At 32.4% G+C, this 54,302-nt stretch overlaps 2 protein-coding genes across 2 annotated transcripts; one reads left to right on the forward strand and one right to left on the reverse strand.

The window, feature by feature from the left end:
* Positions 1–293: 293 nt before the first annotated feature.
* LOC108345507 (protein ILITYHIA) lies at positions 294–33,200 on the reverse strand. The gene is made up of 60 exons (XM_052878830.1): positions 32,881–33,200; positions 32,261–32,637; positions 31,852–31,983; positions 31,378–31,759; positions 31,087–31,233; positions 30,226–30,410; positions 30,008–30,134; positions 29,830–29,903; positions 29,678–29,754; positions 29,551–29,587; positions 29,309–29,475; positions 28,538–28,721; positions 24,478–24,555; positions 21,264–21,383; positions 21,083–21,142; positions 20,820–20,945; positions 20,636–20,741; positions 20,374–20,543; positions 19,555–19,857; positions 19,354–19,470; positions 19,170–19,271; positions 18,939–19,088; positions 16,775–16,939; positions 16,529–16,705; positions 16,114–16,236; positions 15,887–15,967; positions 15,683–15,799; positions 14,765–14,937; positions 14,533–14,610; positions 14,293–14,440; positions 13,432–13,554; positions 13,287–13,343; positions 13,088–13,198; positions 12,818–13,009; positions 12,562–12,735; positions 11,595–11,705; positions 11,447–11,516; positions 11,270–11,348; positions 11,060–11,162; positions 10,815–10,985; positions 10,588–10,710; positions 10,394–10,507; positions 10,164–10,270; positions 10,034–10,085; positions 9,835–9,941; positions 9,667–9,726; positions 9,467–9,581; positions 9,246–9,356; positions 9,009–9,146; positions 8,813–8,935; positions 8,635–8,706; positions 7,356–7,468; positions 6,606–6,764; positions 5,323–5,419; positions 5,031–5,213; positions 4,566–4,760; positions 4,017–4,196; positions 3,792–3,924; positions 1,217–1,295; positions 294–600 (listed from the first exon to the last, which is right to left on the reverse strand). Exons 1-60 carry the CDS (start codon positions 32,999–33,001, stop codon positions 558–560), a joined length of 7,899 nt encoding a protein of 2,632 aa, XP_052734790.1. The 5' UTR covers positions 33,002–33,200; the 3' UTR covers positions 294–557.
* Positions 33,201–48,032: 14,832 nt separating this feature from the next.
* On the forward strand, positions 48,033–53,659 carry LOC108344685 (GDSL esterase/lipase LTL1). Its single transcript, XM_017583135.2, has 5 exons — positions 48,033–48,334; positions 48,474–48,601; positions 48,784–49,026; positions 51,359–51,611; positions 53,067–53,659. The coding sequence occupies exons 1-5, from the start codon at positions 48,082–48,084 to the stop codon at positions 53,297–53,299; spliced, it is 1,110 nt and encodes a 369-aa protein (XP_017438624.1). The 5' UTR covers positions 48,033–48,081; the 3' UTR covers positions 53,300–53,659.
* Positions 53,660–54,302: the final 643 nt, after the last annotated feature.

Consider the following 54,302-nt stretch of genomic DNA (forward strand, 5'->3'; position numbering starts at 1 on the left):
GTAAATGAACTCAAGAGAGATACGGGTATTAGATATTCAACCACATGCCAATAACCTTTGACCAATATCTTTGTCATACAGTAAATATAGATTGATCACAAGCTAAAGCTTCTACTGGCAAACCAAACCCACTAACAAACTCGCGACTAATATTCATATAAACGAATGATAATAAAAAGAACATAGTCGGCACCTGAACATTAGTAGTTCATTTACTTGGTAAATAAAGTGATTCTGCATAATAACAGTTGTAAGGAATAAATAGGAACGAAGAAAAAAAGGGAATACAAACATTGTAGGTAAAAAATATATTACCGCCAAAATTGATTAGAAATACAAATATAGTTACAAATAATTAGACTCGTCTAATTTACAAAGTCGTTGATATAATCAAATACCCAGGCGCAAAAAATTGGGTAAAAAGCCTCAAATTGCATATTTCTATATATATTTTTGACTATATCACAGTGCTACGGGAAAAATCGGTTATCAAGGAGAATTCTGTACTTAGACCATGAAGAAAGGAGAAACACAGCACTTGATGAAAGAGAAACTACTTAGCTACTCGAGGTATCCTCGTCGCTATCATCACTGTCATCGCTGCACGGCAGTAAATACGAGAGAAAATTATCAACAACATAATTGTGCGTGGATTCTTGACTTAAACTCAGGTGTTAGAGAACAAAAGTCAAATGTATAAAAAAATTTATTCGGAATTAACAGTTTATGATAACAGAACCTAAATAATCAGGTTAAAAGTATATATACTTTATACAGTGATTTATAAAAAATCAACAGATTATCTAACTAATAAAGAGTAGTTTTGCGTATTCAAATTGTGGAAATGAAATTTCAAAATTAACCTATAATTTCATCATCCCCTTACTCGAGATAAATTTAAAATAAAACCATTTCACAAGACAATTTTTTTCCGTAGAAAAACAAACGATAAAACGTGTACATATGCGGTCCTTATAAGAAACATGGTCCTGAGTATAAAACACAAGATCCACTTTCAGAAGTATTAAACACTATCTCTTCTAATACCAATAATTCATTTGGAAATTCCTTAAGATAATATTTGCCTACTAACAAAGAAGTCACTTGTTGCATGTCAGGTTCATCATCGTTTTTCCCACAAATATACAGGATTAAGTAACTTGCATTAGATTGAAATGATCCTCCAAGAGAAATGCACATTTGATTATATACATACCTATATTCGGGAAACTTGGATAGACGTCTAGCATCCAAACCAGTAATATACTTCTGAGCTGCTTGAACATTTTCTGAACCTGGAAAACCCAAATCCATAAAAGAGTTAGAAGTGTATCTCCATTTCATTACATGATCAAGGGTCTGCTTGTGAATAAAACTAATTTATAGATGTTCTTACCTATTAATTTCTCTAAAAGGAATTTTTTAATACATATATAAGTTAATTTTAAAAAATATGTTCACCCCAACAGACCCTTTCTTCTCCTAATCGAGACTTCTACAGATATTCCAGATACATAATCCAACTTCTTCTCATGCATTCATTGATAATCATAACTTGTTGGCTTGTTAGAATATAACACTCAAATTATATACAACACAAATCTTATGATGTACTGTAAAACTTTGCCTTAAGCTTGAGTTGTAACGCTTTGTCACAGGAAAACTGTGGAAAATAAAACTGATTTATTATTCTCAATCATGAAAAATACATTTTGATACCCTCTATTTGTAATAATCCAATTGTCCTAAAAAGAGATATAGGAAAACTAGGAAAGTAAAATAAAATAAAAGATTATATATCTATTTCCTCTAATTAGGAAGATTCTAAAGATATTATCTCAAATTACAACACTCCCCCTCAAGTTGGATCATACAAGATTGTATGAACCAAGCTTGAAATAGACAAACCCAATCAGAGATAATGTCAATAAACCAAATTGCACACACAAACAAATGTAGCCCAAGAGACTCCTCAGCATTATATGGAGAATAATGGACAAGAGCGATTTCCATCAAAAATGGATGATGACTTGCAGCAACAAACTACAAAAACAGATGAAGGGCCTCCAGTGGCGAACAACAACAAACTGCAGGGACTGGGTTGCCATCAATAGTGGCGAACAAAAAAAAAAGAATAATGGACAACAATGGACAACCGTGAACTTGCATAATGAAACTTCAACTTGGACAGCAATGGACAAGAGCGAACTAGCACAATGAAACTTCAACTTGGACAACAATGGACGAGGGCGAACAAGCACCATGAAACTTTAACTTGGATAACAATGGACAAGGGCGAACTAGCACCATGAAACTTCAAGAACATGATTTCCATGAGTAACATATGGGAGGCCTTCAAAGGCTAGCAACCACAAACCTGTAGGGACTTAACCGCCCTGAACAACAATGAACCTTTAGGGACTTAACTGCCCTAACAACAACGAACCTTTAGGAACTTAACTGCCCTAACAACAACGAGCCTTCAAGGACTTTACTGCCCTGAACAACAAACCTGCAGGAACTGAACTGCCCTGCAACGGCTAACAACAACAAACCTTTAGGGACTTAACCACCCTACAACGGCTGAAACTTTTCTTCCCCTCACGACTGAACGGCATATGCACGTCAATGACAGAACGTGAAGGTGGAAGAACTGGTGAGAACCGATCCGTATTTGGGGACAAATCTGAAAACCCTAACATCGAATGAGCCAAATCAGCGGGTGGTCTCATAGAACAACTCTCAGTGAATTGTTACAACAAGGCATTAGAACAACTCTCAGTGAGCTGTTACAACAAGACATTGGCGGTGAAAAGATCCTTTCACATGGCAGAAACTAAAAACACCAAATATTGGGACTTATGATGGTATCAAAAGACCCAAAGAAGTGACACACTAAACTTGAGCCCAAGAAGAAAGTCAGCAATCCAAGAAAGAGGTGATGTAGTGGCGTCGAGAGAATGGTGGAGACAGGTCAGTGGCTCACAAGTTGAATCAACGGAGCAAAAAGGAAAGGAAGAGCGCTCGCTTGGTCCCAAGAAGATGCGTGCATGGATTCCAACTCCTCCAAGTTGGATTGGAGGTGGAACACCCGAAGATAAAAAAGAAAGACTGTTCAAGGGTTGTAGAGAGATTGACAATAGCTCGCAAAGCGGCGAGACTCCTGTCTGTGGCGACAGCGACTGACTGTAGCGGCGGTTGACTGCGCCGGCGCCGACTGTGGCATCAGCGGCATCAAAGCAGCGGAGACATCAGCAAGAAGCAGTGGATTACCAGGGTTGAGTCGCTCTCCTTGAGGCGCACCCAACCCTTATCTTCGTCGGAGAAAATGACGATGGCGACTATGGGACTGATTTGGCGCTAATTAGGAAGATTCTAAAGATATTATCTCAAATTACAACAAAAACACTCAGCGCATTGCTCCATTTCATCCACCAAATCCTAGGCTTTACAGTAAACTTCCTTTTTCTATCATTTTGAATGATGGACCCAGGATGCACTTCATACTAAGTAACAATCATTAAACACTGACTTATACTTAAACAAAAGTCACGGGTTTAAAAACAAATAAGGTAATAAATAAAACCCAACAATTGATTTCATTCGTAAGAATAATAATGCAACTTGAAAGAATAACCACATGCTGCAAGAACCGCCAGCCAGACAAAAGAATTTCAAAAAATGACTATGGTTTCACGACTACTCGGGGAACATCCTTTACCATATTCATTCAATAGTCAAATATATAATACAAGATAAAGGGCATATAACACAATTACAAGTGAAAGTACCCTTTGCTAGTTGGAAGGCATGCAGCGCACATCGTTCTGCAGCAAGTCTAACTGGGGTATTCGCATCTTTCAAACACTCCGCTAGTGCAGGACCAACTATGGTGCCTTGTGACAAAATGGCCGATGGATTTGCCTGTAAAGATTCAGGAATACACCAACTCTAAATTTCCAAACATACTATTCTACAGGTGGATACTATGTGAGGGCAAGATTTCATACACATACCTTAGCAACAGCTTTTATGGCAGACAATGCCCTTCTCCTAACTTCACTGGAGTCATCACGGGTGGATAAAATTAGCAGTGAAAGAACATCTTTGTAAAGCACTGTATCAGAAGGATCTATCGGAGCTCTATAAAGAAGCAGCCTTCCCAATGCCTTGGTTGAAGTTTCTCGAAGAGGGAACTATTTTACAGAAAATTGAATAAAATTAAACAATAGCCACATAACAAGAAACTTGTTGGACTAGAGATTTAAACACATTTACTTCTGAAAAAAATATAAAAATAATCTTGATTTTAGGCCAAAACTTGAGTACAGAGGGTTTTCTCAAAGCATGAAGTTCCTCCTTCAAATAACCAAAAATAATATGCTGAAAACTAAGATGCCTTCAACAAGTCTGTCACGGAACCTGTACATCACTATAACTATCACATCTTAAAATCTACTGCTACATTTGATAATATAAAATGGAACCCAATGATGCCAAATACAGAATTAAAACTGCATAGTTCAGAAACTTAGGCAATTAAAACCAATTCAGGATTACCATACCTTCTCATCCTTTAGGGTGTCTCTAAGGCAATCAACAATAGTTGGGAACAAGGAAGACGAACAGATTGTTGAGGGATTGTAACGAAACAAGGAAGATATTGTAAGGACGGAACCATGCCTGGCTGGCCAGCTAGGTGAATTAGCTAGAGTTGACAGTTCTTGAATCAACTCTGTCAGCTGAACATCTTCAAGGTACTGGAGTTATAGTAACATAATAATTAGAAAACACAAAAAACAAAATCAAACGATGAAATAGAATTAATCACTCAGTTAAATCTCAGAAATGACAGCAAAAGTAATAATAACATAATTTAGCGATAGAAAAATGAAAATTTAATTTACTTTTTTCTTTCAATCTGAACAAAATAGAAGAGTAGCATATTATAGTCAATCAAATATGTAATGAAGATTACAGAGAAATACAAACACATCAGTGAATACAAATCCAATCAATAGTCTACACACCTGTGCCAAGATTCCCAATATGCTAGAAGCAAATATCCGAACTTGATCATCATCATGATGAATTAAATCCTTGAGAACATTGTAAAAACGAGTTCTAACAGCCAAGCTGACATTTTTCCCAGCATGCTTCAAGACACCCTTTAATGCAGTCAGAATAGCTTCCCGTACACCGCCATCAGATCCCTAAATAATCAAATTGCCACAGTTTTGTATTAAATAAGTGACATCAGCAATACTAACATATTATCAAGTATTCCATCAGATTAAGTAAGAATAGCAGAAATAAAATCACCTGCAAACTGGACAGCAAATCACTAACTAAAGGGTCAACCCTGGTACTGAGTCCGCTAAGCTTCCCAAGTGCCAATGCAGCACTAGATCGAACAGTTCTGCAGTCACATGCATGTTAATAAACACGAATAATAAAATATAGATGAAATTATGTTAGGAGAATCCCAAATATCAACATTTCATTCCAAGTTAAGTAGAAAAGTAACAGGTTGGAAGGGCATTGGTTCAGTTCAAGATAGATGTTACCAAGGGAGTGGCATTCAAGGCCACAGTCACATGCATATTAATAAGCACGCATAATAAAAGAAAGATGAGATTATGTTAAGAGACTACTCCCAAAGATCAACATTTTAGTAAAAGGTAATTAGAAAAGTAACTCAGATTCGAAGGGCAGTCGTTCATCTTAATAAAAATGTTTCCCACGGAGTGTGATTCAAGGTTACAGCATAGAGAAAAGAGTGTGGAGCCTCAGCGGTAAGGGGAAATCTATGGAGGACTTTTCTCTCCTTTTATGTTTGAGTTTGTAAAAAAAAATGGTCCAGTGTGCCAAATCTCGTCTTTCAAGAAGTGAAAAATTAGATGGTAAGAATGGAAGTGAAGATGAAAGGGCCAAAGGGTAGGGTAGTATTCATTCAAGGAAAGATGGAGCAGGCAACAGCCTTGCATGATAGAGTTTTGCACAATACCATCAACTCACCACCAATACACAAAAACTGTTGTATTCACCCTTTGAGGATGGATAGTCAACTAAGAATGAGCTTTGGGCACATGTATGCTGGCCAATCTTTCCCTGCTTTAAGAACAGTCAAAATAAGTATCTGTTGTCCATTTTTTTCCTTTTCATTTTTACTGCAACATTTCTTCTCATGAGGATTTTGAATATCTCATTATGTATCTTCATCTTCTTTCATAGCAAACTATGTTAATAAAAGAGAACATAAATTAGGCATTAAAAAACTTAGTAATTCATTTGCGTCAGGTTCTCCTCTTTAATTATGGCATAACTGAAGGTCGAAGTTTAGTTACTAAATTTTTTCTACGTTCCACCCATTTGATATTTCCCCCAAAAAGTACTTAGATGTCAGTTAGCAAGTCATGTGACAAATCCTGCAAACACTTAACTGAATGATTTGAGATATTAATATATTATGTGATGCTGAAAGGTGATTAACACATTTTCAAATCACAACATCAAACATACAAAAGGTGCTAACTGAGGGGGTGAACACATTAAATTTGGGAGGGGAGGGATGATTCTATAATACATTAATATCTCAAACAAACCTTGTAGAATCCTGTAGACACTTGACAAATGTTGTTTGCAGCTGAGGAAGAAAAGGCTTCAGGGAGATTCCTCCCTTTTTTATCATCGATGTTAGAGTAGACAAGATGGCACTCTTCACTTGCCATGGGAATCGATCACCTATAATTCGGATAAGAGGCCTACGCCAAACAAGATTGGCAAAGTCAAGATATATAAAATATAGGTCCCCAAAATAATAAATGATAAAATATAGCATTCAGTTGGGTATGACCCATGGACAATCAAATGCAAACCTCACCTAAAGTCTTAAGAAGAAAATATGTACAAATAAAACCATGAGAGGAGTAAGATCAAGCTCTAAATAAACTTACTGGTCAAAACGGCCCTAAATAACCTATTTGTCAAATTAGCTTTAACACCCAGTCAAGGACTCAAGAATCAAATCAATAACTCCAGTTGCAAGGGAAAGACATAATAATTGTATATCTTTAACAAATGAGACTAGCTGAACTTATTGAAATTTTCTTAAAAGGGAAAAAGTCGATCAAAACAATTTTGAGTCAGGACATGGATATAAAAATTATAAAGAGGGAAACATTAAGCCACTAACCAATGAATTGGTTCAGCTAGTGTATTCAAATAAGAGACCAGAACATTCACTAAATACTAAATTATAAGATGACGCCATTTTACTTTATTCATACATACAGCTGCTCATACTAAAATATGAACATTTATAAAAACAATCCATACAATTTTTTATTAAATACCCTGTTATTGGGATGACAAACTCCTTGAGTGATTGTTCACTGGTAACTTCTATCAATTCGCCAAGTCCCAGAGCAGCCTGCTCCCTCAATTCAGCAGACCCGCTTATCAGACCCTGTATACCAAAGGTATAACTTGGAAAATGAATTCACAATTGAATCTCCAAACTTTATATCTAACTCACCATACAAAGCTCGGATATATTGATTTTATTATGTAAAGATCAAAGACACAAAAAAGATATTGAAACTCTGCTTACAGAAAACTATATATACAGAGCTCAGTAACAGGACAAGTCAGTTAAAACTATATAATTAAATCAGTTATAATAACCACAAAGAAAACAAACTATAATATTTTCCTCAAACAGAAACAAACATTTGTAACAAAATAAAAAACCAGTAACACTGTCTAACAGAAGATGAACTCAATCCCCCCTCCCCCACAAAATCAAGGGGGCTGAGAAAACAAAGGATCTCTGTTACATTGAGTTCGTCCCCAAGAAAGGAAAATCAAGTAGGAGACAAAGCCTTGGGTAGAAGATACACTCACCTCATGATGTTACATCAATGAGCAAGCATTGCTATACCACAATATTTTAATTCTTTACATAACCAAAATGTTAGAATAAATATAACTTATTGTAAAGTTGATGTGTGATTTGTGCTGCACCTAGTTCCTAGATATATCTTTTCAGATTCTCTTCTCTCTCATACATTGTATCTTAGGTATCTAAAGTTGTTATAAATATGAGATCCTAAAAGAGGGAAATTCATTCCAAATCTTTTTCATTATTCTCAAGTCAAAACAATCAGCAAATTTGTAGTATTATTTAAAAAAATGTACATAGATGATATTAGAGCCAATAGAAAAATAATGCAGAAAAAAGTCCCACACAGAAGGGTAAGAAGAGTTCTACTTTTCACTCAGCTGGAGGGATTAAAGAAGGAAGACTGAACAATGAGATAGTGGAACAGCAAGACCACATAAGAGGATAAACTTACATGACAGCAATAGCATAGAAAATGGTCGATATGATAGAGTCACAACATTCCATAGCTCAAAAAAGAACATTGGCCTTTCATTACTTTAAAAGAAAGCAATCAACCATAAAAAGTCCTATATGTATCAGACAGGATAAAAAGGTTTTAAAAACAACCTGATACCTACACTTAACTATCCGCAAAAAAAATGTGAAAATGGTAAGTATGCAACTGAACCACAAAGCAAGTACTGATTATACAAAATTAAGAAATTGCATTTGAATAAAAAGAAGAATACTTGGAGAAAAATTGGCAATATAGGCTGAAGTGCTTTAGGAAGACAAAATCCAGGTATGAGAATTGGTCCTCCCTGTAGAACAATTATGCACAAAACGCATTCACAAATTAGTCATTAGGAACCAAAAACAATATCTGAAAGTCTCATATAGGAATAAATTCCATAGTCATAGATTCACCTTCTTCTTCCTCCGTTCCTTGTCTCGGGATGTTGACACAGCATCTCGGACAAGTTTTATATAAGAAGGAAGAACCTCCTTGGGTACTGAAATAATGACCCTTGACAAAGCTTCCCAAGCAACCTAACAAAGAGAAATTTATAAAGACATACTATATAGAGAATCTGTGTATAGTATCAAGAACTCCAACACTTACTGCAACAGTAGAAGAATCAGGATCACTTAGCAAGATGATTAAGGTAGATATCATGTTTGGAGCTTCATCAACCAGATATAACTTGCTATTTTTGAAGAAATATCCTATCAGATATGAACTAGATCTTCTTACAACAGCCTGTAGACAATTATCAAAGAGGGAACAAAATTTTAAGGAGGGGCATGCAGGAGAGAGACGATGGGCATTAAATTATATCAATTACCACAAGAATATTACCTGACTGTCATTAACACCTTTGACCAGCTCTGATATCAGTGGCTCAATACCTTCCTCATCAATAACTAAGACCACTGTTTCAGCAGCTTCCTTAGACAATGTTTGCACCTCCTAGAACATCAACCAGAACAAAGGATAAATTTATCCAAATCAGTCCTTAGCAAACATGAAGTTTGAATTCTAAAACAGTATTTTCTCCAAACGATCTGACTATGGTCTACCTTGTTATCGTCACCCATTGCAGATAGCAAAGGTGGAAGCACAGTACCAAGATGAAAGTTAAGGCCAGGACCAGCAACCTCTGCTAAAGCTCCTAAAGCATGTGCATTGAAGGCACTGCACAGGTACCAAGAAAGTTCTCAGTTAAAAATACAAGTGCCATATAATCTAGGTGACTGGATCAAAACAGAAAGAAACATACGACAATGGAGGATGAACCAGTTTCGGTAAAATATGTGGCAATACCGCACTCGTTCGGACACTGCAAAAAGAAGGATAAATGCAAAAAGTTTAGCTTAAAATAAACAAGAAATCAACAGAAATTAATAATAACTTCTAAACAAGACCTTAATGCTAATGCACATTTTACCTTAAAATTTGCTTAAGACCATCAAGTGCGGTATCAGAAGTTTCATCATCCTCCAATGCATGTAAAAGTGTTGGAACAATCTCGTCAATAGCTAGCATTCCAGCACTCTACGAACCAAATTTGAGAGATAAGGTATTGGAAATAATTTAATCTCAACCACCACTGAGAAAAACAAAAAAGTACAAGTAAAAAGTGCAACCTTATATAAGGTGCTGAATGCTAAACCAGCTGATTCACGAACCTCAGGCACACTGTTAACATATCCATCTAAATATCAGATAATGCAGTCTAAAATTTATGCAGACAGATCAGAATTCAAATGCACGAACCTATCACAGAGTGCAGTCCGAATAGTTGGGATGAGTTCGTTCATGAAAGTCAATAACTGACTCTTACCAGCACTTGCCATCACTTCACTCAGACCAACACATACACCCTTTCAACCAATAAAATCCACAATGGTATCAAATAACAAGTTGAGCTATTGAATCTCAGAAAACCAATTGAAAACCTTGTTCATTAGGAGGAAAAAAAGATCCCAATGACAAACTATTCTAACCTGTCTTCTACTGCTGTCAGGGTCGCCCAGGCCCTGGGATAAGATCGGAATTATCAAGGGAAGTACTCGTTCACCAAGCTTCCTGACAAGTTCACCCAGTGATCGTCCAGCAACCTGCGTTAGCAATAGGAATATGTAATTTCTATAAGCTACAATAGAAAATAGATTGACAGATACAAGTGTCAAGCTCAGACCTGCCGCCTTTCAGATGATGGTGATGCAAGGGACGTAATCAAAGTGTCCATCAGAACTGGCATAATTTCCCTTAGAGTCTTGGGGGTATTTGCCACAATAGTTTTCCACACGTGTAAAGCAGCCTAAAAAGTGAAAAGAAACATTTTCCTCCTTATGTTTGTTGAACTTATCTGCATAACAATAACAAACTATATTGACAAAAGAGAGCAAACATAGAAGTTGTTACCTGACGCACTGACAAACTGACATCAGCTCGGACCATATACAATGCAGCAAGTACTTCATTACGCTTATCACGCCCTAGAACTTCAATGATGGCACGACCATGTGCCTCTGTACTAGAACCTTCATCATCACTGCCACCCTCAAGTAAAGCTTTACCAGAAGTTCCAGCAACCTGAAATGAATAAGTTCACCAAAAGGTCAAATCAAACTCTGTGAAAGAGTTGCTCTAGGATGACTAACACATACTTTGAATAATAGATCACCCAACAGCTCGACTGAGCTCTGTCGAATTCGCCAACTGTCATTAAAAATGCCATCCTCAACAGCAGGAAGGAGAAGAGGTAGAGAACTGTAGGAAAAAATTATTATTAGAAATTATTGAGCTGAGAATTGAAATAAAACTAAGGAAAGGGACCATGAACACATAAAAGCAACAATATTGCAAATAGAACATACGTTGTTGCGTAATGCTCGACGAGAACATGGCCAGCCCCCAGTGCAGCATCTCGTACAGATTCATTTTCATCAGCCAGACCTATAAAACATTAAAAAAAATAAACAGCTAATTTAGAGAACAATCCAAAAAATAGAAATGATAACACATAAATTAGCCAACAAAAGATAATTTCTTACCATCTAGAATAGCAGGAAGCACCTGGGGCAGATAGTTTTGAAACTGGACTCCTAACGACCGTGGCATGTACTACAGGAACATTTTGCAAAAATGATTAAATGAACTCAATAAATAAACTTCTAATTTTCTAAATGTGACCTATTTTACCTTGAACAGAGTCAAGTATCCATCTCGTACAGGTGCCTTCGGATGGGAGCAATTTCGAATAATGTCAGGAAGTACAAGCTCAAAGTACTCAATACCAAGAGCAGCTAAGACCTGTAAATGTACAAGTCAAAATAACAATACAGTATCAGTGATCTCCTAAATAAATACCATGTTGAATTTAGAGAAATGAAAAGGTATAACTTATTGATTGGTAAAAATAATAATCACACTTGAATATCGTTTAAAGTGGCAGTATTTATACAATGTATACATATGCAAAGAACAGATCTAACTACCGGGAATCAAAGAGCTCTGATAACAAGTTCAGATCAGTGAAATGAAAAGATATTATTTATCACAACTGAAAAATAATAATGAATTTATCACACCTGAATGGGGTTTAAGGAGGCAGTATTTATACTATGCATGCATGTTTAAAAATCAGATCTAAATAACCAACTGTACAATGACAGAAACAAACATCTAACAGACAAGCAAGACAGAAAACTTGAAACTAACACTTCAAAAGCGAACAATTACAGAGAAAAGAAGTACTATTCTCACTACGTTATAACCAATATGTCATTGCCTGATTCTTGTCACTTTCCAGTTCTGCTCTAAATACCCAGGTCATCTAACTCCACAAATCTTCTATAACAATTTTACTAATCAAAATGTACAGGGTTCAATGAAAAAACACCAATATTTATATAATAAAAAGTCTCTAAAAATTTACTACCCAACTGGTAACTTCTTTTCAAAATAAATAATTCTTTTGTTTTTTATTACCCTTCTACATATTTATTTATTCAAAATTGTACTCTCTCCCTTTTCACAAGATTTGTCCGCCACTCTAACAAAGTTCATGTTTTTCAACTCGGCCATACTAGATTATAGAAAAAACGTGAATCTTAATGAAATTCCAAAGGCCTTAAAACGTAAAATGTATTAAAAGAAAAAATTTGACCTCGCTCAGCCCTTGTGCTGCTCCAGAGCGTTCAACATTACTATTATCAGACTTTAATGTATCAAACAACCACGGGACAAGATCAGGGAAATTTTCTTCACCCATTCCTCCTATCAGGGATCCAATGGCTCTAGCAGCAACTGACCGAACTTCAGGTATAGGATCCACAAGCACCTGCTCTTGTAATATATGCACAAAATGATAAGAAACCAAGACCAATGTAACAAAAGTAAGAGCAACAATATGCAAAAAGTACCTTTTTTACTTCAGGAAGTAGCAATCCTATATATGGAATCATATCCTTCGGTTCTGTAACCAAGGAACACATGTTTCCAACTATTTGGGCTGCCCTCTTTTTGGTGTCAGCACTACGTTCCCTCAACCCTCGATGTACTATTGGTACTAATAATGCAAGTGAAGGCGCATCAATTGAATTAACAAAGGTTGTCTGCAACCAAACAATAAAATTTAGGTAACTAAGCATAAAACTGAAAAAATTGAACAAGGTAAATTTCATAAATCTTACTTGGAGAAGAATATCAAGGGAATATTTTGTATGCTCATTTGGATCACTGAGCCCCTTAAGTAGAGTAGGGACAAGAGCAGATATTTCTGGATTCTTTATGACACTCCCAACCTGAACAAATAGAAAACATGAAAATTAATAACAAAAATCACAGCAACAGGAATCAAGTGGATATAATATAGCTCATAACTCAACAAACCTGTTGAAGGGCCATTTGCCCAGCTGACTGGACTTTAGGATGTGTATCAGTCAAAACCTTCAAACAGCAAGATGGGTTGATGAACACAATCTATAGCTTAAAAGGAATTTAGAACTCAAAATGTAGTGTTTCCTTTATGTCATACCTCAGTCAATTTGGGAACAATCTTAGGGAGACACTGAGACAACTGTTGAGGAGCACAGTAAGCCATAGCACCAAGAAGTTGTACACTACTTTGTTTTGTCCTCCAAGCTTTATCTTCAAGACCCTGAGAAAATAGATTAGCTGTGCAAAATTTCATTGATGTAGAAGCACAATAAATGTCTACAAGTAGTTAGGAAGCAAACAAAAATTCCCGTTCAAATTGCAAACTCAAACCACATTAAGAAAAGTTGGATAATAAAATTTTGGAAAAATGTCACTAATGTACTCTTCAGATTATAAGATGCAACAGGCATTAAAGCCTATTCAGAAACTAAAACTAGAGAAACCGAGAAAAAAATTCAGTGTATTCACAACCATAGAAGCATGGAACTTGGTAAGAAAACTTTGGGAAAGCAGCATTTATGAAATGAGAGACCAGTAATAAAAAGGAAAAACCCATAGCCCCATCATAATATCATGCACCGGTAATAGTAATAAAACAAAAGAGAAATCCATAATAGAAGAAATTTAAAAGTCATAGACGAGTCAGAACAATTTCCAGTAAGTATGTGGCGGTTGCAGTCATCTAATCCCTCACTCCACTAATAAAAGATTACAACAGAATGTTCCTTAATTCACAGGCAAAACATACAGTTTCGTTATGACAAAGCATTCTTGTTGATATATTGTTTAAAATCAAAAGGGGAAGAGGAAGACAAACATTTCACATAGTTAATATCAATCAATTACATCAAGTCAAGATTTTGAATCTAAACAGGAGCATTACGGGAGTATAACATCAAAGCATCACAAGACATCAAAGTATGCCTCCAAAATCATAATGCTAATCAATGTTTATCACCTTCAAAAGAGATGGAAGGACAAGCTTCACTCCTTGAGCACTAAGTTGAGACATCATTGCACGAGCAGCACATTCAGCCGCTTCCCGAACCGCAACAACTTGATCAGAGAACGAAACCAAAAGTAATGGTAACATTTGAATCACGTACCTGAACAGAATTATTGAGAAACAATAAAAAATGGCAATAAATATAAATTTAAAAAAAAAAACAAATCAGTGAAGAAATATTCAGCAGCTTACGGTTCAAATATTCTGCCCAGTGTTTCACAAAGGCACTCAAATCCAAGTAAGGCTCCTTCACGAGATTTCGCAGAGCTCCTACAGTTTAAATAAATTAACATAAAAATAATGGTAAACTCCATTGTCACATTTTAACGGTCAAAAGTGACATACAATGATTTTTTTCAATTCCATAAATTGAATAGGATACGCAGTGTGTTAAAAACAAAGATGTAACAGTAGACTCTCCAACCTCTCAGCAAGACTCTCTTGAAGTGTAATCACTATGCTGAACTTTTTCAAGCAGGAAATGCCAAATCCCTTAACCAACCCAGCAAGTCCAAAAGCAGCCCCACGGCGTTCTCCATATTTTTCACTTTTCATCATTTGATCCATCAACCGCTTAACAAGAGCAGCTGCATCATCCTAGTGGTTGTAGTATCAATAACAAAATAATTCACTTGAGAAAATGCAGAAAACATCAAAATGTAAGACAGCATTAACCTTAAGAGCCAAAAATGAAATTATGTTCTGGTGAGGCATAGACAAAATTACATGACAGTAAAACCTTGAACTTTCAACTAGATGAATTACTCCCAAACAACTAAGTGTGTAGAAATCAATATTTTAGCAGTGAAAACACTATTCCGTTTATACTAGTAATAAAAAAACAAACTTATTAAATGATCTAAAAGATTTTTGCTGTGCATGAAAAAGATTTCATGGAGTTGTGCAGTAGGAAAATCATAATTAATGATATGGCCTTTTTCCACATAAAAAAGAAATCTTTTGTTACAATAGAAGCAAAAGTGATGCTAATCAAAGTCCTTTTGCTAAATAAAAATAGCATATCAAAAGAAATGAGTGCTAACTTGTAATAGCATATCATGGAATTTAGCCAATTGTGGAATATCATTGAGAAAAAAGAATTTGGTTATCATTGAAAATGATTCATACTGGACCTATTGCTTGTGTCAATATTCATACTATCATTCTAATAAACAAGTGGGGTAAGAAATCAAGAATAAATATGCAAGCAAGAGGTTTTTTGGTCCTGTGTTTATTTAATGCCGAAAGATAGTAAACTCCTTCCAATAGATCACTCTAGTAATATTCCACTAGACCAGAAGTGAAAGGATCAGATATTAAATGTAAGAATGCTCTTGCGTACTTGTTTTGATTGCATTAATGGAGATAAGCAGGCAGAGACAGCCCGTTGAACTGCTTCTGAAGGAGTATTTAAAACATCCAACAACTTGTCCACAACAGCATGAACCTTGGGATCGTCCTGCTCAAAAAGAAAAGAAAATAGAACACATTTTAAATTCAACTAGCTATGTAAAATTGGGAACGAGGAACAAGCTTTAATACTAACCTTTGCCAAGTGCTTTGCCAGAGCCCCAGTAAAGATAACCACACCCTCACGAACCAAATCATATTTTTCTTCGTCTGGAGCCTAAGAAATTAGGGGAGAATTTATTAATCAAGCATCACATATAACTCCCCTCATTTATATTTAAAGTGGCCATCTACTGTGCAAGGAATGAGCAATAGAATGAGTATCCAGGAGGTGAATCTCCAAAAATAATAAGAGGAACTCACTGTTTTGTTCAAGTAGTTCTCAAAGATGGGAAATAACAACGAGACATTATCCTTTCCATTTTTATCTATGATCAATATACCAGCATTAATCATTCTACCTCTAACATCAGCATTTGGATCAGCCTGCAAAGCAAATCAATCCAAAAAGTCAACTATCACTGGATACTGTCAGATAAATACTCTTCGCAAACAATTTATCACGTACAATACAAAACACACTACCATCAAAGGAGTACATCAGGTTGCCACAACATTTTCATTTATTTGAAATTTTAAGCAGATTATTTGTTATTCCATCACCTTAACCTCTCCACTTTCGGAGAGTATAAAAAATTAAAAAAAACCTTTATTTTAAACTGTTTCATTTTATTTTCAGACAAGGGATATTAAAAACATAAATGCCAGTAAAAGTTACCAGAGCCCTTGATATTAGAAATGTCATGACAACAGGCAAGTCTTTTGTTCTCAAAACATCAGCAGCAGAATGTAATGCTAAAGCTATTCCTTGCCTACCAAGCCAACCAGCATCAACATTGTCATCTCCAGCACCCATGTCACGAATATACAACGAAAATAAAGTGGAAAGGGACTCCTGAAAATTATCAGTAAATAATGAGACAAAACAAACAGCAATAAAATGAAAATTATGAATCAAACATACTTGTATAGAATCCGGATGTTCATCCAAGGCAGCAGCCAATGCTTCCGCAGCTGCCACACGAACATTGTAATTAATGTGAGAGAGTGCTTTGTACAGCCCTGAAAAATCAGTTCCAAAATCAAACCCATAATGATCCCATATGTCTTCTGCCACTCGCGCAACTGACTGAAATGTTGAAAAAAGTAAATTAACTGTCATTCAAAATAAAGTAGTTAAAAACCAAAAAAAAAAATTCACATGTAGAAAACAGTACAAAATTACTAAGCAATATTGGCCAAAGCTATTGTAGCAATACAAAGAAAATGAAAACCCTATTGTACTGAAATGAAAATAATTCATAACCAGAACAAAACTAAAGCATAAAATAGGCCAGTATTTCAGTTCATAACCTGCAAACGGGGAACAAAAAAGCCTTCTCCAAGTGCCTGTTGAGAATTTTAATGTTCAAGTATTTAACCCAAATTATTTAGAACAGTTAGACAGTTAGTCCACAAGAGAAATTACCAAATATATCAACAAGTTAACTAGGAAGATTCATGGGCATTGCACTGGTATTTTAAATTCAGGTCAAAAGCTTCTAAAAATATCAAAGGAAAAATAATGTATTTCCATTGGTAATAATGGTAAAAACATGTCATGTGGAAGGAATAGGAGGACCTATCTTCATCAATATTACTGATTCTATTTTATAAGAAGGGAATAAATCAATCTTGTTAACTAGTAGCCTTCCTAGTGCTGCCATAACGTAATTCTACAATGAGGCGCTTTTACAACTTCATTGCAATTTGCTAAGGGAGGACCACTGTTATGGTGGCACAAGCCACAATGTCATGTACATGTTTATATGGTGGAATTTTGGCATTCTGTCATCCCCTATTCACAACTTTGGAATAAATTAAACAAGACATTTATTGAAGAAAAAAAGTTGAAAATAAACTCCATGTATAAAAACTCAACACCATATATATTAATTTGTATATTGTTTTCCAAAATTAAAAATTGAAATTCAGATTTCGATTGACAAATTTTATGCACACGAATTTCACAGGCACAAAAATACAAAAAGAATATTAGGAGAGTACTCCATTCTTGAGTGAGAACTTAAATTAAATATTGCAAGGATTGCCTTCTTGACTTTCTGCAGTAACAGAGAAGGCAAAAACTAAAAGGATCATTTTAAAATACAGACAAAATTAAAGGCAGTCCAAGTCAGTCAAATATATAAATTCAGCCATTTAGAGTAGATCGAGTTATAAACACCTGGGGTCTATAAATATAGATTATATAGGTAACTTTAAACTCCATTGAGAATCCAGAATCCAGAAACTTATGCTAAGGATATATCTTCTGCTGCTTCTATTCAACATTGGATTACTGATTTCGTTAATTCAAGGGCTGTTTCATGATCGTTATTGTTGAGATGCAATTACACTTATAGCCTCATGATACTAACAAGACCCAAACCAAACCAAAACCACAAGATCTAGTCAGTCACCTATAAGAAAATAACCTAAAAAATTACTAGAAAGGATTGAAGTAATAAATCTATCCAACTTAATCTACATCACTGCTACATAAATATATGTATTTTATGTTATGTGTCTTGTAATGGGTCACTGCCATTTTCTTTTAATGCTGTAGTCATTTCGGCAGGTGCAACAGTCTGCACTCTTGCTATCACAGTGTATCTGTTTGACTTTTGTTACACACATATTTTATAGCTGAGTGAAAAACTCAATCTTTTCTCACTAAAACCTTCACATTCAGGTATTACCAATCCCCAATTTCATGTTTGGAAGCAATCATCAGATGACTTGAACAGTTGATTTATTATTCTACCATTTTGTTTTCCCTTCAAGAGGGTCTAATTTACACACAACATAGTATGTAAGTTTTTCAGATTTAACCCCTTTTAATTCAATTTTATAATCGTCTAAATGCAAAAGGAAGCACAAGACAGTGCCTTAAGCCCTAAGAATATACAAGAGACCCACATAAAAAGGTAAAAGGCGAAATTAAATATCAATACATTAAAAGAAAACAATAATCTAAAGTGAAATTGGATTTAAAATAAAAGGCAAAGACCACAGTTTACTTTGGATGGAAGAGAGAAAATTAAAAGAGCAAACTTGAGCCATAAGTTCCCAGGGGGAAATTTTCAAACCTTCTCAGGATCATGTAGAGCTATCCATATACTAGTTGAAACCTCAATGCTTTCAGGTAGAGATCGATTAGCAACTGCAGGAATACATTTTACAGCATTCAAGCAAGCCATTCTTACATGAACATCTTTTGCATAAACTCCATAAAGTGCCTGTAAAATTAGAAATGGAGAGATAACATAAGCACTGTAAAAAGACAACTGCACAATGCAAACAGAGTCAGGCATACATACAGCAGCAACTTCAGCAGGTTGCAAACCAAGGCTCAACTCATTTAGTGCAGGTCCTATTGATGCTTGATAGGATGGAACAACACCAAGCACATGGTAAAGTACCTAAACAATATTGATCAGACAATATGCAAAATAAAATATATAGAAGAATACAAAACAAAGCATGAAATGTCAAGCAAAGTACCGATAACATTCGAATCCTAGGAAGAGGTAGATGTGGATCAAGGTGTAAATATAATATGCGAAGCACGTCATCATGAAATTTTGTTTTCTTTGAGCAAAGAAGAATACGCTCAATTATCTGAAGAAAAGAAAAAAACCGGAGTTAGGAACATAGAAGCCTTGAAACACTGATTAAATTTCATTTCAAAGTATAATTGCTTACCGGGAATACAAAAGAAAAAGAATCTACAGGAAGTGCTCCTGATTTACAAGAAATAGATAGGCCATCTAAAATTCGCTCAAAAAGGCCACGAAATGCCCTTTCATTGACTTCCTCTTCAGCAACCGACGGAACTTGATCCAACAGAAGATGAACTTCATCAGTCACAATTAAACGCAAAGCAGTTGAAATGTCCAGGGCCCAATCACATAGAGGGGGAGCAGTGCATCTAGCTAGTTTCACCATGGTTTCAAAAGCCTCGTCACTTACAATAGGAGATCGCATTAATGGTTCAACAAACTTGACCTGACAAAATTTGGAGCAAGAATCACAACCACATATAATAATATAATATTTAAAATAAAGGGATATAAATTAATTAATAAACTGCAGAGTCACAATAAATTAGAAACTACAAGTCTCCGGAAAAGAGCAATTAAATTTTACTAAAAATGAAGAGCACAATATTGGAAATGGAGTGGGTCAAAATCAATGCAAAATATGAGCTCAAAAGGGGAGTATTGTACAAGTTTTATATGGCATACTTTGTCCATACTCTTAGATGATAAAAAATCATAACACACCACTCGCCTAGGGTAACACACTTGAGATGTGAAGGTGACAGTAACGAGTAACCCAACAACTTTAAAACATGACAAGCGAGGAAAGCTAAGTCAAGGAGGGAAGATTTCTCAAATCATGCAAGGAGTACTATATACATGTTCCTAGATGGGCATCTTACCTAACATTTTAAATTCAGAGTGATTGCAGTTAATTAAAAAACCATCAAATATATTGCAACAGAGTAGCAGGTGCCATTACCATTGAAGGCAGCCTACTGTGAGCAAAAACTGAATTAGCTATTGCCATATCTCCAAGAGTTCTTAGCATCAGAGACAGATTTTTCTGTATTTCATCAACTCTATCTCGTACAGAAGCCTCCTCCTTAAGTAGCAATTCTCTTGCTTCTTCCTTTGCTGTCTTTCCTTTGTCTAAAAAAATACGAACATTAAAAAAAAGCAAGACCGAGTGAATTTCAAATATGAAAGCTACAAACTTAGAGCAATAGAAGTGCAACACTTGCCACTGCCAGCCTTCTTTGCTGCCTTCCCAGTATCCTTTTTCCCTGCACCAGCAGCTTCTCTACTAGGTAGATCTCTCTTCACTGAATGGTTAGAACGGGTATGATCCTGATTAAAAGAACAGAAGAGTATAACTAACTAAATATCAGGAATGGAGCAACAAAAAAGGAAGAAATTAAAATGTACCACTTCATCTTCATCATCATACATCCGGAAGCGGCCCTTTGCTTGTTTTGTGTTTTTTGCACTAACAGATTCAGCAACATAAACCCCTTGCTCAGTTGAAAGCGTTCCTTCAGGTGTATGAAAGATCTGAAACCCAGAAAAATATCACAACATATTTGTCCAGAGTAAATAAAATTGAAAGAAGTAATCACAAAAAAGGAAAACATAGCACAGATAATGTAAATATCAATCAATAGACTGTATAAACTGCATCATGTAAATACCTGAATGTCTTTCTCAGAAAGTGTATCATGCGCAAACCGCTCAGGAATATTTAGCAAGTACTGGTATTACATGGTGTGGTAAAGTTATCAGCAATAAGAGTTAGAATATACAAATAAAAATCACAATCTTGAAAGACAACAGAATCCAAATCCAACTAAACTATATAAAAATAATGTCTACCTTTTCAAACTCCACATATGTATCTCCAGGGATTATAGACATCAAGCTTGAAAGCAACAATACTGCTGCCTGTTGTTCTAAAGGATTAGCACTCTTCAAGCCCATTGGTCCCAGTAAGACCTGAAAAGCAATATATCATTTCTTTGTTAGTAGAAGATGGTTAACCTTTTCAAGGAGATCCGTTGTACATGACATCAAACAGCTAGCAGAAATCTATACACAGATATGAACAAACACAAACAAATAAACTACAGAGGGCAGATTGAAGTTTCTCTCAGCTTTTAAGTTAATTTAACACAAGTAAATGATTACAATATAAAGCATACGGCCAATTCCACTGGCCAACCGGTGTTTCTTCTCAAATAATAGGTGGCAAGTTTTAGATCATACTACATAAATTATACAAATTACACAAGAAAACTAAGTACTTGTATTAAAGACATGTTCAAGATGGATGAACAAAGCTCCTATTGTTGATAATACCCAGTTACAATAAATAAATAAAAAAAACTATTATAGAGCTTGGAACAATGAATGAAAAACCCATTAGAGACTGAGAGGAGGACAACAAAAGTTTTAACATAGCAATGTTGTATGAGTTGTGTTGAAATAGGTAATACTCTATCGCTGTACAGCTCCACAAAAGCTGTTTTTGTGTGCAGCGAGCTTTAGAATAATGAACATAGGCTGTAGCCTTCCTCTGAGATATACTTGTACTAATCTATGAATACATACATACATACATAGGAGTGGAGAATATACTCATTAATTGTTGGCCTTCTCTCAAGGGAATTTTATTCTCAGCCAGTTGTCCGCCCATCACTGTCCTTTTTCTCTGACAAACATGTGGTCTTAGTCATCTGATGGATGGCCCACCCAGTATACTCATCAACGTAAGCCATCATCCTTTATTGTCAACTTCCACCTTTCTCTTGGCAAGTACCAGATCAGGTGTGTCTCAACCAGTCTGGCCAAACATCTGAAGACCACACGTCCCCCTACAGCCACCGATGTCATGTGACCTCCAAAGACCCAGACATTCACTGACCCTATTCTTGATCTTGATTCTTTGTTTTAATGTACTTGGAGTTGTTAAGTATATTTGGTCACACATTTTCCACTATGCATCTCTGTTTTGGTTTCCATTATGCTGCCCTATCTTTGAGATGGCCTCCGCTGGCCCTGTTTTTACATTTACTGGTACTCCTACTATTGCAACCACAAAACTCAATTGGAAGAATTATTTATATTGGTCCACTTCAGTACAATTGTGGTTCCTTGGTCGAGGATATCATGACCATTTGCAAAAGGATGCTAGTGCTTTTTCCATCTCAGTGCCAAAAGCTTGATTTCCAGATATGTTCTGTGGCAATCAATTGAGCCCGATGCATTAGAGATACTCAGACCTTTCAAGACAAGCTCTTCCTTTTTGAAGATTCCTCATGGCTGACTCATTAGAAGGTGTCAACAAAAAGCTTCATAAGTTATACATGATCCTGATTTTGAGAAGTTTGTATTCATATCCCGAACAATTCTAGTTGGTCATCAAATTATTTGGCGTGCCTACCTCAATGAAAGACTAAATTTCAGCTGAAGTAGTTGAAACTTCAACAATGGTAGCACCTCATGAAAGAGATGGAGATTGAAGCAACCTAGCATGTGGTGGTAGAAGTGGATGTCTTCATCGTACATACTATAAGAGAATAGGTCATACTCAAGAAAATTGCTACTCATTGGCTGGCTTTCCTAACTAGGCATCCCTGTGACTTAAACAAAAATAAAAATCAAATTCCAAGTTTTTTTATGAGCAGTACCAAAGTATGAGGCTTAACTTTGAAAAATCCAACAGTCAAGCTCAATCTTCTTCAATGGCAAGTGTTTCAACAGCATGCATCTCTCAATCTTTGAAAGGTCATGATCCATGGTTGATAGAGTCAGGTGTCTCAGGTCACATTTTTAATCAAAGTTCTTCATTCTCGTTCATTTCTTCTCCAAAACTTCTTTAATAGGATAATTTAGCTAATGGATCCAAAGTTGCATATCAAGGAACTGGGCTATCTCGAGCTATATTTGGGTAATCAATCTGAAAATGTCCTAAAACATTTTCTAAACCTTGTGATAAGCACTACAAGTGGGAAAAACACTTTTGGATTTGTGCAACTGATTCAATGGCTTCGAGAGTATTATGTACAGGGTTTCATAAGTAGGTATAGGAGATCTAGTAGGGCCGAAAATCTTGTTCTTTTTATGTTTTTTTTCATTTTATTTTTCTTAAGGGGTTCTACTAAGACATTAAATTTTGTAGATCACTCTAATGAGGGTGATGAGGCAACTAAATGTAGCTTTCTTGTGAGAGAGAACCAATATAAATTCTTTTATTTTTTCTTCTTTCCTTATCTCCTAGAAGTTATATCTGAATTGAATTCAAATTGCATGCTTTTGGAATATTAAACAAGATTAATGTTGACATTTCTAGTGACTGAAATGTGTCTTTCTTTAAAGGATGTCTAGATTAAAAAAAAATCATCCATTTGCAAAAATCTTTAAAAGATCAATTCACCCCCTATTCAACTCAATATTTATTTCTAACATTACCAAGAAGATATCTTAGTGTTGGAGTTTTACTACACTCAAAACATCATTTGGTCATCAGTTGGAGCATTTCTCCCAAGCATAAATTAGATTTTAATTTTCAATTTCCTTGTACATCCCAATTAGTGCTGCAACCATCACATAGATGGGAGTGCAGACAATGGGAGGCATGCTACAGACTGTGTGCGGAGGTCTCAAGAACATGTTGGCATGGCTGTTGGTGCAGCAACCACAGAAAATGAAGACATGTAGATAACCTACAAGTCACTGGTTTCCTATTCAACCACAATTCAGTACCAGGTTCAGGCATATTCTTGTGATCAAACCAACTATGGGTCCAGCTTCCCATTTAACCATTTTGGACCAATAGGTGCGGTCTGGTCCGATCTGATTTTAATAACATGATCAGACCCAAAACTAGATTCAACAAAATGAATTTCGGTCAAGGTACCTATGCAAATACACACCCAAATGTAGCAGTTACATCACTGATTTTGCCATAATATGTAACTTATTGGAAAGAAAATTTAGATATTTAATATAATCATCCCTTATGAATACATAAATCACACAGCAGCTACTCTAACAATACAAAAGAAAACGCAAAAGATTTGTAGATTACCTTTAAGAAATTCCCCACGTTAGCTGAAATAATATCAATGACAACAAAACCATGTGCTTGCAGACACTTGCAGAGCCTCTGGAAAATAAAATGAAACAGGTTAGCTAACCAATCAAAAGAAAAAAAAAAGAATCAAAGCACACATGTAAATAAATACCTCGAAACATGTATTGCTAAAAATATGAGAAATACGTTTTCTATTTCAATAATGTGATGATATTATTATATTTATAATATGAAACCTGATCACTTAGGTTTTATTCTTCTCTTATAGTTTTACCATTTGTTTCCATATTATTTAACTAGGATTTTTATAATTATAGGAATATCTTACTAGCACCAGACTCATGATTTATAGACATATCATATATAGAAATAATTTCTTATAATTATTTCTATTTATCGTTATCAACTAATATAAAATAAAATCATTGTGCAATCCATACACAGTCTTCAACAACTCTTGCATCTATTTCTCTCACTTTCAACACAATATCAAAGTGCAATTATACTCATCAATCTCTTCTGTCATTATTTCACTATTCAGTCCCCAAAATCAAAAAAATTGAAGTTCAATCAATTACCTCTAGCACTATATCTTCTTTCTAGCGTTGTCACTTTTTTCATTGTGCTAATCTGGATTGACGCAGGTTCATATTTGTATTAGCTACCACTGACTTCATCGACATACCTTACACTAGCCACCTTTCAAATGAACTAACCCTACCAAAATCCCAGATGCACTAGCCCAATCTATGTCCCAGATACATTACAACTCCCGTTTATGTGCAAGACACATTGGTCTCATCAATTGTCGTAATGCTCTCATATATGTCATAGATGCAATGGCTACATCTGTCCCAAATGAACTGGCCACATCTTTGTCCCTGATACACTAGCTCCGTCTTTGTCCCAGAAAAATTGGCACCATATTTGAACCAGACGTGCTGGCATCAATTATGTCTTATGACACAGACCTCATCTATGTCCTCAAGCAGTAATCTAGCCATCTTCTCACCATAAGCACTAGCCTTGTCTATATCGCAGAAGTTGCTATCAAACTAGGTTTCAACTATAAAAAAATTAAGTATCCAATAATATTATTTTGAAGCATCCCAATGAGATTTTAAGAATAGCAGTGACAGTAAGGCTTTGATTGGCACACTGAAGATCATTCAACTAGTAGGCTAAGATATTTTTCTCATTGACTACTCCCACATTGCTACAATGTTTTTCCAACAAATTTTTTAGTCTACCTCAAATTTTATGTTCTTTATTTTATTTGTGAGGAAGTAAGAGCTATTTTCTCATAACAAACTTAAACTTACTAAGCTTCACCTTGTGGGGGTGCAAGAAATTTGACGATATATTATATTTATTTTATCTTTAGCTAGTTTGTTATTATTCTTTATTTGTATTTTGGACTTGGTTCATATTTCTGCTATTGTAAATAGAGTATCCTATGTGTATATTCAATACAAGGAAGATTAATCTCATACATAGTTTTTACTATATTTAACATGGTATCTAGAGCTTAAGGTTCTTTTAGAAAAAAAAAAAAAAAATTCGTTGCTCTGCCACTTCACCCACCACCGCTGCCGGCACCTACTAGAGGCGCCACCGAAGTTTCAGTTTTGACCAGTAACCACACAGTTTTGGTCATCTCAGCTAGGCGACCACCGTGCCTTCAGTGACGCCTTCATCGGAACTCCTACGCGCTCTCAGCACCTTTCAAAGATGTAGATTTACTCCCTTTTCTGCCATGAGTGGTGGCATATGCCGTCTTCTCTCAAGTTGTCATTCAGAGCATCAAGGTCGTTCTTTTTCCTCTTTTAGGTTCGTCGTGCACGGTCGCACGTCCCTTCTCCTTTCAGGGAGTTATTCAGAGCATTGAGGTCACTCTCTTTCCTTTTTCAAGTGCCTTGATTAGAGAATCTTGGATTTTTAGGATTTCTCTCTCCTGTTCATCCATAGATTCTTTCATTATTGTCTCTTCTGACCTCTCTTCTATCACTGGTGCGTTTGACCTTGTCCACAAATGGTTTTTCTCCAATGACAAAGATGATTTTTGTTAGTTTATTTATAGTCGTGGTGGCTCTTCAACAATGGTCTATTTATCCACTGGATGTCAACAATGCTCCTCAACAGCGATTTACAATAAGAGATTTACATGGAGCAACCTCTCAGATTTAGCTTACGAGGAGTCTTCTAGGTTGGTATTTCGTCTTATATGTCGTCTTCACAAATCATTCACAATTCGGTGTCACTCAAGTACACATTCCTCAACAGTTATTTGCAATAAGAGATTTACATCTCTCAGATTTGTAGCTCAGGAGAGTCTTCTAGGTTGGTATTTTTTCTTCTATGTCGTCTTCGCAAATCATTAACAATTTAGTGTCACTCGAATGCAGAAACTGATATTTTAAGTCTTTATTGATTATATTAGTAACAAGCTAGGTACATATATGTACAAGCTTGAGAAGAAGTGTTAAATATATTATCTTTATCTTATCTTTATCTTTTATCTTTAGTTAATTTGTTATAATTCTTTCTTTGTATTTTAGGTTTAGTCCATATTTCTTCTATTATAAATAGAATATCCTATGTGTATAGTCAACACAAGGAAGATTAATCTCTATATCGAACAATTACAATATGATTTATAACCATCTCATAACACGTTAGTAGGGATGAAGTATCCCATAATTATTTGTATAAATTGTAATAAGCTTATAAAAGATGAACTTCATTGTTTAAGAAACATTTTAAATGGACTACTTATTAAACTTGGTTTAGTACAATAAATAGAGGACTAAATATTTGGTTCAGTACAGGCATTGACATATTTCATTTTTAGTACAATAAGAAAAAAACTACAATCTTAGTACAACTTTAATTTTGTTTTTTTCATTTGAACTCTGATAATTAATATAGTTGAGAGCATGTTTGATCTTTAATAATTATCATATTTTTTAAAGAGAAAATTAATGTTCATATGCAATTAACCTTAAAGGAACAACTAATGATTTTAGATTTACAAAGCAAAACATGTGCTCAACTATATTAACTGACTATTCACCCTATCTGATATCCTCTTATAACAACGACATAATAGGAGAATTAATAAAAGTGTTTCTAATAATTCAATTATAACCAATATATTCTAAATTATATAATTCAGATAAAAATGTTCTCAACATGAGGCCAACATGATCTTGAAATAAGCTCTAGATATCACATTGAACTCTAGGAAAAAAAGGGAAACATTGAGCTAAAATAAAGTGTTTTTTTAAGACAGCACGAGTGTTTTATTTATATTGAGAAAAAGGAATCAATACAATATATAAAGGAGATTTTATATCCAATACTAACAAAAAGATAAGATACAGGAATAAATAAAACTGTTTCTAATAATACATATATAATATAGATTTCTTTATTATATAATTTAAATGAAATGTTCCAAACATCTAGCCGACACAGTTTTAAAAGAGGGTCGAGATATCATGTTAAACTCTATGAAAAAGATAAACATTAAGTTGAAACAGTGTGCATTTTAGAAAACACAGATGCTTTATTTATATTAACAGAAAAGGAATCAATAAAATAAATAAAGGAGATTTCATATTATCTAATGACAAAGATATGATATGGGAAGAAATAAAAATGTTCCTAATATATAGGTTCAGCTTCTTTTTTCTATAATTATAACAACAATACATATACATGCACTTCTCCCTTTTATTTGATTATTAAAATTCAAGTAATAATGGATTAACAATAATTTGAAAGAGAGATAGACCAATTGCCAAAAAGTAAACTAATTGACCAGTGTCCACATGCATGGAACCTGTCATAATTTTCCAAATAGATCCTGCCATAATCAATACAATTTCAATTGTACTGCAGCACAGGTCGGATAAATTAGGTTATTAACTAATCACATGTGCAAGTTGCCAGGTTTCTAGACTGCCAAGTTTATAATAGTTGGTCTTTATTAGAAATTAAATAATTAAGTGCAAATTATATAGGACAACACACAAGAATGAAGAAAAGTTACCTTCCACACCACATCTCTTTTTGCACTACCAACTACACATGGATGATGTGAGCAAAGTAATATTCTGACAAAGGAATCTGGAGCATGTTTCAGAGCTGCTGGTGACATCATAAGCAGAGCCTTAACCAACACCTCAACAGATGGAACAGACGAAACTTGAGATTCCAAAGAAATATCAGTATCACTGCAAATTCAAATATTAAGAGTTTAAAAGAAAAGTGGCAAAGATTGAGATTGACGAGGGCAGAAATACAAGACTATGATTGAAATGCTATACAACACTAGGACCATGTTTGGTATCTTCTATAATAGTTAGTCAGAATTGACAATTGGTCTGGAAAAGAACACTTAATAACAAAAATTGAACTCCAAAATAGATTGTTGTAAGCCTCTTGGCCAATAAGACCGACAAGATAGGCACAGGCATTATTTACTAGATTGTGGAAAAAATTACTCCAACCACATTAGGCACCAGTTTTTTCAGAAGGAAAACTAAAGATACTAACAACTGTTACCAATCTTATAAAACAGCATTATTTAGTAGTGTGACTACGAAAAATTTAGACAAGCAGCAAACATCCCAAAGGGGAATTTGAAGAGGAACTTTCCAGATAATTTATGACTTCTGGATAAGAGAAATTGTAAGAGCTTATTGTAAGACCAAATCTAATAGCAAAATATGCAACTATTCGTATGAAGAGATACCTTTCTGAATCCAGTTGACTAATTTAACTGATAAATATGCATATCAGTGTACAATAAGCTATTTACCTTATTTTTAAGGCTAAATGTTTTTCTCCAACCAAAGAAAGGTACTTTGAAAATTCCAAGAATAGATCTTCAGATAACTTAGGAGCAGACGTGATAATCTTCCTAGTAACATTATATGTCATTCTTCGAATATCCCACCTCGGATGGCATATAAAAAAAACCAGTAACTGCATTTAGTTAACAATAAATGAGTCAACTTAAAATACTAATATAGAAATCTGATCAAATGCAAAATGTTTTACCTGTAACAACAATCTGACAGAGAAGTTGGATAGTGTACTGCAGGATGAAGAAAACAAAACACAATAAAGCATACAACAATAAAGACGTAAACTATAGACAACCTTTTGGCATTATAATAAAATTTACCGCTGTAAATGTTCCACAAGAAGCACTTCAAGAAGATCGACACATGCCATGCTATCCTCAATTGATAGCTTTGAAGCCTGCAGAGCAAATTTTTAGATATGTAGAATAAATCCTGTGTAATGCTATAAAACCATTTTTAGTTGAGTAATCACCATAGAAATTGGCACAACCGAAGATTCATTTTGTGATATCAGAGCCCATATCTTTTCTTTTACCAATGTTTCCTCTAGGCAAGTAGAACACAACAGAACAAATGAAAAATTTTGGCAAAATAAAAAGAAAAAACAGAACTTCAACTTTAAAAATATAAAGATTTCTACTACTACAAACCAGCTTTAATGTCAACAGCAGCTATCTTTGCAACTAGTAACAATGCGTACATGCCATCTAAACGTTGCACTGCCTTAGTATAGCCAGTTTTAACAAGTTGGACAAGAGCACCAAACAACGGTAACATCTGAAATATACTTAATTGAAACATGAGTGAGTCAAGTTCATGCACAAGATAAATTGAGAAGCAATTATAACAAATCAAAGTAACAGGTCACCTTTAAGATAGCATCTTCATTTTTGGAAATAGTATGTAGACTGCGCAGAAAACATTTTCTTAACGTTTCCTTCTCTTTGAGGCCAGAAACAAAAAAGGAAACCAAACTCTCTTGAATGGCATCTGTAGATCTAACTGCCCAAGAAGCTATGGCTGACAAAATCACAATTTTCACCTCCTCATTTCCTGTCAATTAAATGTGGAGTATGAGTCTGCAATAAATAATCATATGACCCTTTTGCTAGGGATTTTTTCACGTAAAAAAGATCTTCCAAATTAAAAGAGAACTCAGAAATTTTCTAAAGTAATAAAGTAAGCTGTTAAAAACAAATTGCAAAAAACAGTTTTAAGTAAATATTACTTCTTCTATTACTATTTTAAGTGACTTTTAAGGCTTTTGTTCAGGAACCAAAAAAATAATATCCTTTGCAGTTCCTCATAAAGTTATGAAGTTCCCTATTGACCCTTTTATCATTTCTAATTCATAATAAATACAAATTAGTTGTTCTCTATTTACACTTCCATGATAAATGCTGAAGTTCATTAAAATTTGGGTAGGAAGATATAATTAACGTTAATCATATAAATAGGAAGGAATATTTTTCTGAAGTATCAGCATTTAAAAAGGAACAAAGAGATTAAACAGCACTTCACATTTCTATTCCCTTCCCTAATATGTACTTTATCTGATCCCCAATATTTCATTACGAGGATATCTGATCCCCTTCCTCAATATGTACTTTATCTCTTTCCTCTCTAATAATATTTTATTTTATCATTGAATAAAAAAGTATAACACCCACTTAGTAAAGAAAAATATACATAAACAGATTCAAAATTCAAAGGAATATTAGAACTTTACCATCATCCTTGTAGTATGATAGAAGAAAATCGCATACTGTACGAGACAGACTGATAAGGTATTTTCCATCTGGTGCATTAGACAATTCTTGTATTGCATTTACCATCCCTACTCTCTGGTATGGAAAAGTAAGCCTTCCTTCTGAGCCTGTTCGAATGAAATTTGTGGTCAAATATATTACAAAAGCACCATTTACATTGTCAACCAAAAATCAAGATAACCCCCACATCACCAAATGGTCTAACTGGCATCATAACCAGCCAAATATACCAACATAAGGCAATTTAATACCTTTAATAACAGCTTTGATAGCATTGAACATTGTGTCCAATGCATCTGGATTACTAGATTTTTGGCTCAGACTCCTGACTATAGACAGTGCCCCATCCCTCCTCCCTTCATCAGCATGCCGGACTTGTGCTAATACTACTGAAAGAATTTCAGCTGCGTATTTACTCAGATCAAGGTTAACAGACTTCAAAAGAATGCCAACAGACTCCAACACAATCTCCGGATTGCGTTTGAGCATTTTAACAGAAGATGGTACAACAATATTTTGAAAATCTTCATGTGACATTTGCAAATAAAGAACACGAAATGCCTCAGTAAGACTCTTTCCAGGCTTTTCTTTTGCACTCAGTATCGCACTAACATATATATCAAGAAACGTTGGCTGTAAGGAGCAAAAAACTACATCAGACCCTATAAGGTTAAGATCAACCCAATGCAAAGTATAAACAAGAAAAATTACATACACCCACTCACCTTGAATTCCACAACTAAAGAGGGAGATTGAAATGAGAACTCCAGCAAGAACATTAATAATTCAGGACAATCCTTGAAAGGAATTCGTCCATTTCTCAGCTCTTCCATGTAGACTTTATAGATATTAAGTGACTGAAAAGCATAAACATATAAATTACAATATAATTTCTTATATGCATTGAAACTGCAAAGGAGGAAGTCAAAATTCTATAAGTTGTTATTTATAGCGAGTCGTACATTAATTTATACAATAATATTTTTTTTCACTGACAGTAGTGTCCCTCATCACTTCTATATCGTCTCTCTCTCATTATCGTACAATCTTGTTGTAAAACATATTGAGGATAAAATTGAGGATATTGCTATTATTATTATTAATAAAATAAAAGAAACGACAGTTGGGCTGAACCTGGGAAAACAAATGGAAAATTTTTTTCCTGCAAGCCCTTCCCTCACGAAAAGACCTTTGCAAGACTAGACTAAGCAAAGAAGCTTGCGCCGCAGCCACTCTACACAAAGCATTCTTGGAAAGCGCGGCGAACTGGCTCTTGCTCAGAAGTAAACACGACCAACTGAGAAGTCTATAGCATCCAACATGAGATTGAGACTTGGATTGCTTTTCCATATTCTGAACTAGAGCTCCTGCGAAGGTCTTCATGAACACCTCTTCCCCTAACGCTCTCACAATCACTTCATCAACCGCTTTCCTCGATCTGAGATCATCGTAAATCGCAACCGTTCGGAACACTATATCGGTAAGTAGCGAAGCGAGCTCGGTTGACATTTCTGCAAAATAGACCAAACTGATTAAGTCGAACAACAAACAAATCGCGCATTCAGACCTTCATGACTGATTAAGCAAGAACATAGAAAGAAAGAAAGCAGCAAGAACAGAGAAAGAAAGAAAGCAGCGTTCGCGATAAAACGATCGCCGTTTAGAGGAAATGGAAATGGAAATGGAAATGGTGAATTGAGTTTGGAGAGTGTGAAATGGGAATGGCGCATTGGCGTGATGGTTTCGGTGCTGACCTGAGGCATAGGAACTCAAGAACGCGGGAATTTCGCGACGGAATATCCGAACTCGTTGGTTAGTGGAGGAAGTGGAAACCAATTCGGAGAGGGAAACGAGAGATTGCAATGATTCCGCCATTGCAAAGATCCGAAAGAAATTGTAAGCTTGGAATCGGATAACTTAATGCAGCCACGCTTCAAGTCCTACAAACACAGTGCGTTTCACTTACTCACTACTGAGATTAGCTAGGGTTTTGGGTACTGCTATAGCTTGAACCTGTCGTGTTCGGTTCGGACTTTCGTTGAAAGGAAAAACAAATCAACGCCAATTTTTTTCTTTTTCTATTTTCTATTCTCTCGCTTCTCTCTTCTTTATTTTTGGATCTTGACAATTATAATTTTTTGGTCACAAACATGGGTAATACTATTCACACCCTGGCTTACTGTTTAAACCCCAAAACAACTAAAAAGACATTCTAGCCCCGACCTTTTCACTGTCCCTTCCCTCCAAACAGCTAATACCAGGCAAACACCGAATGATATACAATTAATACTTGTTCTACTCATTTCTGTACCAACCAACTACATAACTAAATATTCATACTTCTATCTTCTCTGTTACTTTACTTACTTATGTATAAAATTAAATAAATAAAACAGTATTAACTAAAAAATAATCATAAAATAAAGTTAAATAAATAAAATAATATTAACTAAAAATAAATAATCATGAAAATTTAATTTATTATAAGAGGTAGTTGTTTTTATCATTTTATAATATGACAAAAAAAAATTATATATATATATATATATATGAGTTTGTTCTAGTGTGTTTTTTAGTTGATACACTTTAGTATATAGTATATCAAATTTTAGTTAACAAAAATACTTTTATATATTATAGATTCTAAGTTTTAAGGTCAAGGATATATTTGAATAATTTTCATTTTCAAAATTAAAATAAATAAGAAACTCCTAAACTCTTACTCACTTTTCTTTTTTATCTTTAGTTCCTCTCAATCCTTTATCTTTCATTTCTCTCATTCCAACATTTTCTTTATCATTTCTACAGTACCCAAAACCCGCTGGCCATTATTTCTCAACCAACAATGGTCCAACTGTCGGTTAGATAACCAACCAAACGCTCAACATTGGAGTTATCATTAGAGTTGAATATGTGTCTTTTTGGGATCAATGAGCTTTCTTTTCTCCATCTAGAAGGAAGATATTCTTTTGGAAAGCTAAAATAGTCAATCTTTAACAACACTCGAATAACATGTCTACATAGTATCTCGAAAAATTCAAATTCTTTACAAGAACAATGAATTGAATATTTTTCCTTTATCCAAGTTACAAAACAACCTTCATCGAGTTTGGTATGATGTTGCACTGAGTAAGAGTCATTGTCAATCACAGTTGTTGCATATTTTGTAGATAACTCAATCTCATGTTGAACCAACTCAAAGGCATATGGTGTGAGTATGGATGCAGCATGTTCCTTGATGGAAAACTTATTTTTGTTAGAGGATTATGATACTTTTAACGCATTCTCGCCTCTTCTCCAACTTGATTTATAATATTCACAACAACTCCAACCTTAAGAAAAGGATATATGAAAAACTTATAAGTTAATTTCAAAAAAGGAAGAAAAAAAAACTTGTAGCACCAAACAATAATATATTCTTACTTGATTCACAATAGAAATGATAAGCATGGGTGTCGCTGTTAAACAATTTTCTTTTGTAAAGAGTTGTGTCATTGGCATTTTCGCCTTTAGGTAAAGGTTTATTCAACATCTCTTCAATTTCATCATTTTCACGAACATCTCCAATTTCATCATCTTCACGAACCTCTCCAATTTCATCATCTTCGAATGTTGAATCATCATCTCTAAAAAGCACCCTAGGCCAATTACAAATTCCTTCAGATGTCATTATTCTTGTAAAAATTTAGAGAAAAATAAGTTAAAAATATAGTAAAATAAAATAAACATGTATAATTAATGATTTTTCACACCAGTTATGATTCTTCAATTGCAAATAAACATGATTTTAAATCAAAACATATCAATTATTTCTTTATTCAAATGTTGAGCAAAAACAATAAAGGAAGTTACCAAACAAGGCAGGCCACATAATAGTCAAAGTATGATAAATTACTGCTTCTAAAATTTAAAAACGAAATTAATAACAATTAGAATGGAAAATATATAACACAACCCTCCAATAAAAAATCAACATCGATATCATCAATTATTTTGTTATTAAAGTGGCAAACAAATAAATGAACAGAACAAGAGCAACAAATTACAGTATCCCAGGTTACAATGTGTGGGTGAGAGAGATGATGGAGATGGGACAGAAAAAGAAATTGATAAGTGAAGAAAATGAGTTAAGATTATGTGAGTCTTTCTGATTTTTTTTTTAATTTTTAATTAAAAACAAAAATTATTAAAATATCTCTATGTTTAAAGTATGTCTTTTTTTATGAAGGTGAATTTTTTTTATCTACTAAAACTATACACTTTACCAAGTGAAAAAAAAAGTTTAACAAACTCATATATATATATATATATATATATATATATATATATATATATATATATATATATATATATATATATATATATATATATATATATATATATATATATATATATGGGGTTTGCTAACGCGCGTACGCCTGTTTTTCAGTTGGTACATTTTAGCAATGTGTACCGTGTTTTAGTAGACAAAAATATCCTTATATATCATGGATTCTAAGTTTTAAGGTTAAGGGTATTTTAATAATTTTCATTCTCAAAACTAAAAAAAAAAAAAGAAACCCTCCAAACCCTTACTCACCTCTCTCATTCCTCTCAACCCTTTCTCTTTCATCTTTCTCACTCCAATCTTTTCTCTGTCATCCCTACTGTAGCCCCAATTGAAAAAATCAGAAACAATTGTCGTTAAACAATCTTACAAAAAAATGATTTTATAATGAGTTTTCATCTTATAATTTTTGTCTTATCTAATTTTATCCAATTTTCCCAAGCATAAAGGAATTGGTAATTGACCTGGAAAAAATCAGAAATACTCGCTGTTAAACAATTTCTTACAAAAAATGATTTTATAATGATTTTTTATTTTATAATTTTTGTCCTATCTAATTTTATCTAATTTTATCTAATTTTCACAAGCATAATGACATTAAAGGAATTGGAAATTGACCTGGAAAAAATCAGAAACAATCGTTGTTAAACAATTTCTTACAAAAAATGACTTTATAATGAGTTTTCATTTTATAATTTTTGTCGTATATAATTTTATCTAATTTTCACAAGCATAATGACATCCGAAAGAATTGGTAATTGGCCTGGAGGGTTTTTTTTAGAGATGATGATTCAACATATGCAGATGATGAAATTAGAGAGGTTAATGAAGATAGTGAAATTGAAGAGATCTTGAATGAACCTTTGCCTGAAGGTGAATATGTCAATGACTCAACTCTTTACAAAGACAAATTGTTTAAAGGCAAGTGTTTCTGATTTTTTCAATTGGGACTACAGTAGGGATGACAGAGAAAAAGTTGGAGTGAGAGAGATGAAAGAGAAAGGATTGAGAGGAATGAGAGAGGCGCGAGTAAGGGTTTGGGGGGTTTCTTTTTTTTTTTTAAGTTTTGAGAATGAAAATTATTAAAATACCCTTAACCTTAAAACCTAGAATCCATGATATATAAGGGTATTTTTGTTTACTAAAATCCGGTACACATTGTTAAAATATATATATATATATATATATATATATATATATATATATATATATATATATATATATATATATATATATATATATATATATATATATGTGTGTGTGTGTGTGAAAGAGATTCATTCAATTTATTTATTTAGAATTCTCGGTGAAAGTTGCGTACGCTATTTTTAAATACGTGTCTTTTTTTCTTGACAATTTATGTAAGGCATCGCTCTTTAACTATATTGAAAACTTTATATTATTTGTAATCCTTAAAAAATAGAAAATAAATAAATAAACTCGTGCCTCTCTCACTACAAAATAAAACAAAACTTTCTATTTCTTTTTAATTTTATTTTTCTAATTTTTAACTATGATTACACTTCATAATATTTGATATTTGAGAAGTCAAGTAACATCCAATTAGATTTTAAAAACAATGTGCTTTTTTATTTTATTTATTTTATGATTTTTTTTATAATTTTAGTGAGTCAACTTTAAATATAAGTTGCCTCAACTTATTTAATCAGATACTATAAGATTATGTTATGTACGAATAATTTGTTTTAAATTCCTGAATTTTAAATAATTTTAATGATTATATAATTGAATTTAAAAGAAAGTGCTTATTTTTAATAAAATCTTAAGTTAAATTATTTAAGTTTAGTAGTTTATTTTGTTTACGATTTTGTTGAATTTTGTTAATTAGATTCTTCTTTTAAAAGTGTTCAAATTAGTTTTTATTTAGTAAATTTTGAGTCAATATTATTTCTTAAAAAAAAGTGAAGTTACTTTTTAACTTGATAAAAAACTTTTGTCACTGTACAAGCGTAGGTATGCAAATGTGTTTTAACATATGCAAATGTGTTTTAACACTTTGTGAAGTTAATTTTTAACTTGACAAAAACCTTTTGGCTTTTAAAAAGAGATAATAAATATCTATTTATTTGACTAAATCTCATTAACCTTAATAAAAGAAATCAACGTGACTCATATGTTGTATAATTCTTTTTTTTTATAGTGTATTGTTCAAAGATTACTAAAAATAATGAAATTTATTTTATGACTTAGCTAAATTGTGCTTTCTGCGTCTTTTAAGTAAAAAGAATAGTTAATTTATTTAAATATAGAAATATTTAAGTTTATTAATTTTAATAAATAATATCACAAATTTAATTTTGATTTCTAATAATTCTTACAGATTGAATTATTTCTATTTTCATATTTAATTGTATTATTAAACCTAATATTGTTTTTATTTTCATTTATGAATGTGATGTACATGGTTAACAAATAAATGAATAATTTACAAAAACATTTATCACTTTAATAGATTTCATAATAAATTTAAAATATAAGAAGTTAACAGCTACCCTCTCAATTGATTTTCTACAGTTAGTTTATTAAGAAATATTTTTATTTTTCATTAGTAGTGTCATTCACGTACTTAACCGGTAACAAATTTATTTTTAGAAAACTTGACTGAGTAGCTTTATCTATTATTTGCTCCTTTTAAAATTATATCTTACTTTTTTTACATAGTTTAAAAATAACTTATGTATATTAATTATAATGCAAACATTAAAAACTAAAATATAACTTTATAATTATTTTGTTACAATACTCTCTTTGGCTCTAATTATAAGGATTGTTCTAAAAAACTTATTTTTCTTTTCATAATACTCTTTTTAAAATGTTTATATTTCTATCAAAAATATTTTTAATTATTCTAATTGATATACAATATATTCTTTATTTTTACATGAAAATATTAAATAACAGATAAAAATGATAAAAGTTATAATTAGAAAAAGCGTATTATTAACCTATGATAAGGTACATAGATATTTTAAACACCTACTTTTATTGAATCAGAATTTTGAAATGGTGAATATTTGAATGATGTTTCAGTTGTACTTAATGTTGATATTAACTTTAAAAAGTTTAGGTTCACTTGAAAAGATAGCACTGACAAAAGAAAGAGAAAGGTCTCCTACATTGCAGAATAGCAGAGGAGGGAGAAAAAAAGGTTAACGTTGTTTGTGTGTATTTAACGGAAAGGACGACGTTGACGCAAAATTTACTAAATGAAATACAATTTGATAAACTTTTTAAAAGGAATTACCTAATTGACAAAATTCAGGGACAAAATATTAAGCCAATTATTTAAATGTAAAAGTAACATGTTCACTCTGTATTGAGTTTTTGTGCATAATTATACGTTGTTTGAAGTTATTTTTAATGTTTGAGATGAGATTTGTATGGTTGAATGAGTTAAAGATGATGTTTTAATCAATCTGGTTTTGATTGATTATTTTGAATTAGGTTTAAACCCTTTAGTTGTTCCTATTTATGTGGGGTTTTCTCATTTTGATCTCCTTCTTATTAGAATCTCCAATCGAGTCCTTAAAAGTGTTAATTTGAATCAATTGAGCCCCTGTCGTTAAATTTACTTAACGGGGTTAAGTTTGTGAACAAGTGGAAGGTTGATGTGTCTATTTTTTAAGACGTGGCATGGTGAGAGTTGAAACGTGGCATGGTGAGACTTGAATTTTAGTAAAATGTAATAATTTAATATTTATGTGGGTAAATGAAGAAAAATTATCTTCCCCAACAACAGAAACTATTTTCAATGGAGAAAAATCCAGCAGGGGAGTTCTCTTGCCAAAAGAGATTGGCGCAATTCCTAGCACCCATTTTAGATTGAAGAGGATTCTCAGAGGCCATGGAGTTCACCACATCAAAAGAGCCACCAAAAGCATTGTCAGAAGCATTGGAAGAACCATTTAACATTTAGATCAAACTGATCCGCCCATAAATTCTCTATCCTAAACAAACCCAGCAACCCCATTTAACATTTAAATCAAAGCCCACATAATTGTTCTTCTTCAAGACATTCTCAACAAAAACAGATAACTTTTTTCTTCTAATATGTATTTTAATCCACTCACATTGGTTCCTAATCTCCTACCATACCTATTATCCTTCTTTGTTTTAATTTTCTCTAACTAATGCTAATTTTAAAAAAAGATACCCTTTTTAACGTGAATCGATTGAAAAATTAGAACCAAAGGAGAATGAAAAATGATACCTTGGAGTTGAAGGGCATTAAGGTATAAGGTAAAGATGTCAGTTTCAGTGTTGCAATGACTGAGAAATGATAAGAATGAATGTTGATTTTGTTGTTGGATTGTTGATGATGAGAACCACCATAAGAATATTCATTCTGTTGTTGTGATGGTGGTCCTAATGGTAGTTTTTGGGACTAGAAAGACCATAAAATCTTGAAAAGCAATAAAGGGCATACATCAGATTTTGCAGATCAAATCCAAAGTTGAGGTCTTTGAACTCCTTGAGTCTGGCTCTGAACTGAAAAGTATAGACACGAACAGAGATGAGAAGAGGAAGAAAGTAAAGAGGTGTGAGGGTAGAAAATGAAGATTATTATTTTGTCTTTGGATCTAACTTTGCCTTTGTCTTTGGATCTAACTCTTGTCGTTGACCACTAAACTCCTTCAACATTGAGGTGCGACGAGATGGTGGATGCGTGAAGAAGGTGACGGTGCAGCGAAGGCGCTACTGGCGTTCTCACAATAGCTTCACGGTTGCGGCATAACAAGGTGGTGACGACGAGACTGAAGGCTTCGCAGCGGCTTTACGGCGGCGACGCTAGGGAAATTAGGTTTGTGCTGTTGGAAAAGATGACTCTGACATAGTATGAGTGATGTGGAAAAAACTGGCTACGTCAACGTTCAAACCTGTGCACAAACTTGACCCCGTTAAATAAATTTAACAGCAGGAGCTCCATTGATTCAAATTAGCACTTTTAAGGACTCAATTGGGGATTCTAATAAGAAGAGGATCAAAATGGGAAAAATCCACATAAATAGGGACAACTAAAGGGTTTAAACCTTTGAATTATTTAAAAATTGTATGATTACAATGTTTTTGAAAAAAAATGGTTTCATTTTGAAAATAATTTTTCTTATAATTTTATTCAAACGAAATATTTTCAGTCAATAAAAAATAGGTTATATATTAAAAAATATTTCACTCAAGTGAAAATAACATTGTAAATTAACTCTTAAATTAGAAATTTTCACTTAAACAAACTCATTTTTGCTAAAACTAAAAAGAAAAAATCATTCTTTTAGTTTCTTTGATTGACTTGTTGTGTGTATGTTTTATAAATACAAAATGATAGTTTTTATATTTGGCTAATTTTGTAGTTTTAGTTTAAACAACTTATGTTTGTATGCCAATGTTTACTTAGATTAATGGAAATAGTATGAATTATGTTGGAATTATACATATGGGATGATGTGTTAATCATTAATGTTATTATGAAGTATTGAAAAATATATTGTAACAAATATATCATTTTTCACTAATAATCTAAATCACATAAACTAAAATATTGGTGGTCAAAAACTAAGGAGAGAGTTTTTACATAATGCAATATGTGTTAATATGCAACATGGGTCGTAATGAACTTACTTTGATTCATCATCATTTTGGAGTTTGTGAGTAAATCCCAATATTGGATTGAATCAAACATTAATATATGGTAAAACATATTTAATATATCTTATGTTATCATTTTGTTTTCATTAATTTATTTTTGTATGTGTTATTTATGTGATGAACTATTATAATTGTACTAAACATGTAAACAAATATTGATACATGTGTAGGAGTAACATTAAGAAAATAAATAAAAACTTTGATTTAAATCTTCTTTATAATTACTTTTTGTATATATGTGTATATAAGTGGTTAAGTGATAAATATTAGTAGGTACATGTTTTCTATTGACATATGTTATATGTTTTACATTACTTTAGAGTAAGATTTAGTACATAATGTTGTTTAACTATATTGAAATAATTTTCACAAGTGTAAAAAGGTTTATTAACGATGCAAATTAATGACAAGTTAAAAGTCATTATTGTAAAAATAGGATACGGTGACAATTAGTAAATAAAACAAAGTTTTCAATTATTATTATGGGGAAGTAAAATATCAATGGAAATAATGATGGTTCTTTGTCCAACCATCGTTACAAGTTCTTAAAGTAAAAAATAATGATGGTTGGATGGAAAATCATTGTTTAAAGTTGAAAATTAAAAAGGAAATAACTATGATTGGGTGGCAAACCATCGTCAAAAGTCCAATCAACAAACTATTAATTATTATATTATATAAATTCAACTTAGTTTTTGTTGTATATTTGTAATCAAACACAAAGAAAACTTGGTTATACATTTTTTTAGGGAAATGTCAAAAGAACTTTTTTTTTTCGAGTGTAGGGTCAAATGTTGACTTAAAACAACACTTCGATATTGTCCTCTCTTTATTAAGGTCATTTGTTCATCAATCTATTGAGGATACTTGCTAAAAGTCGGTTTAGGTTCGATTGATTAAAACGATTAATGTTATAATAAAAACACAATTAATGTCCCAACAACTATACCTTTGACCTATATTTAAGTTTTCTCAATAAACTTTTGATCAGGGTTGACCTAATTACAATTCAATTTCTTTTAAACATTATTATTGACTTGTTTACACTAATTAAATGTTTAGCTGATTTTAATCATGACTAGTTGGCTTTTTCCATGCCTTTAGCGGTCAAACACAATATTGTGGTCGGCATGTACACACCAATACATACCATACATGCCCCCATACTCCCCCCACCCCAAGTCTTAAGCGTGGTTAAAGACCAGAAGCGAAAACGGTTGGTTGTCGCTCGATTGCTCCTTTAAAAATATGACTGTTGGTGATGGGTGGGTGTGTCGCCTCGTGGACCACATCAATGCCTTGTGAATCGAGTTGTCAGCATTGACACCGAAATTGTAACGTCACGTTCCCTCAATCGTTGGATGGTGTTGGATTTGATGATCTTGGTGATGCCACATGTCCCTTGGGTTTTCTATAAATAGAGATATGGTGGTCTCGTCATTTTCACCTTTTATGCTCGTGTAACTTTTTTTGAACCGCACAATTTCTATTTTTTTCCTGATTAGGGTAATAGTGTTTATTATTAACATTTTCTAATTTGAAGGATCCTCTAGTTGGGAAGATAGGGGTACGATGTTTTAGGTGTTCTTAAGAGAGGTTATTCTAACTCAAGAGAGGTTGGTCAAACTCAAGAGGTGTCTCCAACAAAAGGAGAAAAAAAACCTGTTTGATCTAGTTTGAAGGCTAAGATAAAATCATGTGCTAAAGGAACTTGCCATGTGGTAAGATCATGCTTCTCATGCACCAAAGGCACAAAAGACCAACATGTCCCAACCCTTGGAGACCAAGTTAGGCATATAAGTGTGGTTGACTATAACTTAACCCTAAAGGCACCTCCTTTAGCCCATAATCATAGGCTCGAAATCCTACACTACTACCATAGGCCCAAAGAAAACCCTAAACTACTTGACTCATTGTACAAGGCCTAAAAGAAAATTTTATACTACTTGTCCCATAATATAAGGCCCAAAAAAAAACTCACTCTATCAAGAACATAAATCATTGGTCCAATAAAAGAACATGGATCCATCTTACACAAATGAAACCCACTATTATTGTATGTGCTTGGCCATAGCTTTTTTCGTTGACTTATTAACTAGGGGTTTGCCATCAAAAGTACAATAATCTTTCACATGTTTAATATAATAAAAATAAACAAATATTTCTACTATTGTCAAATAATGGAACTCTTATAAAAAACGATTTTACATATTATTGACTTATTCAATATTTGGTGTCCTAATGATGTCATTGTCATTAGTATTTGCTTCTGATGCATTAGGACATGACCTTTACTCTGATATGACCTATTAGAGTTTAGTTGTAAAATTTTCATGTTAAAGAATATGCAAATTGTCAATAAAAGAAACAAAATAGTAAAAGTTTGAAGTTTGTAAAGGAGTTTACTTGCATGTGTTCTCTAATACCTCTCATAAACAAATTATTCAAATCCATTTCGAAGATGAGTTTGTTGAAACACCTCATCAACATGCACAACTCATTTAAACTGTCGAGTGTGAAAGAAAATATGGAGTTATATATATACATCAATGGCTTGGAAAAGACAATCAAGCAAAACAAAGTCAAGGAAAAATCACACCCATGACCACACGTTGGATGGCGATAGGGATGGAGATGGTGATACAAGGTTGCTTCGTGCATAAAGTAAAGAGGCTCGTGAACATAACAAGAAGGCACGCATGAAGGCTCCCAAATGTAAGGAGGTGCACGAACACAAAGAGGCTCGTAGGAAGGCTCGCATAGAAGGTTTTCGCTCATAGAGGAAAAACTGACCTACAAAACTTTGTAATCAAATTCAGTAATGCAATTACCGATGACATTTACCTGTCGGTAATGACCCATATAATTTACCGACAAATATATTCGTAGATAAATTATCTGTTGTAATTTATTGGTAAATTTATTGATAAATAAGTATTACTAATGGATATATTCATCGGTAAATGAACATTATCAACTAATATATATCGATAAATTACTTACCACAATTTATCGATAAATGAACATTACTAAGAAATAGACATTCATTGATAAAAGTTTCTCAATAAATATAACTTTTCTTGTAATGTATGTTCTTAACATACCTAATAGTTCCACTTATGTGTCAAAGTATAAGACAATAAAGTTTAAATACTATTCTTCTTTTGATTATATGCGACACATTTAAAGATGAAAAATGACAGATTTCAACAAATAATATTTAAAATATATAATTGACTTTAACTTTATCATCTAACAAATTTAAAATTGAAATAATATATATATATATATATATATATATATATATATATATATATATATAGCTATTAACATGTTTTTACTTTGTATAATATTACCGGTATATATTAATCTCTTTAATATATAATATTGTATTAAGTATCCAAGAACCTTTCAGCATAATAAATATACATATCAAATGTATCTTTTATAATTGTTTGGCTATTTTTTCTCTCTTTTAAACAAGAGCAATGTAATATTAAAAAATAATTTAAATCGAGTTTTGTACAAAACGTGAACAAACATAACTCTAAATAGAAAAACTAAGGACATGGTTGTAATTTACTTCCTCAAATTGCAAGGTTAGCTTATGGCGGTCATGCCTCGTGAATGCATAATATTCCTCCATCTTATTTATTTTAGTCACGTCCCATGAAATGCCAAACATTAACTACATGCATTTATTTACAATGTATACGAAAAAGAAAAAGTTCACTTTTGATGCGAAGCAATAAAAGTTAAACAAATTTTTTAAAATAATTAATATATTAACGACTTAAAATATTTAACTGACTAAATGCATGTTAACTATTAATTATATAATTAATATAAGAAAAATATATTTTAAATGAATATGATTCAATTAATTTTAATTAATAATATATTGATGTAGTTAAATAATATATTCATCATTTTATAAAAGCAGGGAGACTACAATAATTTTTTTTAATTCGTAACATATGATGGCAATAGTTTTATTTATTTTTAATATTTTCAATAAACTATTTTTACCTTAGACATTGTATATATTTTAAAAGTTATATAACTGACACTTAATTTTTTTAATATATCTTTTTTTTTGTTTATTTAAGACCAAATGACTGTTTGTGGTGTGAATATTAGATTAGGTTACAATAAGACTAAATTAATTATTTTAAAGGTAAAATACATAAAAGTAAATTATAAGTGTCTCAATAAATTATAGATAAAAATTAATTTATTAATTTGAAAAGCTATATAAATATTACCATTAATACATACGAATTTTAGAAAAACTATATGTAATACATTAAAATAGTAAACGCTTTCTTAATTGAGCTATGCATTGACAAAAATATAATTATATTAATTCATACTTTGCATTTAATTAATATGCAAATGTTGAACTAACTAAATAAAATAATACAATTAGTGTTTTCTAATAATATTAAAAAATATTATTTTTCAAGAAATTAGTTGACATTTTTTCGGTATATAACTTTATATATTTCATTAACATAGTCATTTAATTTAATATAAATTATATTTTAGAAAAATAACAATGAATAAATATTAACGTTATGATTTACAATTACATAAAATTATTGACACTTTTATAATAGAGTAAATTATTCGAAACCAATCAATGAGCTAAATCGCTAGCATATCCTATTATTGTATAAAATATTTATTTGTATATTAAACAAACAATTCACATATTCTTAATTGAAGTTTTATTTATTTCAATAATTAATTGTATACTTTGAGGTTGTCAAAATTAAAACGTAGCACCATTAAGTATTTAATTAGCATTTATATTAGAAAATAATATGTTTTTTAATTGATTACATAATAAAGTACAAAATTTATTGCTAGTTTTTAAATTGCAGCAAAGTTGTTTGCTTCATTTTGGTAAAATATAATAATATGTTAGGCACCGGTTTGGCAGTTTAATGGGTAATTATATTGGTTTGGATATATACATTTTTGTTTAAACTTTAAAATTATACTAGTCAAAAGATATATATATATATATGTGTGTGTGTATATATATTATATTTGCATACAGGCATATATATATATATATATATATATATATATATATATATATATATATATATATATATATATATATATATATATATATATATATATATATATTAAACTCTTCACATTTTCATTTTTTTTTTTCATTAGGAGTTAAAGTGTTCCTTGTAGTTTATTATACTCTTTTACTTTTCCATTCCGTATGATAATTTCATATAAAACTTTGAATATAATTATATAAAGTGACAAGGATCTTCAACATGACAAGAAATATGTTTTCCCTACTGTAACTCTGCAACTTTGTAACATTATTAACAACAACAAATCTACACACTATTACTTAAAAAAATAAAATAAACGTCACCCATCAATTCAATCTACAAGTTATATAATAAAATGATTTATATTTTCTTGTATTGCACATCATTTTAATAAATATATATTATGAGTGAATTATGATAAGAAAAGGTAAATTAAGTGCTAACTAATAATAGTCTGGATATATAGCTTTTATGTCATTAATGAAATATAAATGGGAACTATGACCATCTAGGTTATAGATGTGATACAAATAGGGGGTCATATTAGAATTTAAGTTTTAGTTTGCTATAAAAATATATTGCATGCCTATATTTGTATATATAGTATTAGCATGAAAAGAAAAGAAGAAAGTTAGTTATGAAAAAACTAAAAAGTTAACAAAAAATAATAGTAATAATAATCTGGAAATAATATGTGGAGATCACCAAATTTAAATCAAGACTTATTATAACAGAAATATCATATAAATATTTATTATTTTTCAAAATTTTGATTCCTTTAAACCAGTATTTTTAAGAACTGATAATACGCATTTGTACACAGATTACCAAAACCTTGATAATAGTAATAATAATGAAGTGACCAATTTCTCTAAAAACAATTTAAAATATAAAACATTCCTAATACAGATTCTGACAAGCAATTAAATTTAACCATTAAATTAAAAAAAAAACAGCAACTATTCTGAATTGTCCAAATAAGTAATATAATAATTGATTTATATTTGAAAGTAGTTTATCCCATGATGTAATCCATGTTTTAACAATTAAGAAAGTGTAGTTTTGTTGGAAACTCTATAAGTTTGGTCATACTTGTACGAAGAAAGTGTAGTTCAGGTTGGTTAAACCTTATTGTAGAAATGGCTGATACTTGCAGTAGTAGCAATAAAAAAAGTTGATGGTTTTAGCACAGAGGCATTAATTGCGAAGCTGGTCGTAGGTGTATGAATTTTTGAAGGTGTTGGTGAGAAAGAAGGAGTATGGTGCACATGGAGTGTTATTTATTAAACCCTATTATGTGCAGGATCCATCCATATAGGGTAGGGGAAACTGGGAACAAGAGAGACCAAATATTGAAGAGGCTTCAGTGTGGTAGATTCAAGTATTTTTCTTTTAACTCACATGATATTAGTAAGTACCATTTCTCTTCTTTTTCTCATACATATCCATAATGGCAACAGTGGACTTTCATCTCTTCTTCTAACATACTCATACTACCAATAAAATTAATTGATACCCTTTGAAATAATTGGAAAAAACACAAGACTTAGGTAAAAGGCAATAAATGTGAAATATTCTCCAGGATTTTGATGTAAGAAAAGTAGGAAGATGAAAAAAGAAAAAGAGGGTAGAAAAGACAGGTCTAGCTGTAAGCCGGTTATGATGCATTTAACGCACATGAACTATGGTACATAGAATTGAATTCAAAATAGAATTGATAGGCCTCTCTTTATTACGAGCGTTATCTCCATCTGCTTGTGGTAGCAGAAGCTATTTAATTCACCACATCAAATATCACAGCCACTGACCTCTATATAAACCTACCCCTCAACTTATTACCTTCTTCATACCGAGTTCAGTGTTGTTATTTACCATTACAAATGGACCAAAGGGTTTTTGATTCTTCTATGTTTCTATGTTTGCTTGTGTTAATCACATGTAACAACGTTGTTCTTGTTCCACAAGCCGAGGCTCGAGCGTTTTTTGTTTTTGGAGATTCGTTGGTTGATAATGGCAACAATAACTACCTACTCACCACTGCTCGTGCCGACGCATACCCTTATGGCATTGACTATCCAACTCACAGGGCAACCGGTCGATTCTCCAACGGCCTCAATATCCCGGACATTATCAGTTGGGTCCCTAATCATGTCGCTGTTCTGATTAATTCTTTCAGTAGCTTTCAACTCCATGTTTTTTTGTTCTGTTATGTTCTAAAACTCTTAATTGCTTAATTAATATGCTAATGATGAGAAGTGTGTGATGCAAATAGGTGAGCAAATTGGGTCAGAACCCACGTTGCCGTATCTGAATCCTGCGCTGGATGGAGAGAGGCTACTCGTCGGGGCAAATTTTGCTTCTGCTGGAATAGGAATTCTCAATGACACTGGAATCCAGTTTGTAAGCCAACATTTTTGCTTTTTCTCTCGTTCATTTCAACCGGTTTTTTACTACGTTGAATCATGTATGAATCTATATATGTTAATAATCATTAATGAATCATCCTTTTTATTATCCATAAAAGTGTGTACAAACATTTACTTTCCTGTGGTGTTTGACAGAAAATGGTATATATATTGCAGATAAACATAATCCGAATCAGCAGACAATTACAGTACTTTGAACAGTATCAACAGAGGGTGAGTGCACTAATTGGAGTAGAACAGGCTCAAAGACTTGTGAACCAGGCACTGGTCCTCATAACATTAGGAGGCAATGATTTTGTTAACAACTATTTCCTCGTGCCATTTTCTGCAAGATCACGTCAATTTGCACTCCCAGACTATGTCGTCTACCTTATTTCCGAATATCGCAAAATTCTTGTGGTATATATTCTCTTCTGTTGCTCTTCTTTTAGTATTATATTATATTATTATTATACTATTATCCCTTTATAATTTCGGTCACTAATTAACACCTATCAAAGTTATGTTTGACTTGCATATTATCATCATATACACAACTTCGATGAACCTAGGATCCAATAGTTCACCACTTTAGGCAAGGAATACTTTGATGGGGACAAGTCAGGCTCATTTTTCATATAATTATTATTTTTCCAACTATTTGCTATTTAATATACCATCTTCAAGAAGTTGCCTTTTAGGTTTGCACTCGATATATGTTCCCACACCTACAATTTAACATTTTAAACTTAAAACTAAATATATTTTTTTTTCAACCTCCAGTTTGAAAAATGAAATTTACACTTTCATTTATATATTATAGGATAATGTTACTTTGACAACATTTTTTTGACAACATTTTAACATCATCTACATGTCATCCTGTGATTGGTCCAAAATTACTTCACAATCAATAATAAATATTCATAAACACACGTAGATGATATTAAAATGTTGTCAAAAAAATGTTGTCAAAGTGTCATTATCCTATATTATATTATGATTACATCATGAATGTCACCTATTCAAAATGTTTTCCCGCTTTAAATCTTATAATTTTCTCTCAAAGAAGAGAGCACAAGTTAGAGTGTGTTTTCTTTATTTTTTTCTTTAGTTTTTTTCCTAATAATTATAAAGAAAAATTGTATTATCTTAATTTTAGTATTTGCAAATAAAATAATTCATTTTCAATTGTGATTTTATGACTATAAACGGCTATAAAAAATAACAAGAACATAATTTTCTTACAGATATGTTAATTGAATTTGAACAACGTTAAACCCTTATATAGTCTTTGTAGTAGTTTTTCTTTTCATTTGCGAGCACTTTGATGTGTTTTCGCTCCTTTCTCTCTTATATCGTCTTCTTAAGGATTTTTCATTTATTTATATGTTCATCTTAAGGAAGCGTTTTGTTTTAATTTTTTAGATAATAAAGTAATTTAAAAAGTAAGGTTTATAGAGTATTTTTTTTAAAAAATCGTGGCCATCGTTGATTTTTGAGAAAGTGACATTTTCAGGTTTTATTTTATTTTTATTCATTCAGTGAGAGTGATTGTTACTTTATGATAATAATATATAGGAAGGATTCCCATGATAAAAGTGACAATAATCTCTCATTTCCAATACTTAATTAGCACATCTCTTTAGTTATATTATTTAAATTTTAATGAAAATGCTTTTTCAGAATACAGTGTTTGAAAGTGTAAAAGTTTACTATGCTTTAAAACCATCACACCTAAAAGATATCTGTTAGCATTCATTTGTAGTACTAGTATAATAACGTCTGTTGCTCTTGGGTAAATACAATACATGTTAATTAATTGTGTCTCAGAAAAACAATAATACAGACATAAATTGGACAAGGACAACACCTTCTGTCAAAGATGCATAATGTCAAAGTATAGTAAATGATATATATATATATATATATATATATATATATATATATATATATATATATATATATATATATATATATATATATATATATATATATATATATATATATATATATATATATATATATATATAATAGACTTAACTTCTGGAAAACTTTACTCAGTAATTAATGTGTTAGAAGTTTCATATATCAATTAGAAAAAAAGATTAATTCACATTATACAAACTTCATTTTAAAAGTTAATTTTGTAAGATTTAGTATCAAAATCATGAATTGAGTTTATCTCATCGAGATTTATTATATGTTTGAAGTATCATATCAAGAATTTATTGTTTCTTAGATCTATATTGTGTCATCTGTTTGGTGGGAACTTAATAGTATGAAATGAATAATTTGATGATGCATGTTGGGTTGTGTGAAACAATAAGTTAGAGTTATGATATGGTATGAGGGGTTACCGAAGCCATTGACCATTGAATCATTCTACCGATTTATAAACATTGATGTAAGAAGCATGTGGGGTAGCGTACTATAAATGTAGAGTTAATGTGTCATAACTCGTGAATCTGTGCACCCAGTGTTTTTGAAGTATAGGCATATGGGCAGTGTTGAGCAGCAATAGATAAAAAATAAATGATAGTTTTAGTGGTGGTAGTACCAGTACAGTATATGGTTAAGAACATGGTTAAGAAGTAAACTTTAAATTTAACTTGATCTCATAAAATTGATTTATAAAATGAAGTTGGTCTCCATTTATATATTATAAATTGGTTTTATACATTATTCATGTGAGACTTTCAAACATTGATGGTTAGCATAATAAAGAGTGTTTGTGTGATGCATGATGTAGAGGCTTTATGAATTGGGAGCAAGACGAGTTTTGGTGACAGGAACGGGGCCATTAGGGTGCGTACCTGCAGAATTAGCACAGCATAGCAGAAATGGGGAGTGTGCAGCAGATCTGCAACAAGCTTCTGCATTGTTCAACCCGCAACTCGTACAGTTGGTGAATCAACTTAACTCTGAAATTGGTTCGGCTATCTTCATTTCGGCTAATGCCTTCCAATCCAATATGGATTTTATCAGTAACCCACAGGCCTACGGTACGTACAAACACTTACTCTTTCTATCTCATCAATTATATATATTTCGATATTGATTATCAACTGGGTCGCTAATAGATGAGACCCACATGAAGTCTCTTGTTTTAGAACAAATTCGTTAAAACTTTAAAATTGAGAATAATAATAATAATAATAAAGACACACTAGTCTTTTGTGTTAGACCATCACGGTTGCAAGAATTGTTTTTTAATATTTTAGTTTACTTTTTTTTATTCCTGTAAACCACTTTTAAGGCCTTTCCATTCAACTTCTACTTAATGTTTTATTTGATAGATTAACTTTTTATTCTTATAATTTAATATTTCATGTCAGTGTATTTCAATAAAGCGATCTTATAAGATATTGAGGATAATTTTATGATTTTATGTATGACTCTACATTAGAGATATTCTTATCCCAATATTTAAGTTTTAAATTTGAATTTAAGTTTCCTTTCAAAAAATGTAAAAGTAAAATATAAAGTAATTGACAAATGAGAAACTATATAGCTCCCGAGAGAGAAAAAAAATAGATATTAGAAATATTTTCGTTAGTAGTTAATACTTAAGTTTAAATGAAAACATTAATCAACATTGCCATTTTATTCTATAACTCAAGGATTCATGGTACGTAATATAGTTTTAGTTTAATCAATATTAACCATGCTTGCTTATAATTTTTTTAAAATTAATTCTAACGTATGATTATTGTAAAATGTTTATGTAATGCCACATCATTATTTTTCAAAAAAGAAATAAAGCTATGGAGCACTTGCTAAAGGAGTCAAACTTTTTCCACTCAACTGTATATAAGAAAATATCAAAAGTTAAACTAATATTGGTGGTATACTAACTATATATGTTTGAAAAGCTACAAATGTAGTCAAAATTAGTTCTGATTTCACCTATTATAGATTAATTTTAAACGACAGTTGAAATTCATAGAAAAAATATGTATGTTTACGAAAAAAAATCAAATTTAATATTATGCTAATATATTGTACAGTTACAATTTTTTTTCTTTAAAAAAATAAGTCTTATACGAAACGAAAAGGTATTTATTTATAACCATAAACTCTTTAAATAATGACCATTGGATCAAAAACTGCATACCATGCAGTTATTCGTTGGGACCCAAATTAGATGACTCTTGAAGTGCTCTGACCCCTGACTCTTTGGAGAAAAGCAAACCAGCCATTTTGTTTTAGGAAAGGACCATGATATTAACAACTTTTTAACAAAATGTTCATGTGATAACATGTGATTGATCGAATAAAATTACTTAATAATAATAACAATAATATTAAAGGAGTGTGCTATTTTTCTGATCATAGCACCATGCAAAAACTTAAAGGAGTACGGTCCATGAAGAAGTAACTCAGACAACAATTATAAAACGTAAAATCATTGTTTCATTTTGACATAATAACTTAAAAGCATGAATGTTGAAATGCAGGTTTTATCACCTCAAAAGTTGCATGCTGTGGGCAAGGACGTTTCAATGGGATTGGACTGTGTACACCAGTGTCTAACCTGTGTCCAAACAGGAATGTGTATGCATTTTGGGATCCCTTCCATCCAAGTGAGAGAGCAAACAGATTAATCGTGGAAACATTCATGATTGGAGACTCCAAATACATGAACCCAATGAATCTCAGTACCATTATGCAGTTGGATTCAAGGACCTGATTATCATCATCTTCTTCTTCTTCCTAGGATTGTCACACACATTCTGCATTACATTTTGTGCTTATATATATATTTGATTGTTTAAGCTGTATTGTTACAAATTATTTGATGCCATGGGATTGGTACGTTTTCTCTCTGCAAGGCCTGATTTGAGAGGAGAAATAGGAGAAGGGTTTGTATCTTGTTGCCCATTTATGGTTTTGGGTTGAGATAATTTGTGGTTAGAGGTAAGCCCAAAACATATATGGGCTTCAAACTTATAGTGTATAATAAACTTAGGTATCTATAATGTATTACCACTTCAAAAAACTATTCCATGCAGACTTTAACTTAATTCCATTGCAAGGCTTTATTTGCAAACATCCAGAAAAATAATTGCTTGATACCTTTTATATACACAGATAGATTTCTAAATGTCATCCGTTTAAGTTTTTTTTGGAAACCGTTTGAATTAGTTTGTCCACAAAGAATTTGTATGGAGAAGGACACGTTTAAATGCGAGTTTATGCAGAGACTTTCTCATATCTGTATCATGCCTTAATTAAGTTGTCGGAGTGTATTAATATAAAGTATCGCAATACAAATTCAAATATTTTTTTTTTTTATTGAAGTCTGACTGTCAAGCTGAAGTTGAAGATGCTGTTTGGATCTTTTTTTTTTACCTGGGATGATAGGCTGGCCCACGTGGCTTAATCCTTTTTAGCATTCTACTATTGTATATTAAACTTCAAAGTTTAAAAAAACATTTAAAACATAATTATTGGGCCTAGGGTCACAAAGGTGATCGAGGTGATGATATGCATGTATATATCATGGATACGTGATCTTAATATATGATATTAATTGATGTATAGTAATATGTTTGGCTTAAAATTCTTTCCAAAAATTAAGAAATATAAATATTTTAGGCTTAATACTAATTTTGGTTCCTAGTTTTTTTAGTTGTGTTCAAAGTGATTTTTCTATTTTTGAGTTGTTCATATTGGTTTAATATTTTGTAAAA

The sequence above is a fragment of the Vigna angularis genome, chromosome 6, assembly GCF_016808095.1.
Source record: "Vigna angularis cultivar LongXiaoDou No.4 chromosome 6, ASM1680809v1, whole genome shotgun sequence".
NCBI lineage: Eukaryota > Viridiplantae > Streptophyta > Magnoliopsida > Fabales > Fabaceae > Vigna > Vigna angularis.

Coding starts and splice junctions, on each gene's coding strand:
- LOC108345507 (XM_052878830.1), bottom strand. CDS start 33,001: ATGGCGGAATCATTGCAATCTCTCGTTTCCCTCTCCGAATTGGTTTCC. Junction 15,800..15,886: donor TGGCAAAGCACTTGGCAAAG/GTTAGTATTAAA, acceptor CTTTTTGAGCAG/GACGATCCCAAGGTTCATGC. Junction 11,517..11,594: donor GATACTTGACTCTGTTCAAG/GTAAAATAGGTC, acceptor ATGTTCCTGTAG/TACATGCCACGGTCGTTAGG.
- LOC108344685 (XM_017583135.2), top strand. CDS start 48,082: ATGGACCAAAGGGTTTTTGATTCTTCTATGTTTCTATGTTTGCTTGTG. Junction 49,027..51,358: donor AATATCGCAAAATTCTTGTG/GTATATATTCTC, acceptor TGCATGATGTAG/AGGCTTTATGAATTGGGAGC. Junction 51,612..53,066: donor CAGTAACCCACAGGCCTACG/GTACGTACAAAC, acceptor GTTGAAATGCAG/GTTTTATCACCTCAAAAGTT.